Genomic DNA, 72,089 nt, shown 5'->3' with positions numbered 1-72,089 from the left:
CACAGTGTGCAGCTAAAGCTACCTGTAGAAGGTTGGTGGTGTTTTCCTGATCCTATCACTACCACAGGCAGCTACATTATTTACACGTTAGTGTAGTGCGACCTCTGCACAGTGTTCAGCTCAAGCTACCTGTAGAAGGTTGGTGATGTTTTCCTGATCCTATCACTACCGCAGGCAGCTACATTATTTAAATGTTAGTGTAGTGCATCCTCTGCACAGTATTCAGCTAAAGCTACAAGTTAGTGTAGTGCGACCTCTGCACAGTGTTCAGCTAAAGCTACAAGTTAGTGTAGTGCGACCTCTGCACAGTGTTCAGCTAAAGCTACCTGTAGAAGGTTGGTGTTGTTTTCCTGATCCTATCACTACCACAGGCAGCTACATTATTTACACGTTAGTGTAGTGCCACCTCTGCACAGTGTTCAGCTAAAGCTACCTGTAGAAGGTTGGTGGTGTTTTCCTGATCCTATCACTACCGCAGGCAGCTACATTATTTACACGTTAGTGTATTATGACCTCTGTACAGTGTTCAACTAAAGCTACCTGTAGAAGGTTGGTGGTGTTTTCCTGATCCTATCACAACCGCAGGCATTACATTATTTACAAGTTAGTGTAGTGCGACCTCTGCACAGTGTGCAGCTAAAGCTACCTGTAGAAGGTTGGTGGTGTTTTCCTGATCCTATCACTACCACAGGCAGCTACATTATTTACACGTTAGTGTAGTGCGACCTCTGCACAGTGTTCAGCTCAAGCTACCTGTAGAAGGTTGGTGATGTTTTCCTGATCCTATCACTACCGCTGACAGCTACATTATTTAAATGTTAGTGTAGTGCATCCTCTGCACAGTATTCAGCTAAAGCTACAAGTTAGTATAGTGCGACCTCTGCGCAGTGTTCAGCTAAAGCTACAAGTTACTGTAGTGCAACCTCTGCACAGTGTTCAGCTAAAGCTACAAGTTAGTGTAGTGCAACCTCTGCACAGTGTTCAGCTAAAGCTACCTGTAGAAGGTTGGTGTTGTTTTCCTGATCCTATCACTACCACAGGCAGCTACATTATTTAAATGTTAGTGTAGTGCGTCCTCTGCACGGTGTTCAGTTAAAGCTAAAAGTTAGTGTACTGCGACCACTGCACAGTGTTCAGCTAAAGCTACAAGTTAGTGTAGTGCGACCTCTGCACAGTGTTCAGCTAAAGCTATAAATTAGTGTAATGCGACCTCTGCCCAGTGTTCAGCTAAAGCTACCTGTAGAAGATTGGTGGTGTTCTCATACTAATAATACTACAGGCAGGCAGTTGATTTTGCTAGCTGCAGTATCAGTATATATATCTATCTATCTCTCGCTATATCCCTTAAAAACTGCTGCTGATGCTGAGTGCCAGGCTCCACCTCCACAATCTTCCTCCTCCTCCTCCTTGTCCTCGTCCTCTTCCTGTGTGATCGGTGGGCACGCAGGAACACTGCCTGGATAAAGGGGGCCTTGAGAACTAAGGAAGTCCTCCTCTTCCTGCCTCTGTTCTGCCTCAAGTGTCCTGTCCATTATTCCACACAGCGTGTGCTCCAACAAGTGGACAAGGGGGACAGTGTCACTGATGCATGCACTGTCACTGCTCACCATCCTCGTGGCCTCCTCAAATGGTGACAGGACAGTGCATGCATCCCTGATCATGGCCCACTGGCGTGGGGAAAAAAAACAAGCTCTCCTGACCCTGTCCTGGTGCCATAGTCACACAGGTACTCATTGATGGCCCTCTGCTGCGTGTGCAGCCGCTGCAGCATGGCCAACGTTGAGTTCCACGTGGTGGCCATGTCACAGATTAGGCAGTTCTTGGGCAGGTTAAACTCCTTTTGGAGGTCTGCCAGCCGAGCACTGGCATTATATGACCGGCAGAAATGCACACAGACTTTCCTGGCCTGCCTCAGGACATCCTGTAAGCCCGGGTACCTGCCCAAGAACCGCTGCACCACCAAGTTAAGGACGTGAGCCAAACAGGGCACATGGGTCGTTTGTCCCTGTCGGAGGGCAGAGAGGAGGTTGGTGCCATTGTTGCAAACCACCATTCCTGCCTTAAGTTGGCGTGGCGTCAACCACCTCTGAACCTGCCCCTGCAGAGCTGACAGAACCTCTGCCCCAGTGTGGCTCCTGTCCCCCAAGCACACCAGCTTAAGCACCGCATGGCATCTTTTGGCCTGCATACTTGCATAGCCCCTTGAACGGCTATGGTGCACTGCTGGTTCCGAGGACAAATCACAGGAAGAGGCCATGGAGGAAGAAGAAGAGGAGGGGTGGAGGAGAGAGGTGTGTCACAATCATTAGTAGTGGCGTTTTGGAGGCGTGGTGGCAGAACAACCTCCAACACTACTGCACCTTGTCCTGCATCCTTCCCAGCTGCCAGCAGAGTCACCCAATGTGCGGTGAAACTTAGGTAACGTCCCTGTCCATGCCTGCTGGACCATGAGTCAGTGGTAATATGCACCTTACCGCTGACTGCCCTGTCCAGCGAGGTCAGACATTGCCTTCCACATTCCGGTAGAGAGCCGGAATCGCCTTCCATGAGAAAAAGTGGCGTTTGGGTACCTGCCACTGAGTAACCGCACATTCCACAAACCCATGGAAGGCGGCAGAGTCTACCAACTGAAAAGGCAGCAGTTGAAGTGCTAGCAATTTTGCCAAGCTAGCATTCAACCGCTGGGCATGTGGATGGCTGGGAGCGAACTTCTTTCGGCGGTGCAGCAGCTGGGGCAGGGAAATTTGCCTGGTACAATCTGACGTTGGTGTACCGAAAGCATATTGCCCACAAGTACTTGGCTGTGACACACCTAATTCTACACCATCATTCCTCTCAGTGCAGGTCTCAGAGAGGACTGAAGGTATAGTGGGGTTGGAGATCTCAGCTGATGAAGAGCAAGGAGAGGTCCTCTTTGTTCTTTGGTGTGGGTCTTTTAGATACGCGTGCCAACGAACTGCATGGCAGATCAACATATGTCTGGTCAAGCATGTGGTGCCCAAGCGGGAGATGTTTTGGCCACGCAAGATACGCTTGAGACATATGTTGCAAATAGCAGCAGTGCAATCTGATGCACTCGTCTCAAAAAGGGCCCACACCAAAGAACTTTTGAAATAACGCACGGAGACAGCAGCGCCCTGCACATGCGGAGCTTTGCGGTGTGATGCAATCTGACGTTGGTGTACCGAAAGCATATTGCCCACAAGTACTTGGCTGTGACACACCTAATTCTACACCATCATTCCTCTCAGTGCAGGTCTCAGAGAGGACTGAAGGTATAGTGGGGTTGGAGATCTCAGCTGATGAAGAGCAAGGAGAGGTCCTCTTTGTTCTTTGGTGTGGGTCTTTTAGATACGCGTGCCAACGAACTGCATGGCAGATCAACATATGTCTGGTCAAGCATGTGGTGCCCAAGCGGGAGATGTTTTGGCCACGCAAGATACGCTTGAGACATATGTTGCAAATAGCAGCAGTGCAATCTGATGCACTCGTCTCAAAAAGGGCCCACACCAAAGAACTTTTGAAATAACGCACGGAGACAGCAGCGCCCTGCACATGCGGAGCTTTGCGGTGTGATGCAGTCAGTGTGCTGCCCTTAGGCTGGCCCCTGGAGGGCATCCTTCCTCATTGGTGATGTGCCTCCTCCTCCTCCTCCTCTCTCCTATCAGGCACCCACGTTGAGTCAGTGGCCTCATCCTCCCCTCCCTCCTCATCACTGCAGAAAACCTGGCAGTATGCTGCAGCAGGGGGAGCATGACTGCCAGATTGCTATCCTTCTTGGGCACCCCCTCTGTCTGTGCTCACGTTACTGCCTTCATCTAGCTCAGTATCATCATCAGAGCCTTCTAAACGCTGGGCATCCTCCTGGAGCATGTACCCAACACTGTGGTCAAACAGTTCGAGGGACTCCTCAGGAGAACATGGTGGGGCTAGGGAAGGAGTCACTGATGCCATTGAGCCGAGGGAAGAGGCCGCGTTGGCAGCTGCTTTGCCAGACAAAGTACCCTGAGCATGGGTGAGAGAGGATGAGGACGGCTTGGTCATCTACTCGACCAAGTCTTCCGCATGTTGTGGCTCAACATGGCCAGCTGCCGAAAAAAACGCCAAGCGTGTCCCACGGCCACGTGCTGATGAGGATGCACCGTCTCCACGACCAGCACTGTTGCCTCTAGACACAGAGCCTGCTTGCCCTCTTTTATTGGCTTGTGACTGTCTGTCTCTCCTTGTTGGCCTTCCAGACATACTAATGGCCTGTAGCTGCACTAAGCTGGGATATATATATATATATATATATATATATATATATATATATATATATATATATATCCTGATACTGCAGCTAGCAAAATCAACTGCCTGCCTGTAGTATGAGAGCACCACCAACCTTCTATAGGTAGCTTTAGCTGAACACTGTGCAGAGCTAAAAAAAAACTAACTTGTAGCTTATTTAGCTGCCTGCGGTAGTGATAGGATCAGGAAAACACCACCAACCTTCGACAGGTAGCTTTAGGTGAACACTGTGCAGAGCTTGCAAAAAATTAACTTGTAGCTTATTTAGCTGCCTGCGGTAGTGATAGGATCAGGAAAACACCACCAACCTTCTACAGGTAGCATTAGGTGAACACTGTGCAGAGCTCGCAAAAAACTAATCTATAGCTTATTTAGCTGCCTGCTAGTAGTGATAGGATCAGGAAAACACCACCAACCTTCGACAGGTAGCTTTAGTTGAACACTATGCAGTGCTCGCACTACACTAACTTGTAGTTTTAGCTGAACACTGTGAGGAGGATGCACTACACTAACTTGTAGCTTTAGCTGAACACTGTTCAGAGGACACACTACACTAACTTGTAGCTTTAGCTGAACACTGTGCAAAGGTCGCACTATACTAACTTGTAGTTTTAGCTGAACACTGTGCAAAGGTCACACTAAACTAACTTGTAGCTTTAGCTGAACACTGTGCAGAGGTCACACTGTGCAGAGGTCACACTAAACTAACTTGTAGCTTTAGCTGAACACTGTGAGGAGGACGCACTACACTAACTTGTAGCTTTAGCTGAACACTGTGCAGAGGTCACACTACACTAACGTGTAAATAATGTAGCTGCCTGTGGTAGTGATAGGATCAGGAAAACACCACCAACCTTCTACAGGTAGCATTAGGTGAACACTGTGCAGAGCTCGCAAAAAACTAATCTATAGCTTATTTAGCTGCCTGCTAGTAGTGATAGGATCAGGAAAACACCACCAACCTTCGACAGGTAGCTTTAGTTGAACACTATGCAGTGCTCGCACTACACTAACTTGTAGTTTTAGCTGAACACTGTGAGGAGGATGCACTACACTAACTTGTAGCTTTAGCTGAACACTGTTCAGAGGACACACTACACTAACTTGTAGCTTTAGCTGAACACTGTGCAAAGGTCGCACTATACTAACTTGTAGTTTTAGCTGAACACTGTGCAAAGGTCACACTAAACTAACTTGTAGCTTTAGCTGAACACTGTGCAGAGGTCACACTGTGCAGAGGTCACACTAAACTAACTTGTAGCTTTAGCTGAACACTGTGAGGAGGACGCACTACACTAACTTGTAGCTTTAGCTGAACACTGTGCAGAGGTCACACTACACTAACTTGTAGTTTTAGCTGAACACTGTGAGGAGGACGCACTACACCAACTTGTAGCTTTAGCTGAACACTGTGAGGAGGACGCACTACCCTAACTTGTATCTTTAGCTGAACACTGTGCAGAGGTCACACTAAACTAACTTGTAGCTTTAACTGAACACTGTGAGGCGGACGCACTACACTAACTCTAAATAGTCTAGCTGCCTGACTGTGGTACTAATAGGATCAAAAGAACACCAGCAATTTTCTTCAGGTAGCTGTAAATACTGTAACAAGACAAGCCTGCCTGTCAGTAGGAAGATAACAGGAATGGATCTAGCTAAACTGAATACAGTGTATATGTATATATATATATATATATATATATATATATATATATATATACACAACACCTGGGATGCATATATACATACAATACACTGTAAGTGCAGCTAACTCACTGACTGTCCTGCCTAATCTAGCTAACTCAAATGAAATGACACTGTCTCTCTGTCTATCTAAGCAGCTGGAACACACTACACAGGGCCGCCGTGCAGGCGGCCTTATATAGTGTGGGGCGTTTTCTAAACCCCCTGAGCCATAATTGGCCAAAGCCACCCTGGCTTTGGCCAATTACAGCTCTCTCTACTGACGGCGCTGTGATTGGCCAAGCATGCGGGTCATAGTGCATGCTTGGCCAATCAGCCAGCAATGCACTGCGATGCCGCAGTGAATTATGGGCCGTGACGCGCCACACGAATTTGGCGCAAATGGCCCATAACGGTCGCAATTCGGCGAACGATCGAACAGCCGATGTTCGAGTCGAACATGGGTTCGACTCGAATGCGAAGCTCATCCCTTATGCTGATACACAGAAGTCAATGACTTTCATTTGTATTTGATGTTTAGATATGTTTATGTCTTACTTTGATGCACAATTTTCTTTATCCGTATCTCAAAATCCCTCAATAAAACTTAAATAATAACAAAAAAAATAATACAAACCTTTTTCTTTCTCTCACAAAGCAAACTTCACATCAGTAGCTCTCTTTAAAGTTTTGACTTCCCGAGTCCCAGGCCAAGAACACTCTCCTGCTTTATTTATACCACCTGCTCGTGGCTACAGGTGGACCACAAAATCTGATCCGGAACCAGCCCTGCCAAGGTGGCTGGTAAAGCCTGGATCGGATTCCATCATAGTTCCCTGCAAATGAACGCATGCGAAGTGAAACATAACTTCCATCGATCACCCCACCTTTCATAATGTCACAATATACAGTATATATATAGATATTTTTATATCTATTTATATATATATATATATATATATATATATATAGAGAGAGAGAGAGAGAGAGATAGATAGATAGATAGATAGATAGATAGATAGATAGATAGATAGATAGATAGATAGATAGATATAGATATATATTTGTAGTCAGAGTCTTCGAGTGAGAAAGTGAGAAAGTGATACTCCTAAGCACCAAGGCCTGAGGTGTGCCTTGGCCTGGCTGGTTAGTATGTCTGAAAAGAGGGCATACCCTGAATGTAAGAATAAGAAAAAATGTATGAGTATGTATGAAGACTGGGGGAAACGGGTGGGTGGGAACCCAGAAACGCAGACGACACCTGGCCTGACAGAGGAGGAGGCTTAAATAGCCCTCTCAGACTCCTCCCACAAATACAGGCTATCCTCTGGCCAGCCTTTACACTTGTAGTCAGAGTCTTCGAGTGAGAAAGTGAGAAAGTGATACTCCTAAGCACCAAGGCCTGAGGTGTGCCTTGGCCTGGCTGGTCAGTATGCCTGAAAAGAGGGCAAAAAGACACAAATTTAGGTGAAGAAGGGAAGGTAACAATCCATCAAGTGGAGTAGCACGCGCCCGGATGGCAACAGTATATATCCGATAAGTGTCCGCTATGACAGGAAAACCCCCCCTGACTTGGTGATGAGACAGAAACCTCTATAGAACCTGCGAAGCTACCCAGAACCCAACTAAACGTCCCGTGAATGATTGGATAGAGCCTGAAGCCCGAGACGACCCAGACATGAGAATTAACTGCTTGTAAAAGAGAGGATGCATGGGGGAAGGGGAGCAATGGCTGGCCCGAAGAGCCCCTGCAAAATGATGGCCGAGAAGATCAAAACTTCAACCGGACACCAGTGAAGTGCTCAGTGAAACACCCCCCAACCCCTGGCCTACCCATACTGGTATGGGGAAGTACGAGGGTGAGTGCAAAAGGACCACTGGCAGGAGTTCAAAATGCTGAATACCTGAAGGATGTGATGGAGTAGGTGGATGAGGCCCATGCACTATGGCAATAAGCATTGTCAACATGGAGAAACCATGCCAGACACAGAACACTTGTCCCACCTGATTCGATCGGGTCGTGCTTTGGCCTGTGACCTGGCAACCGAGTCTGAATCCTGAACCGAGGAAGGAGGGCCAGACTCCGCCCCAGGGAAATAAGTCCCATGGCATGATACAGTCATACCCAAAGTGACTGAAACCCCCTCTACCTGGAACAGGCTGGGGAACGGAAAAGATGACTGAACTGCCGTCCCTGAACAGTTTTCCAGGCAACATCCTAGACAAGAGATCAGAGCCGAGAGTGGAATCCATAATCATGATGACGTTTGCCCAAACCTTCCACTTAAGGACCATCAAGGGGACGATGGATGCCAATACAGCCCAACCTGAGAATACAAACAAGAGAAATGACAGACAACAAGACATGAGAACAACAACGCCCCTCTGTGCCTACCTAAGTATGAGAACATGAGCAGAAGTGTCAAGACCACTGCGCGTGAATGAACCTAATGACGGACCGCCCACTTGTGTAAATGGTAAATGAGCCAGAGTAACCTGAAGCGCAGAGACAGGTAATTAAACTGAAAACTCAAGACTAGTGTACCCACAGACCATAGTGGGTAGTCGTTTAAGTGTAGTGAATGAACATGCATCGTATGACGTATGGTATACGGGCGAGAAGATTTTGGACAACAATCATTAACAAACAAAACCTCAGCCCATATGGATCTGTAGATGTGACAGATCCTAACATGTGAGCCCTAGCTAACTGACCCAGGTACAAACATGAACAAAGATACGATGAGATATGGCAAACAACAAGGATAAAACAGCTACTGGAATATGCCGTGACTGAACAACAACGCCCCTCTGAGAAATGGTGTAGGCTGAAACACCGAGCCTGAAATGCTATGACAGAAATCCTGGGGCAGAAACACAAGGACAGTAACGCTATGACAGAAAACGCTATGACAGAAATGCTGAGACTGAACGCTGAAGCAGAAACTCTGCGAAAGAAAACCTGGGGCAGAAAACGCACGGACAGCAACGCTATGACAGAAACACTGAAACTGAACGCTGGTGCAGAAACAAAATGACAGAAATCCTGGGGCAGAAATGCTATGACAGAAACGCTGAGACTTAAACGCTGAAGCAGAAACGCAATGAGGCTGGGTCAGAAACGCTGAGGCAGAAATACCATGACAGAAATCCTGGGGCTGAAACGCTGAGGCAGAAATGCCATGACAGAAATCCTGGGGCAGAAACGCAAGGGCAGCAAAGCTAAGACAGAAATGCTGAAACTTAACGCTGAGGCAGAATCGAAATGATAGAAATCCTGGGGCAGAAACATTATGACAGAAACGCTGAGACTAAATGCTGAAGCAGAATTGTTATGACAGAAATCCTGTGGCAGAAACGCTGAGGCAGAAAAGCAATGACAGAAATCCTGGGGCAGAAGCGCTATAAAAGAAATGCTGAGACTACATGCTGAGACAGAAATGCTGGGGCAGAACACTATGACAGAAAAACGCCATGACAGAAAAACTCCATGACAGAAATCCTGAGGCAGAGACGCCATGACAGAAATCCTGGGGCAGACGCCATGCCAGAAAAACGCCATGACAGAAATCCTGAGGCAGAGACACCATGACAGAAATCCTGGGGCAGAAACGCTATGACAGAAATCCTGGGGCAGAAAACGCTATGACAGAAAAGCAGAGACTGTACGCAGGGACAGAAATGCTAGGGCAGAACGCTGTGACAGAAATGCTGGGCCAGAACGCTGTGACAGAAATGCTGGGCCAGAATGCTGTGACAGAAATGCTGGGGCAGAAATGCTGGGGAAGAATGCTGTGACAGAAATGCTGGGGCAGAATGCTGTGACAGAAAAGATGGGGCAGAATGCTATGACGAAATGCTGGGGCAGAACGCTATGACCGAAATGCTGGGGCAGAATGCTATGACCGAAATGCTGGGGCAGAATGCTATGACCGAAATGCTGGGGCAGAAAAGCTATGACCGAAATGCCAAGACTGAACACTGAGACAGAAATGCTGGGGCAGAACACCGAGACAGAAATGCTGGGGCAGAACACCGAGACAGAAATGCTGGGGCAGAACACCGAGACAGAAACACTGGGGCAGAACGCTATGACTGAAATGCTGTGGCAGAACACTATGACCGAAATGCTGGACCAGAATGCTATGACAGAAATGCTGAGACTGAACACAGAGACAGAAATACCAGGACAGAATGCTACGACAGAAATGCTGGGGCAGAAACACCATGCCAGGAACGCTATGACAGGAACACTGGGGCAGAACGCTATGACAAAAACGCCGGGGCAGAACGCTATGACAAAAACGCCGGGGCAGAACGCTATGACAAAGACACCGGGGCAGAACACTATGACAGGAACGCTATGACAGGAACGCCGGGGCATAACACTATGACAAATACTGGGGCAGAACACTATGACAAAAACGCCGGGGCAGAATGCTATGACAAAAACTCCTAGGGCAGAAACGCTACGATGGAAACTCTGACCAAAGAAAACAAAAATGACAAAGTAAAAGCAGTAATGTATGTGGTTTACATCCTCCCTGTCCTGCCAGCCTCTCAGGAATGCGAAGCTCTGCTGACAATGAATGTGACCTTATGTGCTTGAGAATAACATGCGGGTGGTAGTACTGGCAGATATGGAATAGTGCTTACCTTGGGCGACCAACAAGATGTGGTGGATGTACACTAAAACATATAGTCCCTATTGCGTGTCTGACTGCAGCGATGTAGGGAGAAAGGAGCTGATGGGTGGACGAATCCCCCCCAAACACCGGGCGGCCCCCTCGTGGAGCCAACTTTGAGCAGGAGAGAGGAGCTGACAGGCGGTCGAATCACCCACACCGCCCTCCCTCCCGAACCCCGGGAGAAGCGGGTGGCCCCCTCGTGAAGCCAGCTCTGTGCAGGAGAGAGGAGCTGTCAGGCGGCCCCCACACCCCCCTCCTGGAACACAGGGCAGCCCCCACGTGGAGCAAGATCTGCTCATTAAAGGAGCTGACAGGTGACGGAAACACCCCTCCACCCCGCGGGAACACTGGGCGGCCCCCACGTGGAGCCAGACCAGCCCAGGAAAAGAAGCTGGCAGGCGGCCAATACACCCCCCTCTCCCTGGGGGGAAGACCAGGAGGAGTGGGCAGCCCACTCGTGGACCAAAATGATGAGTAATCAGCTCTCGATCAATCAGTATGATGGATGGAATAAAGGTGGCCAGGTGGATGGGTGAGCAGGCAGACTCCCCGGTGGTGCCCGGCATGAGCACCGAGAGAGGTTCAGCAAGAACCCGGAAGTGATGTGTGCCGGCATAAAACCCAGAAATGCCAACGACACCTTGCCTGACAGAGGAGGAGGCTTAAGTAGCCCTCTCAGACTCCTCCCACAAATACAGGCTAGCCTCCGGCCAGCCTTTACACAGATAGATGGATAGATAGATAGATAGATAGATAGATAGATAGATAGATAGATAGATAGATAGATAGATAGATAGATAGATAGATAGATAGATAGATAGATAGATATACAGTGGGGACGGAAAATATTCAGACCCCCTTACATTTTTCACTCTTTGTTATATTGCAGCCATTTGCTAAAATCATTTAAGTTCATTAATTTCCTCATTAATGTACACACAGCACCCCATATTGACAGAAAAACACAGAATTGTTGACATTTTTGCAGATTTATTAAAAAAGAAAAACTGAAATATCACATGGTCCTAAGTATTCAGACCCTTTGCTCAGTATTTAGTAGAAGCACCCTTTTGATCTAATACAGCCATTAATCTTTTTGGAAAAGATGCAACAAGTTTTTCACACCTGGATTTGGGGATCACCTGCCATTCCTCCTTGCAGATCCTCTCCAGTTCTGTCAGGTTGGATGGTAAATGTTGGTGGACAGGCATTTTTAGGTCTCTCCAGAGATGCTCAATTGGGTTTAAGTCAGGGCTCTGGCTGGGCCATTCAAGAACAGTCACAGAGTTTTTGTGAAGCCACTCCTTTGTTATTTTAGCTGTGTGCTTAGGGTCATTGTCTTGTTGGAAGGTAAACCTTTGGCCCAGTCTGAGGTCCTGAGCACTCTGGAGAAGGTTTTCATCCAGGATATCCCTGTACTTAGCCACATTCATTTTTCCCTCGATTGCAACCAGTCGTCCTGTCCCTGCAGCTGAAAAACACCCCCACAGCATGATGCTACCACCACCATGCTTCACTGTTGGGACTGTATTAGACAGATGATGAGCAGTGCCTGGTTTTCTCCACACATACCGCTTAGAATTAAGGCCAAAAAGTTCTATCTTGGTCTCATCAGACCAGAGAATCATATTTCTCACCATCTTGGAGTCCTTTAGGTGTTTTTTAGCAAGCAAACTCCATGCGGGTTTTCATGTGTCTTGTACTGAGAAGAGGCTTCCGTGGGGCCACTCTGCCATAAAGCCCTGACTGGTGGAGGGCTGCAGTGATGGTTGACTTTCTACAACTTTCTCCCATCTCCCGACTGCATCTTTGGGTTCTTCTTTACCTCTCTCACCAAGGCTCTTCTCCCCCCGATAGCTCAGTTTGGCCAGACGGCTAGCTCTAGGAAGGGTTCTGGTCATCCCAAACATATTCCATTTAAGGATTATGGAGGCCACTGTGCTCTTAGGAACCTTAAGTGTAGCAGAATTTTTTTGTAACCTTGGCCAGATCTGTGCCTTGTCACAATTCTGTCTCTGAGCTCTTCTGGCAGTTCCTTTGACCTTATGATTCTCATTTGCTCTGACATGTACTGTGAGCTGTAATTTCTTATATAGACAGGTGTGTGGCTTTCCTAATCAAGTCCAATCAGTATAATCAAACACAGCTGAACTCAAATGAAGGTGTGGAACCATCTCAAGGATGATCAGAAGAAATGGACAGCACCTGAGTTAAATATATGAGTGTCACAGCAAAGGGTCTGAATACTTAGGAACATGTCATATTTCAGTTTTTCTTTTTTAATAAATCTGCAAAAATGTCAACTCTGTGTTTTTCTGTCAATATGGGCTGCTGTGTGTACATAATAAGGAAAACAAAAATGAACTTAAATGATTTTAGCAAATGGCTGCAATATAACAGAGTGAAAAATTTAAGGGGGTCTGAATACTTTCCGTCCCCACTGTATATAAATAGATATATATTTATCAGGATATGATATCTCAAGAGAGAGAGAGAGAGATGTATATATCTAGAGAGAGAGAGAGAGGGAGAGAGAGAGAGAGAGAGAGAGAGAGAGAGAGAGAAAGAGAGAGAGAGAGAGATTGATTAAAAACCCCTTCCCGCCGACCGTACGCAGATATGCGTACTCGGCTTTCCGGGGTTATACCGGGATGATGCCCGCAGCTGCAGGCATCATCCCGGTACCGTTGTTCACAGCGGGCGATCGGCTACCCGAGTATAACAACCAATGCAGCTAAAAGCCGCTCGGCTGTTATACCGGAGGAGCAGGAGGGGACATCCCCCCCTCCCGCCGCCTCCTGCCTCTCTTACCGGGCCTCCCGTGCGATCGGGAGGCCCGGTGTCCAATCGTGTGCCTTCGGCAGCTGGGGGCGGGCTGGAACGAAGCTGTGGGTGGCTTTGTTCCAGCCTTCTTGTTGTAAACGCGGAAGCGACGTCATGATGTCACTTCCCGTTTACTCGGCTGTCAATGGCGCCGAATTTAAAAAAAAATACAGTATTCAGAATCACCGTTTTCGGCGATCTGAATACTTTGAAGTGCAAAGGAGGGATCGGGGGTCTTTTAGACCCCCGATCCCTCCATAAAGAGTACCTGTAACGACCTATTACTGTCACAAGGGATGTTTACATTCCTTGTGACAGCAATAAAAGTGAAAAAAAAAAAAATAAAAATTTTCAAACACAATTTATAAAGTAAAAAAATAAATAAAATAAATAAAAAAAAAAGAAAAATTTTTAAAGGGCCCCGTCCCCGCAAGCTCATGCAACGAAGAAAATGCATACGGAAGTCGCGTCCGCATATGTAAACAGTGTTCAAATCCCACATGTGAGGTATCACCGCGATCGTCAGAACGAGAGCAATAATTCTAGTCCTAGACCTCCTCTGTAACTCTAACCTGGTAACCATAAAAAAAAAATTTAAAGCGTCGCCTATGAAAATTCATAGGTACCGTAGTTTGTCGCCATTCCACGAGTGCGTGCAATTATAAAGGGTGACATGTTTGATATCTATTTACTCTGCGTAACATCATCTTTCACATTATACAAAAAAATTGGGGTAACTTTACTGTTTGGATTTTTTAAAATTCATGAAAGTGTCCCTTTTCCAAAAATTTGCATTTAAAAAAAAACGCTGCACAAATATCGTGTGATATAAACTATTGCAACAATCTCCATTTTATTCTCTAGATTCTCTGCTAAAAAAATATATATAATGTTTGGGAACTCTAAGTAATTTTCTAGCAAAAAATATGGATTTAACTTGTAAACACCAAATTTCAAAAATAGGCTTAGTCATGAAAGGGTTAAATACCACCAAAGGAAAGCTCTAGTTGTGTGAACAAAATTATAAAAACTGAGTTAGGGTACAGTATTGTATGACCGCGCAATTGTCATTTTTTGAGTGACAGCGCTGAAAGCTGAAAATTGGCCTGGGCGGGAAGGAGGTAAAAGTGCCCGGTATTGAAGTGGTTAAAAGAAGCCAAAAATCATGACCATGATAGCTCTACTTTTGCTAGGTTTTGTAATTTAGATTTTAATGTGTTCAAAAAAGGAAAATAGTTAGCTGTTGCCAAATTGTTCACTTTGGGAGTATTTCCCAAGTATTTTCCCATATTTCCCAAGTACCTACTGTAAGTATTTGATCCCATCTTGTTTCTACACATAAGTAAATGGAGAGATGTGTTTCATTTTTGTAACAGCAGGGAGCCCCAAATCTAAAATATATGATTTAGACTAATTGACATTGTAGTATGACACTCGATTAAGTAAACCCAGAGCTGAATGTACCGAAACCACAGAGTTTTCCACATCGGTATAATTATTTATTATTTATTTCAGGTACTTATATAGCGTTGTCAATTTACACAGCACTTTACATATACATTGTACATTCACATCAGTCCCTACCCTCAAGGAGCTTACAATCTAAGGTCCCTAACTCACATACATACATACTAGGGACAATTTAGACAGGACCCAATTAGCCTACCAGAATGTCTTTGGAGTGTGGGAGGAAACCGGAGTACCCGGAGGAAACCCACGCAGGCACAGGGAGAACATGCAAACTCCAGGCAGGTAGTGTCTGTGGTTGGGATTTGAACCAGCTACCCTTCTTATTGCTAGGCAAAAGTGCTATCCACTACACCACTGTGCTGCCCTATAATTTTGTCTTCTAATAGGCTAATAGTATACATTATATCACGTACCCACAAAACAAATATGCTGAGATTTGAGTGTATATAGGTAGCCAATGGTTCCATTTATACATTGAAAATGAGTGGGGAGAGAGGGCAACCTTGACGTGTTCCGATGGATATATAAAAAGGGCTAGATATTTTGGAGTGTGACAGGATATTTCTCTGGCTTTGGTAAGGTTATAATTAATGCTCTAATCATTTCTGGAGGGAAAGCAGAAGAGGCAGCTGCTGGGTTATAGACTTCTTCCAAATAAGAGGTCAGAATATGTTTAAATGCTTTAAAATACGCCCCATTAAAGCCGTCTGGCCCAGGAGATTTATTATTGAGTAGTGAATCTATAATACAAGTTATTTCTATGAGAGTAAATGGTGTGTTTAATAGATGTAAGTGATCAGGAGATAATTGGGGGCATTTCAATTTCCAGACAAATTCACTGATTAGATCAGGTTTAGGCTGGAATGTAAAAAGGTCTGAGTTGAGGTTTTATAACGGGCAAAGACTCTCAAATGATCTAAAGGAAGAAGTCACTAGTACCCAAGTGCAGCATTATGCTGCTCAGACTTAACCACTTCAAGACCAGGCTTTTTTCTGACACTTGTTGCTTACAAGTTAAAATCAGTACTTTTTTGCTATAAAATTACTTAGCACCCCCAAGAATTTTATATATTTTTTTAGCAGAGACCCTAGAGAATAAAATGGCGGTTGTTGCAATATTGTATGTCACACTGTATTTGCACAGCGGTCTTTAAACACAGTAAAGTTAGTCTATTTTTGTATAATGTGAAAGAAGATGTTATGCTGAGTAAATAGATACCTAACATGTCATGCTTTAAAATTGTGCACATCGTGGAATGGCAAAAAACTACGGTACTTCAAAATATCCATAGGCAACATTTTCAAACATTTTAATTGTTACCAGGTTAAAGTTACAGAGGAGGTCTAGTGCTAGAACTTTTGATCTCACACTAACAATCGTGGAGATACCTCACATTTGTGGTTTGAACACAGTTTACATTTGTGGCCATGACTTACGTATGTGTTCATTTCTGTGTGCGAGCACGGAGTGATGGGTCACTTTACAAAAAAAAAATTCTTATTTATTTTATTTAATTTTTTTTTTTTACACTGTCACTTTAATTTTTTATTTTTTTATCACTTTTATTGCTGTCACAAGGAATGTAAACATCCCTTGAGAGAGCAATAGTCAAGTGTCAGCAGTGGTGGTTGGTGTTCTTTTCTTGAGGGGGTGGCACTAACACCCCCCCTCCACCACCCGCTGTCCTTACCGTGGATGTGGGCGGTGAGTGCAGCAGTCGAGGCTGCTGTGGCCATCTTCCAGCGTGGTGGGCTTTGGTGTCCTCTCCTGGAGTCCTCTCCATGGTTCATCTCCTCTCTGCTCCTCTCAGTGCTAGGCGTCCAATAGGATCATCTGATGTTTTGGCCAATTGGGAAACTGGTTTCATGCCTGCTTCCTGAGTGGCTGGGAGGAGGATCAGTGTTGTAACAGCAAATGTTCATTTGCTGTTGCAATTTAATTGCTACCAGGTTAAAGTTACAGAGGAGGTATAGTGCTTGAATTATTGCTCTTGCTCTAACGATCGTGGAGATACCTCACATGTGTGGTTTGAACACTGTTTATGGCCACGACTTACGTACTGTATGTGTTTGCTTCTGCGTGTGAGCACGGAGGGATGGGTCACTTTAAAAAAATGTTTTTCCTATTCATTTTATTTTATTTTTTATCACTTTTATCCCTTGTGAGAGCAATAGTCACTTGTGAGCAGTGGCGGCTCATGTTCTTTTTTTGGGGGGTGGCACTAACACCCCCCCACGACCACCCGCTGTCCTTGCCGTGGTTGCAGGCGGTGACTGCAGCAGTCAGAGCTGCTGTGGACATCTTCCAGCGTGCCGGGCTCCGGTGTTCTCTCCTGGAGTCCTCTCCGTGGTTCGTCTCCTCTCTGCTCCTCTCGGTGCTAGGCGTCCAATGGGATCACCTGACATTTTGGCCAATCGGGAAATGGGTTTCATGCCTGCTTCCTGATTGGCCAGTAGGAGTATCAGTGTTGCAACAGTGAATATTCATTTTCTGTTGCAACACATCTGGGTGGGCTTCAGATGCATCCTCTGCGACCCGAGCCCACAATATTTTAAAGCCTAGTAGAGCCTATGGCTCTAATCAGGTGCTTAAAAAAACCCTGGATGCTGTAATTCATCTGCCCAGTGCCCTGAAAGGCAGCATGGCATGCTTGTTATACTCACTGTGGAACTTAATCCTCTGCATTGTGTAAAAAGGCTGTTTTTATCATGTATGCACAGATCCTTCCCTCCTGCACTGTCTATCTGGGGAAAGCCAGCTAACACAGGCAGAGTAGCCAACCTGCACATGCTCAGTTGTGTATTTTATGCTGGAGAGAATAATTACTTGTTGATCAGAGCTAGCCAGGTCAGATGATATTGGCATCACACATGTGGGCGTGTATACAGGCTGAAGTGGAAATCTCCACCTTCCTGAATTCTCAGCACTGGAGAAACTGTGCAGTTTATCATGTAACCATGGTATACAGATCAGCCAAAAAAGGTATATAGTAGCAATATTTTAATGTAAAAAGAAGATTTATAAGCTGTGGCACTGTAGAGGGCAGATGAACTAGTTTCATATTACTGGGTTTAGTAACACTTTAAGGCTCCAGTAAATTGGAAGTGACGTTGTGACGTTGCTTCCTGGTTTCTAGATCTGAGACCCTATTCTGGCTTTGTTTGGGTCTCTGTCCAGCCAGCGGATGTTCGGGCCTCCCGATGGGACCGGAGAGCTCGGGTGGAGCAGTGGAAGGCAGCGGGAGGGGGGACATGCCCTCCTGCTGCTTGTGATAACAATTGAGAAGCTGCTTAGCCACATCAGTTGTTTTTACAAGAAAGCTGACTGTTGGCTCTAAAAAATGGTACAGATGAGACGCCTGCATCTGCAGGTATCACCATGGTACAACCACTTGAAACAGAATCATGTACAGGTACGTAATTTTGCGGCAAGTGATTAAACTGGGGTGGAGAGATAAACAAAAATGAAAGACCTATAAAAAACCTCTGTTATCCTCCTCAATATGATTTTAAAGATTAAATGATGATTCCAATGTATCTTGAAACTATATTTAACAACACAGATTTTTGCTTTGCACTCTGTGCAAATTCTGTGGACTGGATATGGTTTTTACCATGTATCCTTTTCTCTATGTACTGGCTCTGAAGAAAGGGGAAGTAAGTCCCCCGAAACACTTTGGCTCTACCTGTTTACTTTTTCACCATGGTAATTCCTCCATTGTAATTATCAGAAATGTAGTAACCCTAGACCCTACCTACAATTGGGATAAAACCCATTGGAAGCAGTTCCTTCTATACCCTCCACACAGTAACTTACCACTAGGCAGCCTCGAGTGGCACCAGTCCAGTGCTGTCCTCCACTCAAACTTCAGGAGGGAAAGGCCTTTTTCCAGAGAGTCTTCCACATGTGTAGAACCTTCACTCATGATTTGTAATCTTGGTGGGGTAGCTTCATTTGTAGTTGATTTTATGATTCCTGAGGGATTTGGTAATGGCAGTGAGGTTTTTTGCATTTCTGAAGTGTATATTTATCCTCTTAAACCTGGACCACCTTACCTCTCACCAAGGGGTTGGTGTGCTTCTATGAATCCAAAACTCCCAGTGTAAAGGGTGAATTTCTAATGTGCAAGTTGTTAACAGGTAGAGATTTCTAATGTGCAAGTTGTTAACAGGTAGAGATTTTTCATTTTTCTGTCCCCATTGAGCAATGGCACTTAGAATTGGAAAAACCATGCCTGCTTTCCAAAAATATCTTGCATTCAGAAACAGTTATGAAAGTATACCTTGGATGGTATTATGAACCTACAAAATTAGCTCAGTTACATTATTCACTATTTCCCAAATTATGTTGAATGTGCAACATGGATGGCACCCTGTCACTTATATGGTGGGAATGAGCTATCTCCTTTTTGGACAAACATAAATACTTTCCTCATAGTCTTAACTGACATAAATGTGACCCTGATGCTGCAGATGGCTCTTGTGGGAATTGGGTTGGGGGACTGGTCCATCTTAGTACACTCCTTTGTTACCCATGTCCTCATAGTGGTTAGATTATCTATAGCTCGTAAATGGAAATCCACTACTATTCCTACTTTCTAAAAGGTGATTGACATCCTCAACGACCATTTTAAAATGGAATGTTTATTTGCTAAAGCCCACCTAGCCATGCATACATTTTACAAACTATGGCACTTGTGGCTCCAAAACCCCCCATGCACTTCAGTTACCTGAACTGGGCCATAATTCATTCTTTTTTTTTTTAGCGACCCCCTATGTGGCTGATCCCTTGTTGTTATTTTCATACTTCACCACATTCCACACTGAAACTCTTAACTCATGGGCCACTCCAGCTCATTCCATGTCTCCCCTACATGGGGATAAGCTACTGCACTCCCTTCATTTTATTTCAATTTTTTCTTGAGTTGTGTACTGAAATTGTAACTCAATAACACTTTGTAGCCCTCATCCACACACTCTACTTTACTATACTGTATGTACTATATATTTGGTTTGCTATACTTGCCTTACTATGTGTTATGAAACTGTCATGCTGATTAGGGATGAGCCGAACACCCCCCGGTTCGGTTCGCACCAGAACCTGCGAACGGACTGAAAATTCGTACGAACGTTAGAACCCCATTGACGTCTATGGGACTCGAACGTTCCAAATCAAAAGTGCTCATTTTAAAGGCTAATTTGCATGGTATTGTCCTAAAAAGGGTTTGGGGACCCGGGTCCTGCCCCAGGGGACATGTATCAATGCAAAAAAAACTTTTTAAAATGGCCGTTTTTTTGGGAGCAGTGATTTTAATGATGCTTAAAGTAAAAAAAAAAAAAAAAGTGAAATATTCCTTTAAATCTCATACCTGGGGGTTGTCTATAGTATGCCTGTAAACTGGCGCGTGTTTCCCGTGCTTAGAACAGTCCCTGCACAAAATGTCATTTTTAAAGGAAAAAAAGTCATTTAAAACTGCTTGCGGCTTTAATGTAATATCGGGTCCTGGCAATATGGATGAAAATCAGTGAGACAAACGGCATGGGTACCCCCCAGTCCATTACCAGGCCCTTTGGGTCTTGTATGGATATTAAGGGGAACCCCGCACCCAAATTAAAAAAGGAAACAGCAGTATACAGGCTCTGTACTCTGAACAGCATTATACAGGCAGTGCAAACAAGACAGGGACTGTAGGTTTGTTGTTAAGTAGAATCTGTTTGTAATTTTGCACAGGTACTGATTGATGGCCCTCTGCTGCATGTAAAGCTGCTGCAGCATGGCCAACGTTGAGTTCCACCTTGTGGGCATGTCACAGATTAGGCGGTTCTTGGGCAGGTTAAACTCCTTTTGGAGCTCTGCCAGCCGAGCACTGGCATTATATGACCGGCAGAAATGCACCCAGACTTTCCTGGCCTGCCTCAGGACATCCTGTAAGCCCGGGTACCTGCCCAAGAACCGCTGCACCACCAAGTTAAGGATGTGAGCCAAACAGGGCACATGGGTCATTTGTCCCTGTGGGAGGGCAGAGAGGAGGTTGGTGCCATTGTCGCAAACCACCATTCCTGCCTTAAATTGGTGTGGTGTCAACCACCTCTGAACCTGCCCCTGCAGAGCTGACAGAACCTCTGCCCGAGTGTGGCTCCTGTCCCCCAAGCACACAGCTCAAGCACCACATGGCATCTTTTGGCCTGCATACTTGCGTAGCCCCTTGAATGGCTACGGAGCACCGCTGGTTCCGAGGAAGAGGCCATGGAGGAAGAGGAGGGGGTGGAGGAGAGAGGTGTGTCACAATCATTAGTAGTGGCATTTTGGATGCGTGGTGGTGGAACAACCTCCAACACTACTGCACCTTGTCCTGCATCCTTCCCAGCTGCCAGCAGAGTCACCCAATGTGCGGTGAAACTTAGGTAACGTCCCTGTCCATGCCTGCTGGACCATGAGTCAGCGGTAATATGCACCTTACCGCTGACTGCCCTGTCCAGCGAGGCCAAGACATTGCCTTCCACATGCTGGTAGAGAGCCGGAATCGCCTTCCGTGAGAAAAAGTGGCGTTTGGGTACCTGCCACTGAGGAACCGCACATTCCACAAACTCACGGAAGGGGGCAGAGTCTACCAACTGAAAAGGCAGCAGTTGAAGTGCTAGCAATTTTGCCAAGCTAGCATTCAACCACTGGGCATGTGGATGGCTGGGAGCAAACTTCTTTCGGCGATGCAGAAGCTGGGGCAGGGAAATTTGCCTGGTACGATCTGACGTCGGTGTACCGAAAGAAGATTGCCCACAAGTACTTGGCTGTGACACACCTAAATCTACACCTTCATTCCTCTCAGTGCAGGTCTCAGAGAGGACTGAAGGTATAGTGGGGTTGGAGATCTCAGCTGATGAGGAGCAAGGAGAGGTCCTCTTTGTTCTTTGGTGTGGGTCTTTTAGATACGCTTGCCAACGAACTGCATGGCAGGTCAACATATGTCTGGTCAAGCATGTGGTGCCCAAGCGGGAGATGTTTTGGCCACGCGAGATACGCTTGAGACATATGTTGCAAATAGCAGCGGTGCAATCTGATGCACTCATCTCAAAAAAGTCCCACACCAAAGAACTTTTGGAATAATGCACAGAGACAGCAGCGCCCTGCACATGTGGAGCTTTGCGGTGTGAAGCAGTCAGTGTGCTGCCCTTAGGCTGGCCCCTGGAGGGCATCCTGGCTCGTTGGTGATGTGCCTCCTCCTCCTCCTCTCTCCTATCAGGCACCCACGTTGAGTCAGTGACCTCATCATCCCCTCCCTCCTCATCACTGGAGCAAACCTGGCAGTATGCTGCAGCAGGGGGAGCATGACTGCCAGATTGTTGTCCTTCTTGGGCACCCCCTCTGTCTGTGCTCACGTTACTGCCTTCATCTAGCTCATTATCATCATCAGAGCCTTCTAAACGCTGGGCATCCTCATGGAGCATGTACCCAACACTGTGGTCAAACAGTTTGAGGGACTCCTCAGGAGAACATGGTGAGGCTAGGGAAGGAGTCACTGATGCCATTGAGCCGAGGGAAGAGGCCGCGTTGCCAACTGCTTTGCCAGACAAAGTACCCTGAGCATGGGTGAGAGAGAATGAGGAGGATGAGGACGGCTTGGTCATCCACTCGACCAAGTCTTCCGCAAGTCTTGCGGCTCAACACGGCCAGCTGCCGAAAAAAAGGCCAAGCGTGTCCCACGGCCACGTGCTGATGAGGATGCACCGTCTCCACGACCAGCACTGTTGCCTCTAGACACAGAGCCTGCTTGCCCTCTTTTATTGGCTTGTGACTGTCTGCCTCTCCTTGTTGGCCTTCCAGACATACTAATGGCCTGTAGCTGCACTAAGCTGGGATATATATATACTGATACTGCAGCTAGCAAAATCAAAATCAACTGCCTGCCTGTAGTATGAGAACACCACCAGTATGAGAACACCACCAACCTTCTACAGGCAGCTTTAGCTGAACACTGTGCAGAGCTTGCAAAAAAACTAACTTGTAGCTTATTTAGCTGCCTGCGGTAGTGACAGGATCAGGAAAACACCACCAACCTTCTACAGGTAGCTTTAGGTGAACACTGCGCAGAGCTCGCAAAAAACTAACTTGTAGCTTATTTAGCTGCCTGCGGTAGTGATAGGATCAGGAAAACACCACCAACCTTCTACAGGTAGCTTTAGGTGAACACTGTGCAGAGCTCGCAAAAAACTAACTTGTAGCTTATTTAGCTGCCTGGGGTAGTGATAGGATCAGGAAAACATCACCAACCTTCTACATGTAGCTTTAGGTGAACACTGCGCAGAGCTCGCAAAAAACTAACTTGTAGCTTATTTAGCTGCCTGAGGTAGTGATAGGATCAGGAAAACACCACCAACCTTCTACAGGTAGCTTTAGGTGAACACTGTGCAGAGCTCGCAAAAAACTAACTTGTAGCTTATTTAGCTGCCTGTGGTAGTGATAGGATCAGGAAAACACCACCAACTTTCTACAGGTAGCTTTAGCTGAACACTGTGCAGAGCTCGCAAAAGACTAACTTGTAGCTTATTTAGCTGCCTGGGGTAGTGATAGGATCAGGAAAACATCACCAACCTTCTACAGGTAGCTTTAGGTGAACACTGTGCAGAGCTCGCAAAAAACTAACTTGTAGCTTATTTAGCTGCCTGCGGTAGTGATAGGATCAGGAAAACACCACCAACCTTCGACAGGTAGCTTTAGCTGAACACTATGCAGAGCTCGCACTACACTAACTTGTAGTTTTAGCTGAACACTGTGAGGAGGACGCACTACACTAACGTGTAGCTTTAGCTGAACACTGTGCAGAGGTCGCACTACACTAACTTGTAGTTTTAGCTGAACACTGGGAGGAGGATGCATTACACTAACTTGTAGCTTTAGCTGAACACTGTGCAGAGGTCACACTAAACTAACTTGTAGCTTTAGCTAAACACTGTGAGGAGGACGCACTACCCTAACTTGTAGCTTTAGCTGAACACTGTGCAGAGGTCACACTACACTAACTTGTAGCTTTAGCTGAGCACTGTGCAGAGGTCGCACTACACTAACTTGTAGTTTTAGCTGAACACTGTGAGGAGGACGCACTACACCAACTTGTAGCTTTAGCTGAACACTGTGAGGAGGACGCACTACCCTAACTTGTAGCTTTAGCTGAACACTGTGCAGAGGTCACACTAAACTAACTTGTAGCTTTAACTGAACACTGTGAGGAGGACGCACTACCCTAACTTGTAACTTTAGCTGAACACTGTTCAGAGGTCACACTGTGCAGAGGTCACTCTAAACTAACTTGTAGCTTTAGCTGAACACTGTGAGGAGAACGCACTACCCTAACTTGTAGCTTTAGCTGAACACTGTGCAGAGGTCACACTAAACTAACTTGTAGCTTTAACTGAACACTGTGAGGAGGACGCACTACACTAACTCTAAATAGTCTAGCTGCCTGACTGTGGTACTAATAGGATCAAAAGAACACCAGCAATTTTCTTCAGGTAGCTGTAAATACTGTAACAAGACAAGCCTGCCTGTCAGTAGGAAGATAACAGGAACGGATCTAGCTAAACTGAATACAGTGTATATATATATATATATATATATATATATATATATATATATATATATATATATACACAACACCTGGGATGCATATATATACACAATACACTGTAAGTGCAGCTAACTCACTGACTGTCCTGCCTAATCTAGCTAACTCAAATGAAATGACATTGTCTCTCTGTCTATCTAAGCACGCTGGAACACACTACACAGGGCCGCCGTGCAGGCGTCCTTATATAGTGTGGGGTGTTTTCTAAACCCCCTGAGCCATAATTGGCCAAAGCCACCCTGGCTTTGGCCAATTACAGCTCTCTCTACTGACGGCGCTGTGATTGGCCAAGCATGCGGGTCATAGTGCATGCTTGGCCAATCAGCCAGCAATGCACTGAGATGCCGCAGTGAATTATGGGCCGTGATGCGCCACACGAATTTGGCGTGAACGGCCCATAACGGTCGCAATTCGGCAAATGATCGAACAGCCGATGTTCGAGTCGAACATGGGTTCGACTTGAACGCGAAGCTCATCCCTAATGCTGATACACAGAAGTCAATGACTTTCATTTGTATTTGATATTTAGATATGTTTATGTCTTACTTTGATGCCCAATTTTCTTTATCCGTATCTCAAAATCCCTCAATAAAACTTGAATAATAACAAAAAAAAAAGAAAAAAGAAACTGACCACCCAATGTTGTGGGATATTTTTTGTGCTAGTGGCCACTAATAAATGTGGGATTGTTTATGGGTACTGGTTAAAATGCAAATGACCACCAATGTAGTTGGATTGTTTGTTTTTTTTGTTTTTGTTTTTTTAAGCAAGATGACTGTCACGAATTTGCACTCCCACGGCGACTAACTAACCGTGACGTGCATTCCGTGACCGGGGTATATGAGGAACTAAGGGAATAAGGGGGAACTTATACTGAGCATGTAAGACTGGCTGTGGTACTTTCACAGCCTACACTACCTTTGGCCACCACTTGAGGGAGACTCCACTCCAATCCAGCTAGCTGACCACACACAGGCAGATACAAATCTTACATACAATCTTGTGCACTCTAAGGGTTGGGGAGCAGTCTAGCAATTACTATACACTTCTAGGGTTCCTCCAGCTATCCTGCAAGCTTGAACCCCGGTGTTAATCATTCTTCCCACTGTCCCCACACCCACACACGAAACACACAATAAACAATAGCCTGCCACCACCCAACAGTTTGTACGCAGACTGGTCTGCTGAGCCACCAAACACACAGATCTCTGTCTGGCAGATCTGTTAGCTTACAATTTGCATGCAATCTGCCAACACACAGTGCAATTGAATACCGATTGGCACTTAACTTAGACCGAGTACTTAGGCACTAAAATACAACAACCTCTCCAGAGATATGAGTCCTAGCTTAGTACACAGAAGTCACTTATTAATTTTATCATTTAATATCCCGAAAGTGGGCAGTACATATAAGATATACAAAGAAAAAGGATTTACCAAAAAAGATACAAAAAATGCAGAAAGACACACAAATTGGCAATTTGCTATGAAAATAAAAAGGGATCAAAACAGAAATAAACTTTACCCAAGTCTATCTTGTAGAAGCATACTGGAACATGTGGGAACTCCCCAGTTTCGAACTGGCTTTGTGGATGAACAATGTCCATATCTCAGGCTACCCAATTTATTGAAATATGGATGTGGGCTGGACTTTAGCCCTTGGCCAATCAACCCTGGGGGGTGCTCCTGTCTCAGCCCACAAATGTTTTGTGTTCTGAAATGACCAGAGTCAAATTGGCCCAGAACGGCGCTGATTGCTGGGTCATGGATAGGATTTCTGATACCAGCGCATCAGTCTGATGGCAACAGTACCAATCACTGCCTGCCTGCTGCAATCAGGCGCCATATAACGGTTTTGTGTGGTTCTCTAGGATTCCACACCTACTAAACATACAGAGTTACATGTACACGTAACCCATCAGGTGTACGATCAAAATGAATTATTTTCATCTCTCTGACGCTAATATTTTAGCTTTTATGAGAGATAAACTAGGTTCCTTAGATCTGTTGGTATTAATCAAAGTTTACAGACTGTCCGGAGCCTTGGGAATGCCCCCTGCGGATCAATGTAGCCAAGATGGCTAGCAGTTTTCTTTGAGGCCTCAGGAAGGTGGCAATCTGTTTACTCTAATGGGAACTTTTATTGGCATCTAGGTGTCACTTCGATCCTAGAAAAAACTATCTCTGTCCTTTTCAAATGCTAATGAAAGAACATATGTGCATGACTGATATTGAATACTATATTTTTAATAACCCAGAATTAAACTACATCTACAATTACACTACTTCTACAGATCACACCACATCTTGTTAAGGCAAAACTATCCTACACTTACATTTGCATCACACTGACCATTAATGTTACTGGCACTGTGCACATTAAACCCCTCAACAGCAGAATTTTTCTTCATTTAACCAGTTGCCGACCGCCGCACGACTATATACGTCGACAGAAGGCACGGGCAGGCAAAAGGACGTATATGTACGTCCTTGCCTGCCCGCGGGTGGGGGGTCCGATCGGACCCCCCCCCGGTGCCTGCGGCGGTCGGCAAATCTCCCCCGGCGATCGGAGGTGAGGGGGAGGCCATCCATTCGTGGCCCCCCCCCTCGCGATCGCTCTCAGCCAATGGGATCATTTCCCTGCCTCTGTATTGTACACAGAGGCAGAGGAAATGATGTCATCTCTCCTCGGCTCGGTATTTTCCGTTCCGGGCCGAGGAGAGAAGACTGCAATGTAAGTGCACTAACACACTACACACAGTAGAACATGCCAGGCACACTAAACACCCCGATCCCCCCCCCGATCGCCCCCCGATCCCCCCCCAATCACCCCCCCCCGTCACAAACTGACACCAAGCAGGTTTTTTTTTTTTTTTTTTTTTTTTTTTCTGATTACTGTATTGGTGTCAGTTTGTGACAGTTACAGTGTCAGGGCAGTGAGTGTTAGGCCCCCTGTAGGTCTAGGGTACCCCCCTAACCCCCCCTAATAAAGTTTTAACCCCTTGATCACCCCCTGTCACCAGTGTCGCTAAGCGATCATTTTTCTGATCGCTGTATTAGTGTCGCTGGTGACGCTAGTTAGGGACGTAAATATTTAGGTTCGCCGTCAGCGTTTTATAGCGACAGGGACCCCCATATACTACCTAATAAATGTTTTAACCCCTTGATTGCCCCCTAGTTAACCCTTTCACCACTGATCACTGTATAACCGTTACGGGTGACGCTGGTTAGTTTGTTTATTTTTTATAGTGTCAGGGCACCCGCCGTTTATTACCGAATAAAGATTTAGCCCCCTGATCACCCGACGGTGATATGCGTCGCCCCAGGCAGCGTCAGATTAGCGCCAGTACCGCTAACACCCACGCACGCAGCATACGCCTCCCTTAGTGGTATAGTATCTGTACAGATCAATATCTGATCCGATCAGATCTATACTAGCGTCCCCAGCAGTTTAGGGTTCCCAAAAACACAGTGTTAGCGGGATCAGCCCAGATACCTGCTAGCACCTGCGTTTTGCCCCTCCGCCCGGCCCACCCAAGTGCAGTATCGATCGATCACTGTCACTTACAAAACACTAAACGCATAACTGCAGCGTTCGCAGAGTCAGGCCTGATCCCTGCGATCGCTAACAGTTTTTTTGGTAGCATTTTGGTGAAATGGCAAGCACCAGCCCCAGGCAGCGTCAGGTTAGTCCCAGTACCGCTAACACCCACGCACCGTACACCTCCCTTAGTGGTATAGTATCTGAACTGATCAATATCTGATCCGATCAGATCTATACTGGCGTCCCCAGCAGTTTAGGGTTCCAAAAAACGCAGTGTTAGCGGGATCAGCCCAGATACCTGCTAGCACCTGCGTTTTGCCCCTCCGCCCGGCCCAGCCCAGCCCACCCAAGTGCAGTATTGATCGATCACTGTCACAAAAACAGTTTTTTTGGTAGCGTTTTGGTGAACTGGCAAGCGCCAGCGGCCTAGTACACCCCGGTCGTAGTCAAACCAGCACTGCAGTAACACTTGGTGACGTGGCGAGTCCCATAAGTGCAGTTCAAGCTGGTGAGGTGGCAAGCACAAATAGTGTCCCGCTGCCACCAAGAAGACAAACACAGGCCCGTCATGCCCATAGTGCCCTTCCTGCTGCATTCGCCAATCCTAATTGGGAACCCACCACTTCTGCAGCGCCCGTACTTCCCCCATTCACATCCCCAACCAAATGCAGTCGGCTGCATGAGAGGCATTTTTATGTCCTCCCGAGTACCCCTACCCAACGAACCCCCCCCAAAAAAGATGTTGTGTCTGCAGCAAGCGCGGATATAGGCGTGACACCCGCTATTATTGTCCCTCCTGTCCTGACAATCCTGGTCTTTGCATTGGTGAATGTTTTGAACGCTACCATTCACTAGTTGAGTATTAGCGTAGGGTACAGCATTGCACAGACTAGGACACACTTTCACAGGGTCTCCCAAGATGCCATCGCATTTTGAGAGACCCGAACCTGGAACCGGTTACAGTTATAAAAGTTACAGTTACAAAAAAAGTGTAAAAAAAAAAAAAAAAAAACACAAACAAAAATATAAAATAAAAAATAATAGTTGTCGTTTTATTGTTCTCTCTCTATTCTCTCTCTCTCTATTCTCTCTATTGTTCTGCTCTTTTTTTTAATGTATTCTATTCTGCAATGTTTTATTCTTGTTATGTTTTATCATGTTTGCTTTTCAGGTCTGCAATTTTTTATACTTTACCGTTTACTGTGCTTTATTGTTAACCATATTTTTGTCTTCTGGTACAGCATTCACGACTTTGAGTGGTTATACCAGAATGATGCTTGCAGGTTTAGGTATCATCTTGGTATCATTCTTTTCAGCCAGCGGTCGGCTTTCATGTAAAAGCATTCCTAGCGGCTAATTAGCCTCTAGACTGCTTTTACAAGCAGTGGGAGAGAATGCCCCCCCCCCACCGTCTTCCGTGTTTTTCTCTGGCTCTCCTGTCTCAACAGGGAATCTGAGAATGCAGCTGGTGATTCAGCCAGCTGACCATAGAGCTGATCAGAGACCAGAGTGGCTCCAAACATCTCTATGGCCTAAGAAACCGGAAGCTACGAGCATTTTATGACTTAGATTTCGCCGGATGTAAATAGCGCCATTGGGAAATTGGGAAAGCATTTTATCATACCGATCTTGGTGTGGTCAGATGCTTTGAAGGCAGAGGAGAAATCTAGGGTCTAATAGACCCCAATTTTTTCAAAAAAGAGTACCTGTCACTACCTATTGCTATCATAGGGGATATTTACATTCCCTGAGATAACAATAAAAATGATTAAAAAAAAAAAAATGAAAGGAACAGTTTTAAAATAAGATAAAAAAGCAAAAAAAAATAAAGAAAAAAAAAAAAAAAAAAAAAAAAGCACCCCTGTCCCCCCTGCTCTCGCGCTAAGGCGAACGCAAGCGTCGGTCTGGCGTCAAATGTAAACAGCAATTGCACCATGCATGTGAGGTATCACCGCGACGGTCAGATCGAGGGCAGTAATTTTAGCAGTAGACCTCCTCTGTAAATCTAAAGTGGTAACCTGTAAAGGCTTTTAAAGGCTTTTAAAAATGTATTTATTTTGTTGTCACTGCACGTTTGTGCGCAATTGTAAAGCATGTCATGTTTGGTATCCATGTACTCGGCCTAAGATCATCTTTTTTATTTCATCAAACATTTGGGCAATATAGTGTGTTTTAGTGCATTAAAATGTAAAAAAGTGTGTTTTTTCCCCAAAAAATGCGTTTGAAAAATCGCTGCGCAAATACTGTGTGAAAAAAAAAAATTAAACACCCACCATTTTAATCTGTAGGGCATTTGCTTTAAAAAAATATATAATGTGTGGGGGTTCAAAGTAATTTTCTTGCAAAAAAAAATAATTTTTTCATGTAATCAAAAAGTGTCAGAAAGGGCTTTGTCTTCAAGTGGTTAGAAGAGTGGGTGATGTGTGACATAAGCTTCTAAATGTTGTGCATAAAATGCCAGGACAGTTCAAACCCCTCCAAATGACCCCATTTTGGAAAGTAGACACCCCAAGCTATTTGCTGAGAGGCATGTCGAGTCCATGGAATATTTTATATTGTGACACAAGTTGCGGGAAAGAGACAAATTATTATTATTTTTTTTTTTTTTTGCACAAAGTTGTCACTAAATGATATATTGCTCAAACATGCCATGGGAATATGTGAAATTACACCCCAAAATACATTCTGTTGCTTCTCCTGAGTACGGGGATACCACATGTGTGAGACTTTTTGGGAGCCTAGCCACGTATGGGACCCCGAAAACCAAGCACCGCCTTCAGGCTTTCTAAGGGCGTAAATTTTTGATTTCACTCTTCACTGCCTATCACAGTCTCGGAGGCCATGGAATGCCCAGGTGGCACAAACCCCCCCCAAATGACCCCATTTTGGAAAGTAGACACCCCAAGCTATTTGCTGAGCGGTATAGTGAGTATTTTGCAGACCTCACTTTTTGTCACAAAGTTTTGAAAATTAAAAAAAGAAAAAAAAAATTTTTTTTTTTGTCTTTCTTCATTTTCAAAAACAAATGAGAGCTGCAAAATACTCACCATGCCTCTCAGCAAATAGCTTGGGGTGTCTACTTTCCAAAATGGGGTCATTTGGGGGGGGGTTTGTGCCACCTGGGCATTCCATGGCCTCCGAAACTGTGATAGGCAGTGAAGAGTGAAATCAAAAATGTACACCCTTAGAAATCCTGAAGGCGGTGATTGGTTTTCGGGGTCCCGTACGCGGCTAGGCTCCTAAAAAGTCCCACACATGTGGTATCCCCGTACTCAAGAGAAGCAGCAGAATGTATTTTGGGGTGCAATACCACATATGCCCATGACCTGTGTGAGCAATATATCATTTAGTGACAACTTTGTGCAAAAAAAAAAAAATAAATAAATAAATTGTCACTTTCCCGCAACTTGTGTCAAAATATAAAATATTCCATGGACTCAACATGCCTCTCAGCAAATAGCTTGGGGTGTCTACTTTCCAAAATGGGGTCATTTGGGGGGGGGTTGTGCCATCTGGGCATTTTATGGCCTTCAAAACTGTGATAGGTAGTGAGGAGTAAAATCAAAAATGTACGCCCTTAGAAATCCTGAAGGCAGTGATTGGTTTTCGGGGCCCCGTATGCGGCTAGGCTCCCAAAAAGTCCCACACATGTGGTATCCCCATACTCAGGAGAAGCAGCTAAATGTATTTTGGGGTGCAATTCCACATATGCCCATGGCCTGTGTGAGCAATATATCATTTAGTGACAACTTTTTGTAATTTTTTTTTTTTTTTTTTTCATTATTCAATCACTTGGGACAAAAAAAATGAATATTCAATGGGCTCAACATGCCTCTCAGCAATTTCCTTGGGGTGTCTACTTTCCAAAATGGGGTCATTTGTGGGGGTTTTGTACTGCCCTGTCATTTTAGCACCTCAAAAAATGACATAGGCAGTCATAAATTAAAGACTGTGTAAATTCCAGAAAATGTACCCTAGTTTGTAGGCGCTATAACTTTTGCGCAAACCAATAAATATACACTTATTGACATTTTTTTTACCAAAGACATGTGGCCAAATACATTTTGGCCTAAATGTATGACTAAAATTGAGTTTATTGGATTTTTTTTAGAACAAAAAGTAGAAAATATCATTTTTTTTCAAAATTTTCGGTCTTTTTCCGTGTATAGCGCAAAAAATAAAAACGGCAGAGGTGATCAAATACCATCAAAAGAAAGCTCTATTTGTGGGAAGAAAAGGACGCAAATTTCGTTTGGTTACAGCATTGCATGACCGCGCAATTAGCAGTTAAAGCGACGCAGTGCCAAATTGTAAAAAGTGCTCTGGTCAGGAAGGGGGCAAATCCTTCCGGGGCTGAAGTGGTTAATAAAAACTGTGGTAAAGATAAAATTAACTTGGGGTGTCCACTTTCAAAAAAGAGGTAAAATTGGGGGTGTTTGTCCTGGAAGAAAGCGAGGGAAACTTTTTTTTTTTAAATGTTAGTCTTTTTCTCCCTTTTATAGTAAAAAAGAAAAAAACAAAAAACAAAATGTGCTTACTAAGTACCAAAAAATAAAATATTGATCTATCTGAAAAAAAAAAGTTATTAAATTCATTGGGTACAGTATTGTGGTTGTAACATGCTGGTAAGATATTTTTCATGATGTTGGTATGTTTATTTATTATTTTATTTTAGATATTTTTTTCCAGGATGAATAATAAGGAATACTAATGTACCGCTGTAATCCTTCCCCTACCAATTACCAACATCATTAACTGCTTCAATACTGGACACTTTCACCCCTTCCTGCCCAGGCCAATTTTCAGCTTTCAGCGCTCTCACACTTTAAAGAGTTACTAAACCCTCATTTTTTTAACAAACGTATCATACTTACCTCCTCTGTGCAGTTGGTTTTGCACAGAGTAGCCATGATCCTCCTCTTCTGGGGTCTCTCAGTGGCACTAGTGGCTCCTCCTCTTCTCAAGTGCCCTGTTGGAGAAGCGATCTCCTTCAGGACACCCGTGCGGGCGCACTCCCAAGTCCTGATGCTGTGTCTATTGACACAGACAGCAGGACTCGGCCCCACCCCCCGGCGTCTGCGTCTTTGGATATGATTGACAGCAGTGGGAGCCAATGGCTGCGCTGCTATCAATCTATCAAATCAGGACAGGAGACACCGGCTGGAGCTGGTGTGCTCGTTCCCGTCACAGGAATTACAGGGCTCTGGTACGTAAGGGGGACTCGGGGGGGGGGGGGGGGGCTGCTGCATGACAGGAGGTTTTTCACCTTAATGCATAGAATGCATTAAGGTGGAAAACCTCAAGGGTTTACAACCCCTTTAAATGACAATTACTCAGTAATGCAACACTGTACCCATGACATTTGTAATATATTTTTTTCATACAAACTGAGATTTCTTTTGAGGGTATATAATCACCACTGGGTTTTTTAATTTTTTTGTTCTATAAACAAAAAAAGACTAACAATTTAGAAAAAAGTGTGCTTTTCTTAGTTTCTGTTATAAAATTTTGCAAATATTAAATTTTTCTTCATACATTTTGACCAACATTTATACTGTTCCATTTCTTTGGTAAAAATAACCCAAATCAGTGTCTACAAGCTATGATACCAACCATTTAAAATTGATCACACCTGATGTGCTAACAGCCGATCTCCTTTCTTGAGGCCCTAACATGCCAGGACAGTACAAATACCCCCAAATGACCCATTTTTGGAAAGTGGAAAGTCCAAGGTATTTCGTAAGAGGTGTGGTGCATTTTTTGAAGTGTATATACCCAATGTGCGGCGCTAAGAATTATGCAATATACAGTACTAAAACTATAAAATAAACAAACAGATAATTGGATAATTAAGTACAGTATCCCCAATTATAGTGAAGGTGCTCATTCGTAGATAAAAAAAATGCAAGTGCTCAATGTTTGTTATACACAGTCCTCAATGTTGATAAGCAATAACAAGTCCATAGACATATCAAAGAAAAAAGGTGAAAGAAATGGTGTCTTCATGCAATGTGCACTCTCCCCCTTCAGGTTTGTCCTCACCTTAAGGGCTTTAAAAACAAGCCTGTAGTAAATGGTAACAGCTTAGATGGTCATCATCCATATAGTGGCTTGTTAATGGTAAATGCAGATCCCACATTCACTCCACCTCCTGGTAAGAACGCTGATCAATAAAGCCACAACTTCCGTCTGGTATTTTCAAAGATCACCTCATATGCATACAGGGAATAATAGAGGCGTGCAATAGTGTAATTCCGTTTAAAAAGATTTAAAGATATCTCCCAGAGGAGGTCACGAGGTGTGACAAAACGATGGGAGGAGTCTGGCTGACTGATGCACAAAGAACTAGGAAGTGCTGTGGAGAAAATAGGACAGGGGAAATGTGGTATGCCGGGACTGCAGACCAGAGTACAGGTGACCATTTCACCCTTTCACACCAGCATAGCTAAATCCGTTTTTTAAATACCGTATTTATTGGAGCATAACATGCGCCGGTGTATAACACACACCCCAATTTAGGAGGCAAGTTTCAGGGAAAATTTGTTTTTAAATAAACCACTTTTAAGCAAAATAAGATCAGTGAGCCTCAATGCAGCCTAATCTGTGCCCATCTGCAGCTTCAGTGCGGCCTGATCTGTGCCCATCTGCAGCCTTCCATTTACTTCTCCCAATTCATTTGCTGGTGATGTTATGCTTTTAACTGACCCCAATGTGTTGCAAGCATTTAGGTGTGACTTGCCTCTCAGCCGCTCCGCAATCCAGCAAGAAGCCGCCAGCTCCCGCTGCTTCGTGTACACATGTCATCTTGGTGCTGAGTGCCGAGCCAAGCCCCAAGCAGAGCCAAGTGCTGAGCTGAGCGCCGAGCCGAATGCCGAGCCAAGCCGAGCCAAATGCCGAGCGCCGAGCAGATTGCCGAGCCAAGTGCAGAGCTCCGAGCCGAGCTGAATGCAGAGTGCCAAGCCGAGGGCTGAGCCGAGTGGAGATGACGGCTTGGTGATTTCTGGCTACACTCGTCCCCCACCTTCCCCTCTGAGATACGCTGTCGGTGTATAACATGCACCCACGATTTTCCCCCTATTTTCAGGGGGGAAAAGTGCGTGTTATATGCCGATAAATACGGTTGCCTGTATGCATATGAGGTGATCTTTGAAACTACCAGACGGAAGTTGTGACTTTATTGATCAGCGTTCTTACCAGGAGGTGGAGTGAATGTGGGACCTGCGTTTACCATTAACCAGCCACTATATGGATGGTGACCATCTAAGCTGTTACCATTTACTACAGGCTTATTTTTAAAGCCCTTTTGATGTGACCATTTCTTACACCTTTTTTCGTTGAGATCTCTATGGACTTTGTCTTGCTTATCAATATTGAGGACTGTGTAAAACACACTGAGCACTTGCACTTTTTTCATCTGCTGGGGAAACTTTATTTAATTATCCTATTATCTGTTTATTTATTTTATATTACCATTTTTAGAGTTTTAGTATATTGCATAATTCTTAGTGCCGCACATTGGGTATGCATGTTTACATTGTCACATTTTGAGAAAGTGGTGAGTGCTGGCAGCTATTACATAATATTTTTTATTTTATTTTTCTGGGTTTTTTGATTTTTTTGTTTTTTGAGTTTTTAGTTTAGGCAGCTCACAAGGTTTATATATATATATATATATATATATATATATATATATATATATATATATATATATATATATATATATATATATATATATATATATATATATATGCATTTTTGAAGTGGTAATGGTTTTCAACAATCATTTGGAAAATATATATTTTATTTACCAAAATTATCTTATTAACCATATATATATATATATATATATATATATATATATATATATATATATATATATATATATATATATATATATATATATATATATATATATATATATATATATATATATATAATGTAATATGTTTGCAAGTATGCCACATGTGAGAATTAACTTGTTAATTAATATGATATGTTTGTAAAAAAAAAAGTATTACAATTTTTTTTATTTTCCAAATAATTGTATTAACCATGTGTATGACCATGATTTCACATAGGTTACTTTTACACTGGGGCATTGGGGGCATCGGCAGTAAAGCGCCACTATTTTTAGCGATGCTTTACTGTAATTTTTGTGGAGGTTTTTGGTCGCTAGGGGGCGCTTTTAACCCCTGCTAGCAGACTAAAACGGGTTAAAAACGCCCACAAAGTGCAGCTGCTGCGGCACTATGCCAGTGGTTCAGCGGCACTGCCCATTGATTTTAGTGGGCAGGGGCGCTTCAATAGCAGTGTATACACTGCTCCTACAGTGCTGCAAAGATGCGGCTTGCAGGACTTTTTTTAGCATCCTGCCAGCGCACGGGGCTTTCACACTGGAGTGAGAGGAGAGGCTCTTTACAGGCGCTATGCAGGCACTGTTTTTTGCACTATAGTGCATGTAAAGCGCCTCAGTGTGAAAGCAGCCATAGTGTTTTCTCAGTAGGGATGTATGATGTAGAAGGTATTGGGAAGGAAAGAAATGAAGATTATAAGTAGTTAGTGCTGTGATAATTTGGTGTACATTGGACCCATATGGCTGAATCATATGGTATTACCACCATACAGTATAAGTAGTGATGTCCCTTCCTTAAAGGGGTTGTAAAGTCAGAAGGTTTTTATCTTAATGCATTCTATGCATTAAGATAAAAAATCTTCTGTGTGCGGCAACCCCTCTCAGCCCCCCTAATACTTACCTGAGCCCATCTCGATCCAGCAATGTTGCAGGATTGTCTCAGCTGCCAGGGACTCTTCCTCCTCATTGGCTGAGATAGCAGTGCAGCGCCATGGGCTCCTGCTGCTGTCAATCAAAGTCAGTGAGACAATGAGGTGAGAGAGGGGGCAGGGCTGAACTGTGGCTCCATGTCTGAATGGATACAAAGATCAGCGGCTCAGCTCGGATGTCCCCATAGCAAGCTGGTTGCTGTGGGGGCACTCAGCAGGAGGGAGGGGCCAGAAGCAGTGGTGGGGGACCCGAGAAGAGGAGGATCTGGGCTGCTCTGTGCAAAACCACTTCACAGAGCAGGTAAGTATAACATGTTTGTTATTTGTTATTTTTAAAGAAAAAGAGACATTAGTATCACTTTAGGATTTCATAAACACCCGCATCAAAAAAGGAATATCACTTAAAGAATGTGCAGCATAAGAAATGGCTCAATATAAGCTAGTTTGTTATAAGTCATTAAGGACCAGCTGCCATCATTATACTGCGGCAGGTTGGCTCTTCTGGGCAAATCGCCGTAGGTGTACGTCGGCCTCTTTGAGAGCAATAGGGGGCAGCAACGGCGGAGCCAATGTGCATTGCTGGCGGCCACAATGTCCTCCTACCACTGCGATCACCCCACAGAGAGCCAGAATGGGGATCTGTCAATGTAAGCAGACAGATCCCTGTTCTGACAGGGGAGTAGATCTATCTATCTATCTATCTATCTATCTATCTATCTATCTATCTATCTATCTATCTATCACTAGTAAAAAATAAATAATAAAAATGCCAAAAATCTATCCTCTATCTTGTAGACGCTATAACTTTTGCGCACACCATCAATGTATACTTTTTGCAATTTTTTTTTCAAAAAATATGAAGAATACATATTGGCCTAAACTGATGAAGAATTTTTTTTTTTTTTTGGGGGGGGGGGTATTTATTATAGCAAAAAGTACAAAATATTGTTTTTTTTTTTCAAAATTGTCGCTCTTTTTTTGTTTATAGTTCAAAAAATAAAAACGGCAGAGGTGATAAAATACCACCAAAAGAAAGCACTATTTGTAAGAAAAAAAAGACATCAATTTTGTCTGGGTGCAACGTCGCTCAACCGCGCAATTGTCAGTTAAAGCAACAGTTATTTTGACAGATAATTGTCAGTTATTGCTGTATTGCAATAAAATGGCCTGGTCATTGGGGACACTGTGTATTTATTTTTAAACATACTATTAAAAAACTGTTTATTATTTATAATGCCTATTTTTGCTTTCATTGGGCTCAGTATCTTGTGTGAAATCACTTTAATAAAAATGTATTTATTAAAAAAGTACTGTTCTTTCTTTGTAGATGATTTACAATTATGTTATGTCAAATAATTCTTACAAGCTGTCTCCAGCACTTACAAGTGGACATGGAAATACTGGTTGGTTGGGTAGCTAAATGAGAAATAAAGTTTGACACGCATGAATGTGAACATATGTGTTTGTTCTAAAAAAAATGTACATGGAAGATAAAGTCTACCTCCATAATTGAGAAAGATCTGCAGGTCAAAAAATTAAAAACAGTAGGTAATACGTATCAATCTATAGCTTATAAAGATCTTGAATAAAATGAGTCATAGATGGGAGATAAAGCATTTTTGCACTTAATCAAAGCATTTGTACCTTTGGTCTCATCTTTGACATGCATTCAGTTTTGGAAAAAACAGTTCACAAAAAATATTATGTCCTGGAACAAGAAAGGGTACCATGAAGGACAACAACATAAGTAAGGAGCATGGAGGACTCAGACATTAAGACATATTAAATTATCGGAATCTATTCACCCTTGAGATGAGGTATTTAAGAGTTGATATGATCACCTTCTAAAATGTATGAATGACATATAGAAAAGTAAGTGGAAATGTATTCACTTAAAATACAATTTAATTGTCAGCTCCCTGTAAGAGAAAAAATAGTATAATTACCTTTCACTGGCAGAGGATGGCAGCAGATGAAAAAGCAAGGGACAGCTATGATCTATCTGCACTGGAAAAGGGCAGTGGGGTGAGTTTGCCATATTGTACAAATATTCTGTGCATACTTGCATATTATAGTGAAAGCAGCAGACCTGCAGTTCCACTTTAGGTTCAGTTTAATGTCTTGATTTTAAGTTTTGGTGTTGGTTAGGGATAACATCAAGGTTAACAGTAACTCACTATTACTTTTTCCGGAAAAAAAAAATTGTTTTTTAGTAAGCACAATATTTTAGGAAAGAGCATGTATCATTCATTTGTAGCCATTTATGAGTGTTATTACATTTGAGTCTTTGCTGCCTTCATAAACCAGAGATTTGTACATGCTTTTTGAGACATGTGCAGAATTATTGCCCATGTCTTTAAGAGATTAATAGCAAGGTATGACAATTTTTAGTTGCCATCTGGCTCATTATCAATTGGAGCTGCAAGTTTGCAATTTGCTATTGTTAGTTTATCAAGCGTAGAGATTTCACCTTCTGGCATTTTTTTACTGTGACTGAAATAATATGCAGATGAATTCAGAATGTCTTCTAATCATGCAATATGATAAATATATAAATATTAAAGCTACAGTCCCCCAAATAAAAATGTGTATTTCATTTTTATTTTGACATTTGATGTTTATTTTAAATTGAAACAAAATAGTAACATGTGTAATTAGGGGTAATGTAGTGTTCTTGGTTAGTCCACCAAAAACAGATATTTAAAAAGGAATGCTGGTAGTTTGAACAACTTGCTAGATTCTTATATCTCTTGGGGAACTTTAGAGGTGACATCTCTAAACTGAAATCTCAGTTCTCCCAAGCACCACAACCATTAATGGAGGTACACCTGCTGGATGTTGGTTTTATGTTATGAAAAATGCAGCAGCAGAAGGAAAAGGATGTACTCAGTGAATGGCCGAGTGTGGGACTTTGGTGGAAAGACCTTGCTTCTCCACCTAACAGTTATAAAACGCCTGTAGGTAATTAGCCAACCAAATCCACTTCAATTTAGCTGTTATTTTTGAAGACTAATGCTTTAAAGTGTTTTTTAGATTCATTTTTTGCATGGATACTGGTATGGTGAAATCATTTTCTTTTATGCTTTCAAATAATCCATCAAGAGTGGTGTGACATTGTCATAAGCTACTGAGAGTATGGAAAAATGAAACAGGGACATTTATCAATAATTCTAAACCTTAGCAATGTTCTGGGAGCGTTTTCATGTTTTTTCTACACAAACGACTACGGTAACTCAATAAAAATAACTAGCAAATGCAATTATAAATTGTAAAGCACTATTTTCAAAAACATTAATAATTATAATTAAAAATATTAATAATGAATATAATTTAGTAAAGAATCATCACTCAATTTATTAATGCATGAGAATAGGTGAACACTGATACCTTTACTAGGCATTGACATACTGGAACTAAAAAAATGCAGTTTATGCTAATGTAGTAAAATATTCAAAACAAAACAGCAATACCCGCACGTAACAGAAACCTATTAACTAGCCAAATGTGTTTATAAACCCATTGTATTGATACACCTTTAAGACACTGGTAATGCAAGGTACAATATCAATTGACTTAATTTGTAAAACTCCAGTTAATAGACCAAAAATGTATCCTGCATGGGTTTCCATTGCAGTTTAAAGTATTGCATTTGTGGGAAAAGGCCTTATTAAAAATGAAACAATGGATTTCCTGTTATTAATGTGTGGATATATTTACAAAGGCTGCCAACTGTTGGAAATATCTCACCAAAAATTACATTTTTGTTGCAGGGGATGACTGAAATCTAACTTATATCTTAGGCAGACTTCTGGGAAAATTGGTGAGCCAATCACACAAACAGGAAATTATGTTTCTGGGGACTGGTCAGTACACATTCTGTGTACAGAACAACTCAATGTGGTCATATTGCTTTGCATTAATAGAAAATTACAGCGGCTGCACATTGAAAAGGAAAGGTCATTTTTAAAAACATTCAATTATAATATGACTTGTATCGCAATTGTACATGCTATATTATTTTTTCTTTTTTTAATATTTTTTTTCCCCACGGAAGTGGAGTTACCTTTTTAAGCTTGTGATCTTTTTTGCAGTACCAATGCAGGTAATGTGTTTAAAATCGAATAAAATGTCAAAACAGAATCTAGAAAAATTACAAAACCACAACCCCATATTGCAGAAATTAGGCATTTTTTATTATAAAATAAACATTAGAGTGTATTATTTAAGAGACCACACAAAAATTAAGCTTGTGATCTTTTTTTTTTGCAGTACCACACTGTATTGTGTTTAAAGTCTAATAAAATTTCAAAACAGAATCTAGAAAACATTATAAAACCACAACCCCACATTGCAGAGATGAGGCAATTTGTATAATTATTATTATTATTATACAGGATTTATATAGCGCCAGCAGTTTATGTAGCACTTTACAACTTGAGGGTAGACAGTACAAATACAATACACTTTATTACAGTAGGAATCAGAGGGCTCTGCTCCTTAGAGCTTACAATCTAAGAGGGAAGGTCAAGAGATACAAGAGGTAATAACTGTGGGTGATGTGCTGATTGAGAAGATAAATGTACAGTTGTTAGGTGAGGGCCAGATAGGCTTCTCTGAAGAGATGAGTTTTCAGGGATCGTCTGAAAGTGGATAAAGTAGGAGAAAATCGGACGGATTGTGGTAGAGCATTCCACAGGATGGGAGAGGCTCTGGAGAAGTCCTGAAGGCGAGCATGGGATGAGGTGACAAGGAAGTTTGAAAGCAGGAGGTCTTGGGAGGAGTGAAGAGAACAATTAGGTTGGTATTTTGAGACTAGATTAGAGATGTAGCTGGGGGCCAGGTTGTGGATGGCTCTGTAAGTTATAGTTAGTATCTTGAATTTAATTCGGTGACTGAGTGGCAGCCAATGGACGGATTGGCAGAGGGGTATAGCAGACGCTGAGCGGTTTGTGAGGTGGATGAGCCTGGCAGCAGCATTCATGATGGACTGAAGTGGGTTTAGCCTATTTAGAGGTAAGCCAATGAGGAGGGAGTTGCAGTAGTCGAGGCGGGAGATGACCAGTGAGTGGATTAGAAGCTTTGTGGTGATATTGGTTAGGAAGGTGCATATCTTGGAGATGTTGCAGAGGTTTAGGCGGCAAATTTTGGATAGCGATAGGATGTGGGGCCGAAAGGTTAGTTCAGAGTCCAGGATTACACCTAGGATCTTGGCGTGGGGGTACATGTTGATAGTTGAGCCGTTGATATTGACAGATAAATCAGGGAAAGCGGCACCTGAGGGAGGAAATATCATGAGCTCGGTTTTGGATGGGTTGAGTTTGAGGAAGTAATGTGACATCCAGGCTGATATGTCTGCTAGTAAGTTGGTAATGGGTGAGGAGACAGATGGAGAGAGCTGGGGGTGGAGAGATAGATTTGGGTGTCATCAGCATAGAGATGATATTTAAAGTCCTGGGAGGCAATCACTTTAGCCAGGGAGGTGGTGTAGATTGAGAAAAAGAGAGGTCCAAGAACAGAACCTTGGGGGATCCCAATGGAAAAAGGAAGAGGAGAGGAGGAAGGAGGGTTGTAAGTGACACTGAAGGAGCGGTGGGATAAGTAGGATAAGAACCAGCAAAGAGTACAGTCACGTAGACCAAAGGAGTGGAGTTTATTGAGGAGGAGGGGGTGGTCCACTGTGTCAAAGGCAGCAGAGAGATCCAGGAGAAGTAGTACAGAATAGTGTCCACTGGTTTTAGCCGTTAGTAGGTCATTTGAGAGTTTAAGGAGAGCAGTTTCCATGGAGTGTTGAAGGTGAAATACGGACTGAAGGGGATCAAGAAGTTTATTCATGGTCAGATGGTCGCTTAGTCGGTTATAGACCAGTCTTTCAAGAAGTTTGGAGGAGAAGGCGAGTAAGGAGATGGGATGTAGGTTGTTAAGATTGGTGGGGTCCAGTGAGGGCTTTTTAAGCATGTTTTAGAGAGTTTGGGAAAATCCCACAAGAGAGGGAGAGGTTGAAAATGTGAGTTAGAGAGTGTAGAATTGAGTCAGAGGGTGAGCATAGCATTTGCATGGGAGCAGGATCCAGGGGGCAGGTGATTAGATGACTGTTAGATAAAAGTTTACCAACCTCATAAATAGTAGCAGGGTTGAATGAGGGAAGCAATGATTGTATCTGTGGACATGGGGTGTTGCATGGGGGAGGTTTTTGGAGATCTCCTCATGAATTGTATCAATCTTAGTTTTGAAGTGATTGGTGATCTCCTGGGCAGTGAGTGAGTTGGTGGGGGGAGGCAGTGGAGGACAGAGTAGAGTGTTGAAGGTAGAGAAGAGGACTGGATGAGAAGGCATTAATGAGTGTGATAAAGTAGGTCTGTTTGGCAGTGTGAAGGCAGGAATAGTATTTTAGGAGGACAGATTTATATTGTATGAAGTCTTCCTGGAAATTAGTCCTATGCCACAGATGCTCAAGAGCGTGGCTACGTTCTCTGAGACTTTTGGTGTCATCTGTTTGCCAGGGTTGTAGCAGTCGGGGCCTAATTTTGCGTTTAGTGAGGGGGGCAAGCTTGTCTAGGGAGGAAGACAGTGAGCTGTTGTAGATGAAAGTGGCTAGGTTTGGGCAGGACAGGGGTGAGATTTTGTCATATAGGTGATCAGTAACAGAGTAGAGAAGAGAAGGGTTGAGGTGACAAAGGTTTCTACGTGTAACTGTTAGGCAGTTGGAGGGAGAGGAGGTGGAAGACAGGGAGAAAGAAAAACTAATAAGGTGGTGATCAGAGAGTGGGAGAGGATTGTTGGAAAGGTTGCACGGAGTGCACAGATAAGGGAAGACAAGGTCAAGGGTGTTGCCGTTGCTTCAGGTCAATTGATGAGGTTAGACTGAGAAGTTTAGAAGTAATTGTAGTGTTAGTGTTAACAGGGATGTTTAAGTCACTGAGAATAATTGTGGGGATTTCAGAAGAGAGAAAGTAGGGTAGGCAGGCAGAGAAGTTATCAAGAAAGGCTGATACTGGTCCAGGGGGCCGGTAGATGACAACAATTCTTAGAGAAAAGGGAGAGAATAGAGGAATGCAATGTGCTTCAAAAGAGGAGAGTGTCAGAGAGGGAGGTGGGTGAAGTATCTGATAGGTGCTGCATGGGGCTAGAAGGATTCTCACTCCACCTCCCTACTGTCCATTTGGTCTGGGGGAGTGAGTCCAGAGAAGGCCAGCATGGGAGAGGGAAGCAGGAGAAGTAGTATCTGATTCATGGAGCCAGGTTTCAGTAATGGCAAGTAAGTTAAAGGAATTTGTGATAAAGAGGTCGTGGAGGGCGGTGAGTTTGTTACAGACCGAGCATGCATTCCAAAGGGCATGGGAAAAGGGGGGGCTGGTTTTGGAAAGAAGAGGAATAGAGATCAAGTTCTGTGGGTTGCAGCTCCTGCCAGAGGGTGTAGGGGGATGGGAGCATTGGGCAAAGACAGATGATGGTGGCCCAGGGTTTGGGGCTATGTCACCAGAGGTTAGGGTAAGCAGGAGGGTGAGGGAGGTAATGTGGGAATGTGATTTATATGAAGGAACATGTCTCAGAATACTGTAGAATTTATCAGTATGTGGGTGTAGAATGAGCAAGAGTTGGTAGGAGCAGTAGTAGGGAGAGGACAGAAGGCAGGGTGATATGTATAAGCAGGGGGTGGAGAAGAGGGGTGAAGGTAAGAGAGTTTGAGGAGAGAGGACACGAGTGTCAGAAGCAGTGGTAGAGAGTGCATGTTACAGAGTGGAAGGAGAGCTTAATAGAGAGACAGGGTCACCTGCAGTCTGTTAGGTGCTTTCCAATGCAGTTTGCTATATTTATTTGCTTCGTGCAATCGCTGAAGTGCAGAGATTGAAGTGCATATCACTTGTAGAAAGAATCACTTAGAGATAAAAACCTTAAGGATAGAAGCCCTTGCAATGTGCTTCCCCAACAATGTGCTGACCCCTTAAGGATGCTCAAATTTATACTGTTATAAGGGTGGGGTGGAAGTTTGTTAATGAATCATGAGTGAATATAAGAATGCCTAACAATCAAATTGGACCTTTTGCTTCTAAAGTCAGAACAGAAAGAGGCCAGAGGCCAAGATAAGATCAACACATAAAACTTAGGTAAGATAGTCCAGAGCAACAAAAAACTAGTCATGGTTATGCACACAGGACAACAGATAGAGAAAGCCACATACCAAAGACACATACACAGAGACAGCAAGCAGATCCCAATTTCATTTAAAGGTGGAAGATGTGGTTGAGCTGACACATACCAAAGACACATACACAGAGACAGCAAGCAGATCCCAATTTCATTTAAAGGTGGAAGATGTGGTTGAGCTGACACATACCAAAGACACATACACAGAGACAGCAAGCAGATCCCAATTTCATTTAAAGGTGGAAGATGTGGCTGAGCTGATACATACACAGAGACAGCAAGCAGATCCCAATTTCACTTAAAGGACAATAATAAAATAAATAGTATATTATTTAAGAGATAATTTAAGAGATAAATAATACACTCATGTTTTTTTTATGATAAAAATTGCCTCATCTCTGCAATGTGGGATTGTGGTTTTGTAATGTTTTCTAGATTCTGTTTTGAAATTGTATTAGACGTTCAACACAATACAGTGTGGTACTGCAAAAAAGATCATAAGCTTAACTTTTTATCACTGGCCAGTTGTTATGACCACACATATTGCCCAGTGGCTGGGGAGTATATAAGCAATTTGATTGGGCTGCAATGTAAGAATAAGTAATGAGGCAGGTTTTTTTCATTAAATAAAAAACTATAGTGAATTATTTGAGAGACAACAGCAAGAAATATTGTACACATTCCACAGATATTTAAACACCTGAATTAAATAACATTTTCAAAAGAACACACACAACATGTAGATTTTCATCCTAAAAATGCACATTAGAGGGTACCTATTACACAGAAAAAAGGAAATAATACTTCACAGACATTATAGGGAATATGTAAACACTTTGGGGGGGCTGCATTTTCAAAAGGACACACACCATGTAGCTTTTCATCACAATAATGTAGATTACACAGTACCTATTTCACAAAAAGAAAAAAAATATATTATTGTATTGACTACATAAACAAAATTCAAACAATTGAAGTAGGCCACATTTTCAAAAGATAGGAAGTGCACATAGATTGCGCAAAAAAGATGCAGCGTAAAGTAAATCTACATATACAAATGTAAAATAGTATAAATGCGGCAGCTGCCACAACCCCCAATATCATGTAGAAAACAGAGAAAGTTCTTTGAATCATGGGTTTATGTGCTTGCCTCTTGCAACTTCTAGTGTCTTCATTAGATGGCACCTAATGTTTCAGCAGTATGGCTTATAACGGTGTATATACTGTCAAAATAGAACCAATTGGAAGTGTGTATTGAAAAATGTATCCACTGTTATGACAAGTTACAGGCACGGGTGTTTACTTCTGTGTAGCTATGTAATTCAAGGACCATTTAACTCCAAATCACATGGTGGTTTACTGCTGATGAAATACTCCCTTTCAGTTCTCTCTGTTGTGGACAATTCACTCCTGGCTGACAAAGGAGCAAGTCTCAGAGGAATCTGTGCATGCACATGCGGGTGATAATTACAGAGATCTCTGGCTGTCACTCACGAATGTCAGCCAGAGAGCTGAGGCAGAAGCTGTAACGCAAGGAAAAAAAGTACATGGAAGTATATATATTTCACAGAATAAAAAGTAGAAAAATTGTACAAACTCCATTCGGCAAGCCACATTCTGAACAGTAGAGACACAAAGCTGCTTTTAATTAAAGAAAATCAACATTTGTATCAATATTGTACTGACTTCATGCACACTATATGCAAGCTTTTCCTAGGCTACAGTTTTACAGGGAAAGAATGAGCAGGTTTTAATCAAGAAATCACAATTATAGTGCACCATTTCAGATATATGATAGGTACAGTGATTTTTGATTCAGCAGTGGAATAGGTTAAGGATGAGTTAACCTGTATTAAACGCTATACATTTTGCAGCTGAGGCCCAGTTGTGGAAAACATTATGTGTGAAACATTTACAGTGCCGGAGCACCAGAATAGGGCAGTAGAGGCAGCAAAAAATGCTAATGATGGCATGCCAGCAGCAGTGGCAGGAAATGGTTATTCTGGCAGCTGCAGTGTCATGACATGGTAATGGTGGCAGGATTGCAGCAGTGCAAGGAGCTGATAATGATGGCAGGGATTGATAATAGTGGCAGGTCTGCAGCAGTATAAGGAGCTGGTAGTGATGGCAAGAGATGCTAATGGTGGCAATCAAGCAGAGGTGGTGAGAGAAGAAGTTTTTAAAGGTGTCAATAAAATGTAATGGTGGAAAGCCAGCAATGGTGACAGAAGATTGTGTAAGGTATAATTTTTTTTTTTGTAGGGGCATGGTCTGACCTCACTGAGAGATGGCCGCTTGAGAACAGAGCTACCGCCACTACAGGTCCTCTCCGCTGGAATTGGAAGCCCATCTCAGCCCAATCTGCCGTACAATTCTGGGGACAACACCGCAGAACTCCTCCGCCTCAAGATCCCGCTCTCCCCGCAGACATATGAGCGGTATATCCCAGAGCATCCGGGAGTTGTTTCGGACGCAGAGGCACAACAAGGCGGCTTCACGCCAAGGCACCTCACAGACATCGGCTCCTCTGCTGACTGAACTGCCGCCCGCCATCTCCTCACAGGAACCGGGGGATAACCCTGTTCACCAACAGCAACATCCCAGCCTCTATGATCTCCGTGTGGTGGTGGCGGACATTAAAGACACCCTGTCAGCAGCCATAGCTGACCTGTGCCTAGACATCTGCGCCATAGCTGACAGGGTGCAAGAAGTGGAGAAGACTTCAGCACAACATGACACGGTCCTCCGCCGAGTGACCCACAAGGTTGACTTGCAAACCCTTCAACTCAGAGACCTCCAGCAACATGTGGAGGATCTCGATAATAGAGGCAGACGCCACAACCTGTGGGTCTGCGGTCTGCCTGAAACGGTGGACACAGAACAGCTTAAGGTAACCATTACTAGCCTATTCAATAACTTCCTAGACAGGCCTGTGCAGGCGGCCATAGAGGTGGAGTGAATACAGCGCGCTCTCCGACCTAAGGGGAGAGACACTGACCCCCCAAGGGATGTGAACTGCTGCCTAGTTGATTACAGGCTAAAGGAGGAAATACTCAGGAAGGCTATAAACAGGATCCACCTTTCTCAGGGGGGCTCAGACATTCACATCTATCAAGACCTCTCCTCATCACCCTGCAACACAGGAGAAATCTGAAACCACTACTGGACACCCTGCATGCCAAAGGTATACACTATAGATGGAAGTTCCCCTTTGGCCTCTCTGCTACCAACCAGGGCCGTACAGCAATGCTGGGGATACCGGCGGACCACCAGCCCTTTTGCGACACCCTGGGAATTTCAGTGGCAGACGTCCTGAACTGGTATGCCGAATTCCGACGCCCCACTACAAGACGAGAGCCACGACGCAAAGAACCTATGGAGGCTCAGGAAACCAGATATCGCAGGCGGCGATCCACTTCCGGGAGTAGATCCCATGTCTCGGTCCGTGGATCCCACAATGGATCAAGCCCAACTGACTCTCCGCGCTCCAGAAGGATTCAACACGACTACTGATTGTTCAGCAAACTATCCAACAGGTTAACTGTTGCTGGTCATTATCGCCTCAAATCAATGTCTTTTTTTTTTCTTTACAGGACAGTACCTTCTACCGTGTTATGACTCCATGAAACTTGGCCCATATATACGCCAGGAAGCAGGACTCTGCAGTTAGTGTCACCTGTGTGCAATGGCCATCTATAAGGATATTGCACTCCACAACATGCTAGTAAGTTATCACGGGCATGTCATAAAGTGTCTCACGTAGCCTTCGCTACCAGTCATACTCTATATAGCATTGGTTACTTGTACGCACCCAGGTAGAGGGTTACCCTTAATGACAGCAAATATTTTTACATGAATATTAAAAATAAATTTCGTGCAATATTAGCAATGGTGATGTGGACTATAGGGACACAAAATATTATATAGTGGTGGCTGTAATAGTAGTTATTAGGATCAACGATCTCTGTGTTGGAACATATGTCTATTACCACTATTTGACAGTAAAGTGATGGTGCTGTATTAAAATGAAAACGTGCAAGTGTCTAAAATACCAAAAAAATCTAATCATAAAGTGCAAACAAGCTAAAATACCATAAATGAATTATCGTGAGTAAATACTGGTGAATGAAAAATCCTAATTTAAAAATCCTTATAAAACCAAATAATTAATATAAGGTGCAACCCATCAAAAAAATGAATACATTATACACAGACAAATGCCAACCGTGAACTATAAAATTGTGCAATCAAAATTCAATTTAAAGTGCCCTTTAAAAATAAGGTGACAGCATTGCAGGATTAAAGATGAAAAGTTCATAAATTCTTAGATAGGTGGCGTAGTTGGAGAGGTAAAAATAATCCTTCTATTCAGATCTGTGTATATCTTGTGTGCTGGATAAAATATTCCTATAGTGGTGTCTTCTAGTTCAGTCTCACAGAACTCTCACCTTAAAGTAGTAAAAATCAAGCTGTAGTAGTGTAATCCTTGAAGTGTGGAAGCACTGTCTGAAAGCTTCTCCTTCTTAGTGCTTAGCTCTCCTTATTTCCTCCTTGCTCCCTCCGCTCTGGTGCAGCTCAAAACAGGGGGGGGGGGATAAAAATAGGGGAGGGGGAGAGAAGACAGGCTCCACTAGTGTGTTATTGTTTTAAAACAAAGGGGGATGTTTATTTGGTTCATGCTCTTACATTTACTAGCATAAAAACAGGCAGAGTAAAAACGGATGAGAAGTCTGGCGTTCTCAGCGCCCTCTCACTTGTGTTGTCAGCTGTGTGCCGCTCCAGCCAATCCCTACGCGTTACGACACGTCACGTGTCTTCATCTGGGGAACCGGATTGGCTGTTCTATGTAACCTTATATATAGTGAAACCGGAAGTACTGGAACCGCCATTTTGCTTATGGGTATACTGTTCGACTCGGCGGCCTGTATGCTAGAACCGGAAGTTCTAAAACGGCCATTTTACTTATGGCTGTATTTATTTTAGTCGGCGGTCAGACCCCCCATCCCTCCATAAAGAGTACCTGTCACCACCTATTACTGTCACAAGGGATGTTTACATTCCTTGTGACAGCAATAAAAGTAAAAACAAAAAAAAATAATTTTTTAAACACAATTTTAAAGTAAAAAAATAAATAAAATAAATAAATTAATTAAAAAAAAAATGTTTAAAGTGCCCCCGTCCCCGCGAGCTCGCGCAGCGAAGAAAACGCATACGGAAGTCGCGCCCGCATATGTAAACGGTGTTCAAACCACACATGTGAGGTATCGCCGCAATCGTCAGAGCGAGAGCAATAATTCTAGCCCTAGACCTCCTCTGTAGCTCAAACCTGGTAACCGTAAAAAAATTTTAAAGCGTCACCTATGGAAATTCTTAGGTACCGTAGTTTGTCGCCATTCCACGAGTGCGTGCAATTATAAAGGGTGACATGTTTGTTATCTATTTACTCGGCGTAACATCATCTTTCACATTATACAAAAAAATTGGGGTAACTTTACTGTTTGGATTTTTTAAAATTCATGAAAGTGTCACTTTTCCAAAAATTTGCGTTTAAAACACCGCTGCACAAATACCGTGTGATAAAAAATATTGCAACAATCGCCATTTTATTCTCTAGATTCTCTGCTAAAAAAATATATATAATGTTTGGGAACTCTAAGTAATTTTCTAGCAAAAAATACAGATTTTAACTTGTAAACACCAAATTTCAAAAATAGGCTTAGTCATGAAAGGGTTTTAATTATTTGGTTTTATAAGGATTTTTAAATTAGGATTTTTCATTCACCAGTATTTACTCACGATAATTCATTTATGGTATTTTAGCTTGTTTGCACTTTATGATTAGATTTTTTTGGTATTTTAGACACTTGCACGTTTTCATTTTAATACAGCACCATCACTTTACTGTCAAATAGTGGTAATAGACATATGTTCCAACACAGAGATCGTTGATCCTAATAACTACTATTACAGCCACCACTATATAATATTTTGTGTCCCTATATTCCACATCACCATTGCTAATATTGCGCAAAATTTATTTTTAATATTCATTTTATTAAGTGGTTGTGTGAGCACTTTTATTTTGCTGCAATATTTACATTTATTATTTTATTATTTTACACCATTCATTAATTTTTCCCACATCTACCAGCGCGAAGGAAAATTTTTATAATTCAAATATTTTTACATGGAACCTTTGCCCTTCCCACTTGTAGTTTCTGTTATGATGAGCCTCGCGTCATTGCTACCGGGGACATTCGTAGCCCTCAGTATAGGTGGGACCAGCAATAACTTAAATTGTGCTGGTGGAAGGATACTGGAGTCTCCCCCTCACAATTTGCCCCCTTCCCCATACCCCCTTCTGTCATTTTTAGGCATCCAGAGGGCACACTTGCACCATAATCAACTTCATAGGGAGTCTTTTTAGGCCCCATACTCCCCCCTCCTACTACTATAGTCCAGGGGCTATGTAGCATTCTTCAGAGACTCCAGTGCTCATCTCCAGTTAACCCTCAGGGACATACTCAGTATTGCCAGCCGCAGGTATCTAGACATACTGTAAATGAGCTTCACACTATACGGTAACCCATGAGACACACCAGGACAATGAAGGGGGGTTAGCCTTGTACATGACCATCTTATGAAGGGCGTGGGGGGATAGGTCCCCTTGAGAATCTCCTTACATAGAAGGTGGGCTTTGTGCTGTTACATATTGGGATTCCTAATGATAACACCTAGCCACCCAACAGCAAGTACTATGTCACCAGACATCTACTAGCCAAGGCCAGCATACCGGATTGCCACTGCAGTCACACTGGGCATGCTTGGCGGCAATCCCCCCTCCAATATGAACTGAAACCACTAGATACACCTCGAGTTGATACCTCCACAGGACATAGGGTCGATTGGGATAATGCCTGGCCCCTACCCCTGCAGCACTACAACTATGATTTGAGCCTCCTTAGCTGTCATACGACCCACTCATTGCACAGATGACCTCAATATTCCTGAACATTCAAAGGACCAATCTATCACTGCACTACCTATATACTATCGCCTTGGGATGCCGGACGGGCTTGTTATTTGTTTCTACTTGAATATTTAAGGTTTTTGATGTTCTGGAGTCCCTCCAATTGTTGTTAAAGACGTTTTTAAAGTTATAGCTTATGATTGCACATATGATTGCCTTCATGACCTGCGTATTGAGCCATACCTCTAGACTAAAGACATTAGATGCTGCGGTTACAACTCCCTTATTCTACCATGGCGACCACCGACATCTAGCTCATATGGTAGAATTATGTGGAGACGCATCATATTTTGAACATATATTGGCCTCACAAACACTCCGTATCTAGCACGTTTTCCTTATACCTCCTCTTATGCACCCCTTATACCTGTAGCGGCGGGTTGATATGACACCCACACACATCTATCTCACTTGGATTCCTCCAACCCACACACAGTGGCAGAGCATAGTGTTTGCTCCTTCGGGTCGACAATCACTGGCTCTACACTGTACATTACCGTCTTCGATCTATTTTGAAGAAGAGGCAGGTACCTTTTCTTCTCGGTTCATAGTTTAGGAATACATTTCCTCTAATGCCCCCACACACCTCTACCCCCCTATACCCCTGAATCTTTTTGTACCACATCACCCCTGTGAGTTGACATACCCCTGTACAATGTCCCGCTTCTGGGACGACCAACCTCCCCCCCAGGTCAAGCTATTTTCCCTAAATAAGCGTGGAAAAAGGTCTCAGTTACTTCTACTCTTACAAAAATCCAGGGCAGATGTGGTTTTCCTTTAAGAGACCCATTTCAAATCCAACAACATCCCTAACCTACACAATAAATGTGTAGGTAAAGTGTATCCATCTTGATTTAAAAAAACTGTCCTATCCAAATACAAGATACACTACTGGATGTGAATGGACGTTATATCTTTCTTAAAGGTAAACTGTACAACAAACCTATCACACTAGCGAACCTTTATGCCCCAAACAAACTACAAATACCTTTCTTCCGTGACACCCTCCATCTCCTCACCACTTTTCACATGGGCATGCTTATTGTCAGGGGAGATTTCAATCTGGCCCTTACTCCTTCACTAGACACCTCTTCAGGCTCTTCCACCTTAACGTACAGAGCACTACGTACGATAAAGACATTGCTTAACAATCTCACTCTACACGACACGTGGCGCACACTACACCCCAACACAAAAGATTTCACATTTTTCTCGCCACCTCATAACTAATACACGAGGATCGATTATTTCTTCTTAACCCAATCGGACCTTGAATCCCTTGTGACAGCAACCATAGACCCTATGATACTCTCAGACCACCACCCCATCTCCGTTACCCTAACTTTCTCGTCAATGCCCACAAGATCTACACTTTGGAGACTCGATAACTCCCTCCTTAATGATCCTGCAACCATAAAGGCGCCTATCGCAATACTTTTGCGAGAATGAATCCTCCGAGATCCACCCAATGACCCTCTGGGCGGCACCCAAATGTGTCATCAGGGGAGAGCTTATCTCCATCGCTGCGAAAAGACGGAAAGATAGACAAGCCCTTATTATGGAACTGTCGGAACGCATTCATTCTCTCAAAAGTAAACATAAACAATCATTGGCAGCAGAGACTTTCAATGAACTCTTGAAGGCAAGGGAAGCTCTGCTTGAAGAGCTGGGGAAAACGACCAAATGCAAATATGCACTGATACGTCGAATGTTTTATGAATTTAGCAATAAATCGGGGGAAATTGCTCGCCAGAGCTCTTCAATCTAAAAAGGCAGCTTCGACCATTCATTCCATTTCTGACCCCGCAGGTAACAAGATCAATCAGTAGCAGTCCTCCCGTACTTTTAGAAAACGTTTAACTCCATTCCCACTCCCCCTCATAATAGCAAAGACCTCCTCGAGGCCCACATCACCATGATACCAAAACTTCATTGGTCTCAAACTACAGACCCATCTCACTCATAAACGTCGATGTGAAACTTTACACGTAAATACTCGCAAATCGCATACTCCCCTTACTCCCCAATTTAGTCTCCTTAGACCAGGTAGGTTTCATCCCCGGAAGGGAAGCAAGGGATAACACCCTGAAAGCCACTAACATGCATCATTGGCTATTCACATCCCTCACACCAGGCTTCTTCCCGTCTCTCGACACGGAGAAGGCGTTCAATAGGGTGGCTTGGAACTACATGGCAGAAGCACTGAAAGTGCTGGGGTTTCGGGATCGTATGCTTCAGTTTATCCTTGCACTCTACTCATCCCCGACAGCAAGAATCAAAGTTAACGGCCATGTGTCGGACGCCTTCTCTGTGTCGAACGGAACATGCCAGGGTTGCCCCCTATCCCCTCTCATATTCGTACTTACCCTGGAGCGAAAATACTCGCAAATCGCATACTCCCCTTACTCCCCTATCCCCTCTCATATTCGTACTTACCCTGGAGCGAAAATACTCGCAAATCGCACACTCCCCTTACTCCCTAATTTAGTCTCCTTAGACCAGGTAGGTTTCATCCCCGGAAGGGAAGCAAGGGATAACACCCTGAAAGCCATTAACATGCATCATTGGCTATCCTCATCCCCCACACCAGGCTTCTTCCTGTCTCTCGACGCGGACAAGGAGTTCAAAAGGGTGGCTTGGGACTACATGGCAGAAGCACTGAGAGTGCTGGGGTTTCGGGATCGTATGCTTCAGTTTATCCTTGCACTCTACTCATCCCCGACAGCGAGAATCAAAGTTAACGGCCATGTGTCGGACGCCTTCTCTGTGTCGCATGGAACATGCCAGGGTTGCCCCCTATCCCCTCTCATATTCGTACTTACCCTGGAGCCTATACTCCGCAGACTTCAGGCCAACCCACACATTAAAGGGATGGAATAAACAACAGACAATACAAAATAGCAGCATACGCGGACGACATCCTCCTTTTCCTCACTGATCCCTCACTTAAATTCCCAACCTTTTAAAAGATTTCTCCCTCTTTAAATTAATATCCAATCTCCAAATCAATTTTGCAAAATCCAGGGCCCTGAACATATCTCTGCCTGCCAATACAGTATCACTTTGCCAAGACAACTTCCCCTTTGGATGGGACACGCACGCTCACACCTACCTAGGAATCCAATTACTAGTGAAACTATCTGACCTATAATCCAGGAACTTCCTTCCTATACTTAAAACTATACAAAAGGACCTTCAGAACTGGAACAAAGACTCCTTCTCTTGGTTCGGCAGAGCGACGATAGTGAAAATGAATATCCTTCCCAGACTTCTATACCTCCTACAGACTATACCAATAAAACTACCTATATCATTCTTCGCTACATACAAACAGATATGTCTAAAATTCATCTGCGCCTCCAAATAACCGCGCGTAAGATGGGACAAATTAGTTACTCCTACTCTGAAGGGCGGAATCGGCCTCCCTGACGTATATAAATATCACTGATCGTGTCAGTTGGCTCGAATAGTCGACTAGCACCTTCACGTTAAAACTAAAGCTTGGATCAAACTTGAGGGCACGATATCCCACCTACCATTACACCATCTACCGTGGATCAGCCCCCACGGGATACCATGGGAAAGCAAGGCTCATCCCCTTACTGGCCCTACCTTGCAGGTCTTTCGAACAATCTGTAACAGATTGAAGATAGCCTCGTCCCCCTGACCCCTAACCCTGATTGACCGCAACCCGGATTTCCCACCAGGGATCAAGGGGTCTGACACAACTGACACTCCAATGGAATCCTCCCTTAGGGCAGAATCCTTTTTTGACAAGTGAAAACTTCCTTTCAAATCCCTTATTACCCATCACCCCAACAGGGATATCCCCTTCTTTAAGTACCTGCAGATTAGGCACTTCTTAAACAGCTCCAACTCACCCTCTAATTGGTACAGAGATCAGACACCCTTTGAAGCATTATGCACCAGGTCAAAACCCCAAAGACACACAGTCTCGGTCATGTATTCCTTATTGTCCTTATTGCTCCTTGACTGTCTCAACACAAGAGAACGGCTTTAAAATATACTCCAGGTGGTACAGGACCCCTGACAGAATTCATAAGTTCCACTCCAGTATCCCCCTCTATGTTGGCGATGCGAAGCGACCCAAGGTACGCTACTCCACATATGGTGGGACTGCCCCCGTATACGGCACTTCTGGAAGGAAGTACACCGCCTTATTTCCCACATAACAAATATAACAAAGTGTAGCGCTAAAAGATGATGTGCCCAGTGCAGTCCATACATAAATAACAATGGAATAACAGCATAAAAGTGCTAGATAAAAATGATGTACACAATCAATACTCTTTAAATAAAAAAGTCCATAAGTATTGGTAGATGTGAATCTATTCCCAGTCTGAGTGCGAGGAAATCTTGCAAACAGTGAATGTATACACTTGTGAAGAAACACCACCACCAAGTAAAGAGGAGGCTTACCAGATCGTTTGAACATGTCAGAGCATACGCTCTGTGTGTCAAACAGGCTTGAGTATAATTGGATGGACCCTGGATCAATGTCATCAGACAGATGTGTGCAGATGGCAGCCAGGTGGAATCACGGGAAATGTAGTACCACAGGCAGACCAAAGCTCAAAAATCCATAGGCATATAGAGAGTATCAAAGAGGAAAACGAAAAAGGACCATAGCGTAATTCTGTAAAACAAGAATAAATTTAATAAATGAAAATAACTCACATAGATGTGCGTAAAAAACAGCGCTGGTATAAAATCAATTAGGCAGCAGTGGGGACCATCCCGACGCGTTTTGTCTCCACGGACATCATCTGGGGTGGCCCTCCACTGATGCTCATCACATATTTATAAAAGATATGACCCCCATCATGAGAGCCAAGCCCACAAACCATTGCAGCACATGTGGAAAATACTTCCAGTGTATTCAATATGGCGATCTAGCGTGCGTTCCACAACACTCACTAGATGCTATGGATGCGTCCCACGTGTTTCCCAGTCTGCTCCCGTCTAACAGGAAGGACACAGAGGAGGAGGCGGCATGGCATGGACTATACACTGCCTCTACGTGATGATGGATGGATGTGGAGTGACGTCACACGTCCAACTGGACGTCAAGACATGTGCACATTCGACCAAAGGTGCCGTCCCAAACAAAAGCAAGCATGCGTGTCACACTCACACCTAATGTGCGCTCCACATCATGACTGGTGTGTAGCTGCACGTGACCAATCTGGTACAGAAACGGAGCGGACAGACGCCGCTCAGTGATAAGCGTAATGGGATCAAAAACATGGGCATGTGACAGGTCACATATGTGACTACACACATGAAATGGTTATAGGGCGGAAATAAGGGAATGTTGAAAATATCTACACTGAAGCAAAAAAATCAAAAAATATATTCTTATAAAGTAAATTATAAACGAATGGCTGCAAAATGTAGCCCCCTATTAGCATCTAAAAATGAAAATAAAAATAAAAATAAAAAATACAAAAAAGTGTCAGCCTAAGATTAGGCACTATAGGATTTGTCCTATAGGGAAAACTAGTGATGATGAAATGAAATAGAAAATAAAAAATAAAAAATAAAATAAAAATTGAAAAAGGGCAACCTCGATAGGCAAACCTGTTATGTTAAGTTCACTATAAAAAGAAAAATATATAAAATAATTGGAAAAAATATATACTGTAATCGTTAGATTCACCTACAAATGTAGGGAAGGTGCAAATGAATAATTACACCACTTATGAGATGGACTCTCATGTGGGGCCATATGTACACAAATGTAATCATGTATCAACAATCGTAATAAACAAGAAAGAGAGAGAATGGCAAATGGATGAATATTGTAGATATAAATGCAAATCAAAACAAATCAAGCTTGGCTGATGAAGGCATTAATATCCCACTCAATATTCATACCAAAAGGCGAGTAGGAACGCAGTTCGTAGATCCAGAAGGTCTCAAGTTGTGAGACACCTCTGGTTTTTGCCCCTCCTCTCCAGGGAGCCATGTACCTGTCAATAATTACAAATGAGGTTCCCTTTAAGCTGCGGTCATGGTGAAGCTCGTATTGTCTGGACACAGGATGTTTCGTATCCCCACTCTTAATTAGGGCAATATGTTCCGCCACTCTAATGGAAAAAGTGCGGATGGTGCGACCCACATATTGCTTCCCGCAAGGGCAGGTGATTAAATAAACAATATAGTGAGTCGCACAGGTACAAAAGTGTTTAATGGGATACTGTTTGTTGGTAACAGAAGATCTAAAGCTGATCACTTTAAGACCCACCCCTGCATTGTGCTGGCACACTGTGCATTTCCTACATAGAAAGAAACCAGTTAATTCTTGGAAGAATGACATACATGTAGGAGGATTAATGATATTCGGGGCTATTCTACTTTTAAGTGTAGGGACCCCTCTGTAAATGATTCTACCCTGATCTGGCAAGGAGGGACCAAGGATGTGGTCGCTCTTGAGAATGTTCCAATGCTTAGCAAAAATAGCTTTGATCTGACGATATTGGGTAGAAAATGAGGTCAACATGGCCCATCTAAAACTGTTGTCTGTGTCTGGCTTAGATTTGATGGCAAGCAAATTTCAATTTCAGAAAGGCTATATCCTTTATCCAGTTATCGCGTTTTAATGTGTCAGCCTGTACCTTGAAAGTTTCTACATCACTACAATTCCTACGTAGCCATAAAAGTTGGCTTCGCGGGACAGACTGGATCCAAGACGGATGATGGCAACTGTCTGTAGGAATGTAGCCATTTCTGTCGGTCGACTTGAAAAAAGTTTGAAACTGGAACCGTTCATTGACTATCTCAATCTCCAAATCTAAGAAGGTGATCTTATCGGTGCTGGAAGTATAAGTCAGAGAAATGCCCCTATTGTTCTCATTAAGTAAATCAAAAAAGCCTGTAAAGAGTCTGCAGTGCCATTCCAAAGGAGGAGGATGTTGTCTATATAGCGTGCCCATAAGAACAAAGACGGGTTCCCGAGGGCATAGACGACATCCTCCTCCCACTTGGCCATGAATAAATTAAAGAATCTTATCTAATACCACACCATAGCTTGACCTGGGGTTGGACACCATGTACCAGATAATCGCTCCAGACAATTGTCTACAGAAACACACACCCCCACCCACACACAGCCACCTTTCTTCCTTTGCCCTTCCTATCCCGTAATAAAAATTGAAGGTTTCTAGCTGTACTCACAGACAGTTATGAATACCATCCATAACTTTAAACCTAGCTTAAAAAAGGAGGAGTTTTGTTTTGGAGGGGCGGCAAACAGTATGCCTCTGACTCCAACCCCCCGTCAGTCGCACTTATCTCATCGCAGCTTCCCATGCTAGGTGGCGGCCTCCTGTTACCCTGCTCTCCACGGGTCTCCACGGAGATGGCAGCTTCCGTTCCCTCCCACCTTCTTTGCGGCTAATCGGGAGTCTTCTCTTTTCGGCCAATCAGAAAATTAAAGCCATAGGCTCTAATAGGCTTTAAAATAGGGTGACTTGTGGCACAGAGCATTGCGCCATGAGCCCACCCAAGTGTTACAACAGCAAATTAATATTTGCTGTTGTAACACTGATCTTCAATCTGGCCAATCAGAAGTCACCCTATTTTGAAGCCTATTAGAGCCTATGGCTTTAATCAGGTGCTTCAAAAAAACACCCCTGCTGCTGTAATTTAGGTGCCCGGCATGTGTGTGTGTTACACGTACATGAACTTTAATAGCATCCCAGTTTTAGTCCGTATGGTTCAATATACAGTTGGCCCACCCTTTGCAGCTATAACAGCTTCAACTCTTCTGGGAAGGATGATTGTCCACAAGGTTTAGGAGTGTGTCTATGGGAATGTTTGACCATTCTCCAAGAAGTGCATTTGTGAGGCCAGGCTCTGATGTGGATGAGAAGGCCTGGCTCGCAGTCTCCACTCTAATTCATCCTAAAGGTGTTCTATCGGGTTGAGGTCAAGACTTTGTGCAGGCCAGTCAAGTTCCTCTACCCCAAACCTACTCATCCATATCCTTATGGACCTTGCTTTGTGTACTGATCCAAATCATTTGGTAGAGGGGGGATTATGATGTGGGGGTTGTTTTTCAGTGGTTGGGCTTGGCCCCTTAGTTCCAGTGAAGGGAATGCCTAAAGTGTCCTTATGGACCTTGCTTTGTGTACTGGTCCAAATCATTTGGTAGAGGGGGGATTATGATGTGGGGTTGTTTTTCAGTGGTTGGGCTTGGCCCCTTAGTTCCAGTGAAGGGAATGCCTAAAGTGTAAGTTCACCTTTACAGAAAATTTGTAAGGTGGACTTACACTGGACCCCCTCCCCATCGTACCCGGTCCTGCTGTACCTGAGACCGGCAATCTCCCGCACTGACACATCATATCGCTGCTTTACCAGTCTGTGGATTTGAAATCCCCATGGCTTTCTCTCCTCTTCTGCAGAGCTGACAGGATGGGCTATGCGGGTTCTGATCGGTCAGCGCCGTCCATGTGACAGGGCTGACCAATCAGAATGTCTCCTATCCTTACCTCCACAAGGTACGTTTAGGTTTATTAAGCCACAGGGGATTTCTGATCCCTGGACCAATAAATCGGTGATACGATGTGTCAGTGTGGGAGATCATCATCTTCAGGTACAGCTTGACGGGGTGCGATGTGAAGGGGGTCCGGTGTAAGTTCACCTTAGAGACTTTTCTGTAAAGGTGAACTTACCCTTTAAGGTGTCAGCATACCAAAACCTTTTGGACAATTTCATGCTTCCAACTTTGTGGGAAAAGTTTGGGGATGGCCCCTTCCTGTTTCAACATGACTGCACACCAGCGCAACAAAGCAAGGTCCATAAAGACACGGATGAGTGAGTTTGGGGTGGAGGAACTTTACTGGCCTGCACAGAGTCCTGACCTCAATCAGATAGAACACCTTTAGGATGAATTAGAGCAGAGACTGCGAACCAGGCCTTCTCATCCAACATCAATGCCTGACCTCACAAATGCTCTTCTCGAAGAATGGTCAAACATTCCCATATACACACTCCTTAACCCTGTGGACAGTCTTCCCAGAAGAATTGAAACTGTTATAACTGCAAAGGGTGGACCAACTCAATATTGAACCCTACATACTAAGACTGGGATGCCATTTAATGTTCATGTGCGTGTAAAGGCAGGCACCCCAATACTTTTGGTAATATAGTGTATATACAGAATAAGTAATTGTGCAACACTTATTTATTGTGTTACAATTCATTCTTTTTTACTTTCTATAGCCACATTTTTTGAAAACCACAGAAAAGTTTTGAAATCTAAAAAAATGAATGTTTTCTACTGTGTAGGTGTACTTGAATATTACATTTTACAATTCATCTTGAACTTGAAGGCTCAGAACATTTGTATTGTTTCTAGACATAATGTTTTAGCATTTTTAAAATATTTGATTCTTTGTATGGCTGAATGTAAGTGTTTTGGATTTGTCAGCAACTCAGAGAACGTTTTCATACTCTGTCACAGTAATAGACATTCTTCTTAGGTTTTCTAAGGTTGTATGGGTTATATGGGCATGTGTGCACGAGCTGGTATTCCTTCATTCACATCACCTGTCTGTACTTACCATGACACTTACCATGACATCCCAGAAATGGAATGTGCTTTCCAGCTCAGCTTCCCTGATTTAGTACTTTTAGCTATAATATTTTATTTAAGCATCAGAGAAAACAATACAAACACAGGGATACGTATTCATACAAAATGCAGTGCTAGAAATGCATAAACATGCCATCCCTGTGGAAACAAACGTTAAGTGAATCTGTCAAATACATGGCCTCCCTTTTGCTCACTTTTTTGATACTTGTATACAGAAAACATAATTTCTGGAGGTACAGATGTGTATATAAGGTAGGTTGGTAAAGTAAAGGCCATAAGTATTGAAAAATATAGTTGTTGAAAGGGGGTTGGGAAAGGTAGATAACAGAGAAAGGGAAAGATCCAGGGGAGGAGGGCATGAGGACTATGTGGGAAAAGATGGGAATGAGAAGGATAATAGGAATGTGGGTGAGAGAAGGAGAATGAGTCTTGCTCATTCAGACCTCTCAACAAGGTGTCCTCTCCCTGTTATATTTGTCAATCCTTTGAAAAGGTGAATCTGATCCAAGCGTACCTTATGGCTCTTAATTTATCAAATTTGTTATGCAAGGAAGTAGTTGTGTTGTTCATACACTGACAAAAAGAACAACAAGGGCGCCACTCTAAGTGCAGTATTTAAAACAACTTTAATACATCTTTAAAATGGGTACATGTAAACAGGAATGTGGATAACAATTTGAAGGTGCCAGATATCCCGGGAGTGGTGTCCAATCACATCATTCAGTGGCGGTTTCCTTAACACGACAGGCTGCACTGCTGGATGGTCAATGTTTCCTGCCACTGGAACGCACTGCTCGTAATCGGGGGAACGGGGTCACTTCCGGGTTCGTGCAGAGATAGGCAGGTGACGCGTTTGCGGAGCTACGCTCCTTCCTCAGGCCTAACGTTACCTGTGATAGGTCCAAACTTATATGGTCTATGAGGGGCATTGATTGGAGGAGAAGACCGTCAGTCAGACTAGGGCACAGAGCTGTAGAGTGAGAACGAATGCTGACGTGTCTGATGTAGGAGTGGAAAGCGTAGTGTTCATATGTCTGCTGTGACAGATCTAGTAAAACAGCGCTGTATATATGTGTGTGTGAATAAAATAAAGTATGTGTGTTTCCGTTATTGTGGTCTGTAAGAAAATTAGAAAATATGAATAAAATGTGAAACTGGAGTTGCATGGTAGCTAATATTAATGGAATTGAGATAACTGTGAAAATGACAATAGAAAGAAATGGATGTTTTACAACGAAATTGATGAAGGATGGGAAATAAAAGAAAACTGATATAATTGGATGAGAAAAATGAAGGAATAAATTTAGAGGTGAAAAATCACAAGAGGAAAATAGGAAATAAGAATGAAAAATATATAATTTAAGAATTGTTAGAAGATTTTTTTTTTTTTTTTTTTAGAAAATATATTGCTGAATAAGTGGTGATGGAGGTGATGAATAACTAATAAAAAATAAATAAAAAATAATAATAATAAAATAATACATAATAAAAATAATTATGTAGGATGAAAAAAAATATAATAAAAAAATTATATATATATATATATATATATATATATATATATATATATATATATATAATTAAATAAATAAAATGAAAATGATAATGATAATGATAATAAAATGAAATGAAATAAAATAAAAATGAAAATTAAAAATAAACACTAAAAATAAGATTTGGTATAAGTGGAAAAATAAATATAAATATAAATAATAAAAATAAAAGTAAAAATGGATTTAAATAAACAAATTACTAATGGTGAGATTATATGTAAAATTGTTGTAGTCTTGGGAATAATACTAACGAAAATACAGGTTTTCATTGGTTGTGAAATCAGAACGTGACTAAGTCATAACTTCTAGATCCTGATTATAGGATGGGGATATGTAAAATATGTGTGCACACACATTGGTAACTTTGTGTGTAAACACACATACGTTTTTTCTTATGAGAAATGGGGGAGAATGTAAGGTGGCTAAGCTTTGGAATAGTACTCAAATGAAAAAAGAACAAAGAACACTGTAACATCACAATAAGAAAGAAATTACATTATGGTGGTAAAGAGTACCTGAAAGGCAAAGAAACAGGTATATAGGAGGGATCCAATAACCTATAAGACTTGAAGAGCAAGGAGAGCGGTCAGATTAGGCTGCTCGTCTCTATCTCCTCGTAGAGACCCCCAGGGGCCAAAGAGTCCAAAATGTATATCCAGTACGTTTCGCTCTGCCAGTGGGAACGTACTGGGAATGGACTCAATAATCCAAACTTTGAGGCCGGATGAGGAATGATCATGTTTATGGAGCAAGTGGAGGGGAACACTGTGATGGTCGTCTCCTGCCTCTACGAGGCGGCGGTGTTCCCCGAACCTCTTTCTCAAAGTGCGTATGGTTCGGCCTACGTAATATAACCCACACGGACAAGTCAAACAATAAATAATAAACTCTGTGGAACAATTGTAAAAATGACTGATCTGGTACGTCTGTCCTTTTCTTGGTGAATTCCCTTTGACCGTGATGAACGTGACTGCATGTGAGACATAATTTTTTACGGCACTGGTACATCCCGATTAGGGGAGTAAGGCAAGGAAATGTTGTTTTGGGATTTTGTAGGCATTTATATTTACTGGGTGCTGTTTTTATCAATGAACTTTTATGTGTATTGTCGGACCGGCAACGCAATAGCCGCGAGTAGTTTTAAATTACTTTTTTTTATTTCTCTGCGATTTGCGTTTTTTTTTCTTTTTTTTACACTGTGTATAGCCAGTTGCTAAGGAGGGGGCCAGGAAGCCGGCCGCCGCATCCTTAACAACCGATGAGTCATCAGATGACTTTCTGCTCAATGTAAAAAAAAAAAATGCCCGCTAAAAAAAAAAAAAATTGAGAAAAAAAACAGCGTGGGGTCCCCCCAGGTCCATACCAGGCCCTTGGGTCTAGTATGGATTCGGAGGGGACCCCCATGCCAAAATTAAAAAAAAAAAAATGGCATGGGGGTCCCCCCAAAATCAGGAAAGAGAGGGGATGAGTGAGAGCCCCCTCTCCTGAACCATACCAGGCCGCATGCCCTCAACATGGGGGGATGGGTGCTTTGGGGCAGGGGGGGCTCTGCGCCCCCCCACCCCAAAGCACCTTGCCCTCATGTTGATGGGGACAAGGGCCTCTTCCTGACAACCCTTGTCCGGTGGTTGTCAGGGTCTGTGGGCAGGGGGCTTATCGGAATCTGGAAACCCCCTTTAACAAGGGGGCCCCCAGATCCCGCCCCCCCACCCTATGTGAATGAGTATGGGGTACATGGTACACCTACCCATTCACCTTGGGAAAAAAAGTAGTGTAGTGTTAAAAATTACAGTAGACAGTTTTTGACAAGTCTTTTATTATGCAGTTCTGGGGGTCTCTTCCGACTTCTCCACTCTCTTCTCCGCACTCTCCGGTTCTTCTCCCGTTGTCCTGTGCCTTCTGCCGGGTTCTTCTGCTCTTTTGCTAGCTCTTGCCCGGTCTTCATCATCTTCTCCCCTCTTCTCTCCTTTCGATGTTGACTCGTCGCTGTCTCCCGCTGTAATGCTGCGTGCGCCGTGCCCAATGACTTATATAGGCATGGGGCGGGGGTCACTGGGTGATGTCATCTGGTGACCCCGCCCCCTTATGACGTTACAGCCCGGGGTATGATGGGTCTGTGACGTCACAAGGGGGCATGGCATTCTGATGACGTAATCTAGTTGCCACGCCCCCATAGTTATTTAAGAAATGCAGGACATCGGCGCCGACAGATCAGCGGGACGCAGCATCGGAGGAAGGTCGTCGGCGGGAGCGGAGAAAGAAGAACACTGGACAAAGAAGACATAAGAAGAGCGGAAGAAGAAGCAGGGGGAGAAGGAGAAGAGCAGAGGATGAAGATGCGGGAGAAGATGGAGGAGAAGAAGATTTGTAATAAAAGACTCGTCAAAAACTGTCTATTGTATTTTTTAACACTACACTAGTTTTTTTTTTTACAGGTGAATGGGTAGGTGTACAATGTACCCCATACTCATTCACATGGGGGGGGCCAGGATCTGGGGACCCCCTTGTTAAAAGGGGCTTCCAGATTCCGATAAGCCCTCTGCCCGCAGACCCTGACAACTACCGGGCAAGGGTTGTCGGGAAGAGGCCCTTGTCCCCATCAACATGGGGGCAAGGTGCTTTGGGGTGGGGGGGCACAGAGCCCCCCCGCCCCAAAGCACCCATCCCCCCATGTTGAGGGCATGCGGCCTGGTATGGTTCAGGGGGGGCGCTCGCTCGTCCCCTCCCTTTCCTGACCTGCCGGGCTGCATGCTCGGAGAAGGGTCTGGTCTAGATTTTCGGGGGACCCCACACCATTTTTTAAAAAAATTTGGCATGGGGGTCCCCTCTGAATCCATACTAGACCCAAGGGCCTGGTATGGACCTGGGGGGACCCCACACTTTTTTTTTCCCTATTTTTTTTTTTAACCGGCATTTTTTTTTACATTGAGCGGGAAGTCAGCTGACAGCTGATGACTCATAGGTTGTTAAGGACACGGCGGCCAGTTTCCCGGCCCCCTTCTTAGCAACCAGCTATATACAGTGTAAAAAAAAAATGCAAATCGCGGTAAAAATGCTGTACTTGCGTTTTGGATGCAGGTCCATTGAATTCCATTTCAAGCAAAACGCTGCATTTTGCGGGAAAAAAAGTCCCCTACCCTTTCCAAAAACGCAGAGGCACAAAAATGCATTGATGTGAACATGTTCCATAGGAACACATGTTAAAAAATTCCCATGCATTTCTGCACAATGCATCAAAAAATGCATTAGTGTGAATAGAGCCTAAGGCCCTTTTCACACTGGGGCGGGGGGGCGTCTGCGGTAAAGAGTCGCTACTGTCATTTTAGCTGCGTTATTCGGCTGCTAGCGGGGCAGTTTTAATCCCTCTGCTAGCGGCCGAAAAGGGGTTAAATCCGCCCGCAAAATGCAGCTGGATCGACATTTTGCCGGCGGTATCACAGCGCTGCCCCATTGATTTTAATGGGGAGGAGCAGGGAGTTCACCGCTCCAAAGAAGCTGCTGGCAGGACTTTTTGTGATGCCCTGCCAGCGCACCGCTCCAGTGTGAAAACCCTCACTGGAGTGAATGGACCTGCTTCTTTAGGGCATTTTTCAGGTGCTTTTTTTAGTACCGTAGCCCCATAAAAATGCCCCAGTGTGAAAGGGGCCTAAAAAAGTCCTGCTAGCAGCATCTTTTGAGCGGTGTATAAACTGCTCCTGCCCATTGAAATCAATAGGACAGCGTGGCTATACCGCCGGCAAAACGCCGCTGCGGTGGCGTTTTGCAGGCGGATTTAACCCCTTTTTGGCCGCTAGCGGGGGTTAAAACCGCTAGCAGCCGAATACCGCCGGTAAAGCAGTGCAAACAATAGCGCAGTTTTAACGCTGCCGCCCGCACCGCCCCAGTGTGAAAGGGGCCTAAGGCTCCCCTCACATGGACAGACCTTTCAGGTCCACCTCAGACCTGAACAGACACTCCATAGAACTCTATGGAGGGTCGGATGTCAGTGGTGACATGTCCGCTGACATCCGACCCACTCCAATCCTAAAAAGTGTAACGGAGGAAAAACCTATTTTTCATCCATCTGCGGATTGGATCGGGTGACGACAGACTCTACGGTCCGTCATCATCCAATCCCACATAGAGGAGAGCGGCACTCTGACAGGTCTGTCATCTGCCTGCCCAGCGGGGATCGACGGAGCGATCCCCCGCTGAGCAGAGCGGGCTCCATACATGGGGTACAAAGTCCTATCGTGTGTATGAGGCTTAAACACCAGAAATTCAAGTTTTCATATCTTTAAAAAGGGGGCTAAAGAAGACTGAGGCTAAAAACCACTGCTCAAAAAGAAAATTGAATACTTACCACTCTGAAATGTTACTTTCCTGGTCACTATCCATGGCAGCATACGCACAACACAATCCATGCATGTGCTACTATGAAGGCACCAGGAAAGTAACTTAAAAAAAAAAAAAAAAAAAAATACACAGGACTTGTACTTGACCCTTTTGCAGTGTAAACAGGAGTTAAAAGGAGGGCACCCACAAATGGACATCTATTAAGGATTAAAACAACATTAGGCACAACATCTTGAGAAAGAATTTTAAAAATAAGGCAGCACAGACAGTTAAATCAAAGTGAACAACGTAAAAACAAAAATTGCCAACATAAAAAAGATATCATGGTAAAACAAACAAAATACATGTGTTAGAAACTCAATAAGGACCAGACAGACAGACTCTTGGCTCTTTTCAGGGCAAAGTAAAGATTGCTATCTGCAATCTTTATATAACATAGGTTTGTGTGCTAATGAGGCAATTGCAAACACATGGACAGTCCATGAAACACATAAAATGCAAGTTAACCCAATGTAGAGACTGAACTTCAAAGTGGGTACACCTGTTAAGGATGTCCTTAAATTACTAACCCAAAAAACACACTCTGTGAGCATGCTCAGAAAAATCCAAGTGCTGTTCACACACAATAAACACAAAAAAAAACAAAGTCCCTGAGCCTGCCCAGACCAACCAAAATGCAGCTAGCACAAAATAAGCTACCCCACTGTCCGAAATTAAGCACATTATCCAACATGCACCAAAATTACAGATGATACAAAACACCCCCCAGTTCAGAGGGCAACTAAAGACATGTGCAAAAGTTATACAACAAATACCATTGCAGTCCAAGGGAACCGACTTGGCAATTTTACTAGTCCCCACTTGGCTGGCTTATCTTCTAGTTATTGGCCTTAAAATGGGTATGGGGCCCAGGTTCCACCCTAAGGGACATATATCAATGTTACCAATTGGACAACCCCAAAAACGAAACAAGGAGAAATGCCTTTAAATATGCCAAATTGCTTAAGGGCCAGTTCACACCAATGCAGTCCAGTGCATATTTTATGCATCAAAAATGCATGGAAATTCGGTTATATGGTTTGCAATGGCATAGTTCACACCAGTGCTTGCCGTTCCAGTGCTTTCCAGTTCCAGAAAAAAAAGTAGAACATGCTGCATTTTTTCTGCACTGGACTGTACTGGAAAGCTGTAAAATGCATCAAAAATGCATGCATGTTTCTATGGTGTTAACTGGCCCTAAGGGCCTTAAGGGCCAGATCACACCATAGAAAAGCAGTCCGGATGCGTTCCAGGTGCTTTTCTGCATGCAAGTTTTTTAAGCATTCCAGTGCGTTTTTGGTGCGTTTTTGATGCAGTGCAGTGCTTTTACCCCCCTCTTTTTTCTTAACTTAAAATAAGGACAAGTGTGTTGCAGTGCATTTTTGGTGCATTTAGATGCATTCCAGTGCGTTTTTGTGCATAAAAAATGCAGCATGTTCTACTTTTTTTTGGGGAACTGGAAATGCACTGGAACTGCAAGCACTGGTGTGAACTATGCCATTGAAAACCATATAACCTACTTTCCGTGCATTTTTGATGCAGAAAAAAAACACACTGGACTGCATGTGGTGTGAACCGGCCCTTAAGGAATAAAAGTTATTTAAAACTACTCGCGGCTATAATGAAATGTCAGTCCTGCAATACACATACAAATTCATTGATAAAAACAGCATTAAGAAAAAAAACAAAATTAAGAAAAAAACACGTGTGGGGTTCCCCCGAAATTTCATACCAGGCCCTTCAGGTCTGGTATGGATATTAAGGGGAACCCTGCACCAGAATAAAAAAAATGGTGTGGGGTCCCCCTCAAAATCCATAGCAGGCCCTTCAGGTCTGGCATGGATTTTAAGGGGAACCCCACGCCAAAATAAAAAAAAAAATGGCATGGGGTCCCCCTAAAAATCCATACCAGACCCTTATCCGGGTGTGAACTATGCCATTGAAAACCATATAACCTACTTTCCGTGCATTTTTGATGCAGAAAAAAAACACCCCAGACCCCCTAAAAATCCATACCAGACCCTTATCCGGGTGTGAACTATGCCATTGAAAACCATATAACCTACTTTCCGTGCATTTTTGATGCAGAAAAAAAAACACCAGACCCTTATCCTGGTGTGAACTATGCCATTGAAAACCATATAACCTACTTTCCGTGCATTTTTGATGCAGAAAAAAAACACAATGGACTGCATGTGGTGTGAACCGGCCCTTAAGGAATAAAAGTTATTTAAAACTACTCGCGGCTATAATGAAATGTCGGTCCTGCAATACACATACAAATTCATTGATAAAAACAGCATTAAGAAAAAAAACTAAATTAAGAAAAAAACACGTGTGGGGTTCCCCCTTAAAATCCATACCAGGCCCTTCAGGTCTGGTATGGATTTTAAGGGGAACCCCACACCAAAATAAAAAAAAATGGCGTGGGGTCCCCCTCAAAATCCATAGCAGGCCCTTCAGGTCTGGCATGGATTTTAAGGGGAACCCCACGCCAAAATAAAAAAAAAATGGCCTGGGGTCCCCCTAAAAATCCATACCAGACTCTTATCCGGGCACGCAACCTGGCAGGCCGCAGGAAAAGAGGGGGGACGAGAGAGTGCCCCCCCTCCTGAACCGTACCAAGCCACATGCCCTCAATATTGGGAGGGTGCTTTGGGGTCCCCCGCAAAGCACCTTGTCTCCATGTTGATGAGGACAAGGGCCTCATCCCCACAACCCTTGGCTGGTGGTTGTGGGGGTCTGCGGGCGGGGGGCTTATTGGAATCTGGAAGCCCCCTTTAACAAGGGGACCCCCAGATCCCGGCCCCCCCTGTGTGAAATGGTAAGGGGGTACAAAAGTACCCCTACCATTTCACAAAAAAACTGTCAAAAATGTTAAAAATGACAAGAGACAGTTTTTGACGATTCCTTTATTTAAAGTCTTCTTCTTTACATCTTCTTTCTTCCATCTTCTTTCTTCTATCTTCCTTCTGTATCCTCCTTCATCTTCTTCTTCTTCTGGTTCTGAAGGGCCTGGTATTGAATTTCGGGGGAACCCCACGCATTTTTTTTTTCTGAATTTTTGTTTTCTTAATGCTGTTTTTATCAATGAACTTTCATGTGTTTTGCTAGACTGAGGTGCGCCCGTTCAACCTATACAAATGCTTTTACGTTGCCTGACATTTACTAATATTTTGCCAGCGCAGTGAACCAAAGTATTGTTTAATGCTGTTTTAGCATGCGCAGTGTATAAATTCAGCTCCCGCAGCTTAAATGTATTTGCCGTAGCTGCCGGCTTGTTCAGAGAAAGTTTCTCATTCTTTTTTGGCCATATTTGTGACTTGGGCAGTTAGTACTACACTTCCCCACATCACCCCACATCACCCCACATCACCTCCATATTATTGGCACTTCCAGATTGTTTAAATTTGAAGTTAAAGATGCCGTGCACCAGGTCTATAGTGGCGTACAGATCACCTCTTCCCATGCGCCGGGAAGAGAATAGTAAATGGGGGATCGTGCTGTGTTACCGGCGCAAATGCTTTGTAAATACGAAAATGAAATTTGCGCATCGGCGTGCACCGCAAGTCATGGCGCAAATGCTTCGTAAATTGGCCCCATAGTGCTGTGTGTTTCTTCCAAACAACTTAACTTTGGTTTCATCTGTCCACAGAATATTTTGCCAGTACTGCTGTGGAACATCCAGGTGCTCTTGTGCAAACTGTAAACATGCAGCAATGTTTTTGTTGGACAGCAGTGGCTTCCTCTGTGGTATCCTCCCATGAAATCCATGCTTGTTTAGAGTTTTACGTATTGTAGATTCGCTAACAGGGATGTTAGCATATGCCAGAGACTTTTGTAAGTCTTTAGCTGACACTCTAGGATTCTTCTTCACCTCATTGAGCAGTCTGCGCTGTGCTCTTGCAGTCATCTTTACAGGACGCCCACTCCTAGGGAGAGTAGCAGCAGTGCTGAACTTTTTCCATTTATAGACAATTTGTCTTACTGTGGACTGATGAACAGCAAGGCTTTTGGAGATACTATTATAACCTATTCCAGCTTTATGCAAGTAAACAATTCTTAATCGTAGGTCTTCTGAGAGCTCTTTTGTGTGGGGCATCATTCACATCAGGCAATGCTTCTTGTGAAAAGCAAACCCAGAACTGGTGTGTGTTTTTTTATAGGGCAGGGCAGCTGTAACCAACACCTCCAATCTCATCTCATTGATTGGACTCCAGTTGGCTGACACCTCACTCCAATTAGCTCTTGGAGATCTCATTAGTCTAGGGGTTCACATACTTTTTCCACCTGCACTGTAAATGTTTACATGGTGTGTTCAATAAAAACATGGTAACATGTAATTATTTGTGTGTTATTAGTTGAAGCAGACTGTGGTTGTCTATTGTTGTGACTTAGATGAAGATCAGATCACATTTTATGACCAATTTGTGCAGAAATCTATATCATTCCAAAAGGGTTCACAT

This window comes from Aquarana catesbeiana, linkage group LG05, assembly GCF_042186555.1.
Source record: "Aquarana catesbeiana isolate 2022-GZ linkage group LG05, ASM4218655v1, whole genome shotgun sequence".
Taxonomy (NCBI): domain Eukaryota; kingdom Metazoa; phylum Chordata; class Amphibia; order Anura; family Ranidae; genus Aquarana; species Aquarana catesbeiana.
The sequence above is the reverse complement of the archived record's forward strand: the minus strand, read 5'-3'. Positions refer to the sequence as shown.